The following is a 72089-nucleotide window of genomic DNA, read 5'->3' as shown; positions in this document are numbered from 1 at the left end:
GTCGTTTTTCGCTAAATTTGCTCAACTTTGACCTCACATATACTGTTAAAGTGAAAACACAGGACCAAAATAATCTGAGTAGTAATGCACAATTTATTTGAGAATGTGTATGCGAAGTTTCAACTTCCTAGCTCAAAAAAATCGATTTTGAGGTTTTGGCCAGCTTTTTTCGATTCTAGCCCACTGTGCGCCGGTTGGAATACCGGAGGAACTGTCGTCGTAAAGAAAATCTACGCGATGAAAGCCAGAAGCATGGAGACATCGTTGTATCTTAAGGCCTGCTTACACGATGCATTAACACGTACAAGTTAATGTACATTTGCATGAATGACTTTGGTGGACCGGAACGGAACATGTGCGAATGCATGAACCAAATTAGAACAGGTTCTATTTTCTGTGCATGCATTCGCACAAATTGGGTAGCTACACGGTGCATTTTGGCGTTCATTATCGCGTTCACACATTTAGACATTAACCCGTACGTGTTAATGTACCATGTAAACAGGCCTTTAGTATTTATTTTATTAATTTCAGCTGGTATCTGGTTGACATAAATGGATGTAAATAGCCAGAGAGTATTTATTTAACGACTTATTTAAGGCTGAACTCATTCAAATGCCAACTCAGTCCGAAAATATTATCCCCTGACGACTCGTTGACAGCGCAAAGTGACGCGTCATTCTTTCGTCCAAAGCGTCGTTTCGCGCGTCACTTGTCGCGGATAATGGAAGGACCTCTTTTGTTTCCGATCGGAGGGAAGCGAATGCACCCATGGAGCAGCGGTGGATCGAGATGAAGTGGGCAATTTCGGCAGCGGTGTTCGCCCACATCAGTCGGCCCATTATTACGAGCGAAGGAGCACTTCTTCTGAGAAGGACTCGGAATAGGGATGCATTGCCGCTGTGGGAAAGAACAGGGGAGTGGAGTTTGTGTGGAAGAATTACCAGAGGGCGGACACGACATCACTCTAGGCCCCAAACCAAGGGCGTACCCAGGATCATAACTATGGGGGGGGGGGGGGGGGCAAGCCATCGTCTAGGGGAAATGTTTGAATGCTTTCGTTTCAATTCAGTACTAATTTTGCTTAAATACAATTGCTATTTTTGCTTCTAGAGGGGGGGGGGCTGCTACCCCTCACTGGGTACGCCCATGCCCCACGCATTACATGCTTTGTGACTGGTCCACGACCACTACGCTTACCAACCGAGCTGAAGTCACACCGACCCGACAGTGAAAAAGTGGGCTTGGACGGCACATTGCGTTTCCCAGCATGGGTTTATCATATCGATCGACTCCGCTGTCCTTCCGTCTACACACCTATCACGTGCTTTCATTTCGCAAAGAGTCTCTTTATCAATTGTGGTTAATCTAGTTTCTGAATATGGAATCAGAGACGATAGCGTAAACTTCAGTGGCGTAACAAGGAGTATGCTTTGGGGGGATGAGAGGGGAAGGGCGTTCTTCCACCCCAGTACCGCCCGTTTGGGAAAATTTTGTAAAAATGGCATGCCTGCAAATACATTTTACATAATTTTGGCACTTAAAATTTAGGTTTCATTATAAGGTCAGGTTAAAATTTACCATATGTCCAAACTAGACAATAGTTTTGAATATTATTTTTATTTCTCTGAGGCTTTAGGGGGGATCTATCCCCCTCATCCACCCCCCATAGTTACGCCACTGGCGTAAATGCTTCATCGTCATTGCCAGACAGTGTGAATGAAAAATTTAAACCGGCATCGGATGTGAGTGAATCGAAGGTAAAGGAATCACCTACCCAGCCAGTCCAAACTCAGCCCGCTTTTTAAACGTAGGTGTAGCGGAGCGCTGTCCGCTACTCAGGACATGGACTCTTGGGGAAAACCCAGGAGGTGGGGGCGTGAAGCCCTCGACGGGAGAAGGGCTTTTGGGGCCCGTTGTAAAAGAGAGAGAATAAAGGAGTTGTGGTTTGAACCTCGAAGTGAGCGAACGTTATTTTGAATATCCTTCTCCAGCGAACCGGCGCTACATTGGCGCAGTCGGTAGGATTGTGTTCTCGATCCTGAGATTTTGCGTGCGGTTCGGCGGCGGCAGCCATGGCGGGTATGGTGATGCCGGAGAAGTTTAGTGGTGCGGAGGAGTGGGAAGACTGGGTCTTCCAATTTGAGACAGTGGCGGAAATAAATAAATGGCCTGAGGAGCAGAAGACGCTCTACCTGAGACTCTGCCTCACAGGAAACGCTCTCTCGGCGTTTCGTGATCTGCCGGAGGAAAACAGAGGGAGCTATGAAAAGGCGCGGGAGGCGTTGGGGCGGCGCTTCAACCCAAGGGAAGCGAGCGAGAAGGAGAAGGCGCGATTCGTCCAAAGGGCGCGCAACCCCGGAGAAGACATCGCCGCCTTTGCCACGGACCTCGGGCGCCTTGCTCGGCGCGCATACCCTTCCTGGCCCGAGGATGCGAGAAAGGCCGTAGTGCGCGACCGCTTCCTCGATGGGCTCGACGGGAACATTCGGGTGTGGGTGAAGCAGGCGAGACCTGCTAGCCTCGAGGAAGCAATCGGCGTTGCAATCGAGATGGAGGCAATCCATTTCGCCGAGTCATCCACCAGGGGAGTGAATGCGTTGGCGCCGGCGACGCTCGTCAGGTCACAGGATATCGGTGTGGGGAGTCGAGGGTGTGGTCGCGAGGACAGAGTGGAGGCCGCGTTGACACAGAACTCAGAGACAATGAGAGAGGTGTTGCAATTTCTACGAGGGATGGTTATGTCGAGTGGTGAGGACCACGACCCCGCTCCCGCTCCGGAGAGGCGGCGCCCTAATTCCAGTGTGAGGCGCAGAGATCGGCCGCGCTGTTGGATGTGCGGCGAGGAGGGCCATCTGAGGGCCGAATGCCCACGGCTTTCCTTCTCGGGAAACGATGGGAGGCCGAGGAGACGGTAACCTTCTCGGCCGCAGACGGAAAAGGAAACCGAGACACTACTTCACCGCTCGAGGGCGTCGGAGGACGCGGAGTAAAGGAAATTTGGACAATTTTGTCCGAGTCAGTGCCCCTGGTGCGCGGATCCGTTTCGGGGATCCCCGTCGAGATACTAATAGACACGGGAGCGGCAGTGTCACTGATATCGGAAGAAATATGGAGCCGCACCGAAAATTCGGGGAAAATCATAACAGACAATGTGACACTAATAACGGCGAATGGGGAGCCATTACGGGTGCTTGGGAAGGGTGAAGTGATACTTCAGATCGGAGGGGAAGAGTTCTCTCATGATGTGCTCATCGCCCCGCGCCTATCGAAGGGATGCCTCCTGGGTGCCGATTTTCTGCGAGCACATCAGTGTGACGTGGCTTTTTCCCGGAATTGCATTCTTCTCCGCGGAAAAGCGGTGCCTTTTCTCTCAAGTGAGGGAAAGTGCGAGTGGGGCTGCGCAGTGACGTTGAAGGAGAACGTTGTTCTTCCTCCTCACCACGAAGTGGTAGTGGAGTGTTTGGTGAGCTCGGACCCGGGGTTCAAAGAAAAAGTGGGGATAATCGAGCCAAACCCAAAACTTTTAGAGCGTTATGGCGTTTTCGGTGCGCGGATTTTGCATAACGTGAAGGATACGGTGAATATGCTTTTCCTGAATCCCTTGGGAGAGACAGTGACTCTATACAAAGACACGAAAGTGGGCGTATTGCACGAGTGTTGTGGAGAACAAGTGGAAACATGTCAAAAGCCCGTTTTTAGTCTGGAGAACGCGCATCTCCCCCCAGCATCTTCCCTCTTTGACTTAAACTGTGCCGATATTAGTGAAGCGGAAATAGAGGAACTCAAAACAGTGTTGAATGAGTTTTCAGATGTGTGCTCTCGAGGACCCTACGACTTAGGGCGTACAAACATTCTTAAGCACACAATAGAGACTAGGGATGTGTCCCCGATTCGGCAACCTCCCAGGAGATTGCCAATCCACAGACGCGGAGAAGTGCGACGAATCGTAGAGGAAATGATGAGGGACGATATAATCGAAGAATCATCATCTCCTTGGAGTTCACCGATCGTTCTTGTGACAAAGAAAGACGGATCGACGCGATTTTGTGTTGATTATAGGCGTCTGAATTCCGTGACTCACAAAGATGCTTATCCCCTCCCCCGCATGGACGACATTCTCGATTCGCTCGCCGGCGCAACAGCTTTCTCCACAATAGATATGGCGTCAGGATACTGGCAGTGCGAGGTCGCGGAAGCTGATCGAGAAAAGACAGCCTTTACCACTGGTGACGGTCTATATCAGTTTAAAGTGCTGCCTTTCGGATTGTGCAACGGACCCAGTACATTCCAAAGACTAATGGACCTAGTGCTCGCGGGTGCACAGTGGAGGTCTTGTTTGGTGTACTTGGATGACGTCATAATTTTTGGAAGGGATTTTAGGGAGCACGTAGAAAGGCTAACAGATGTGTTGATACGCCTAAGGAAGGCGGGACTGAAAATTAAGCCTGAGAAGTGCCAAATCATGAAACCATCTGTGAAATTTTTAGGCCATATAGTCTCCAAAAATGGTGTCGCGACGGATCCTAATAAAATTGCCGCGATCACAGAATGGCGATCTCCAGCATCCCTTGTGGAGCTTAGGGCGTTCCTAGGAACTGTATCTTACTACAGGCGGTTTATTAGAGACTTTTCACAGATAGCCTGCCCCCTACACAGGTTGACCGAGAAGCATGCCTTATTTAAATGGAGTGCAGAATGTGAAGACGCCTTTCAGACTCTTAAGCGAAAGCTAACGTGTTCACCGATTTTGGCCTTCCCGCGGTTGGACTGCGAATTTACGCTCGACTGTGACGCTAGCGGGATGGGTATCGGGGCCGTACTCAGCCAGAGACAGGAAGGCGAGGAAAGGGTTGTGGCCTATTACAGTCGGACGCTCTCACGTGCCGAAAAACAATATTGTGTGACGAGGCGTGAACTTTTGGCGGTAGTAAATTCTACCCGCCATTTTCGCCAATATTTATTAGGCAAACGGTTTGTGGTGCGCACCGATCATAATTCCCTACAGTGGTTGAGATCGTTTCGAGAACCGGAAGGACAAGTTGCTCGCTGGCTTGAGCAATTGTCGGAGTATGACTTTTTAGTGGTGCATCGGCCGGGAAACAAACATGGAAATGCCGACGGTTTATCCCGGTCTGTTTGTAAACAGTGCGCACGGGGAGAGGGGGAGCTGATTTCAGCGGAAATCGACGCCGTCTTAGAGGCCCCCAGTGAAGGCGTGAGAGACAGACAAAGCAAAGACCCCGTGCTGAGAAGGGTAATGGAAGCACTCGAAGCAGGAATTCGGCCGTCCGAGGGAGAGAGGAGGGGTGACTGCCCGAGGGCGAAGGCTTTGTGGACACAATGGGATAGACTAGTGTTTAAGGATGGGGCTCTCTTTCGAAGGTGGGAAGAAGAAGGAAGGGACGCCTTCCGTCTCCAGATAATTGTGCCTGCTGAGGCTAGGGACGAAATTCTTCGGGCTTTGCACGATTCGCCCGTCGGAGGCCATTTAGGGTATGAGAAAACTCTAGGTAAAGTGAGAGAGCGCTACTATTGGCCCGGATACACAAAAGACGTGGAAATTTGGTGCCGCACGTGTGAAGATTGTTCGCGTCGGAAATCCCCGCCTCACCAGCAACGAGCACCACTGGGTCATTGCCCGACGGGAGGACCGATGGAAAGGATTTCCATGGACATTTTAGGACCACTTCCTCAAACAAAGTTGGGAAATAAATATATATTGGTGGTCGCTGATGAGTTCACCAAGTGGACCGAAGCGTATGCCATGCATAACCAAGAGGCGGAAACAGTGGCGCATCATGTTAAGGGCTTCGTGTGCAGGTGGGGAGTGCCACGGGAAATCCATACTGATCAAGGACGCCAATTCGAATCCCGCCTCTTCCAAGAGATGTGTAAAGTGATTGGGGCGGTAAAAACAAGAACATCACCCTACCACCCACAGTCGGACGGCCAAGTCGAGCGGTTCAATAGAACATTATTAGCTATGTTGAGCCAGTGGACGGATATGGAATCCGAATGGGATGAGCATTTGGATTCCGTCATGCTAGCCTATCGGTCGGCCAAACACAGCAGCACAGGATTTACACCTTATTTTCTTATGTTTGGCAGAGAAGTGCGCCTTCCCATTGAGTTAGAGTGGGGGATCCCTGACGTGCAGAGGGGGGTGGCGAAAGAAGGCGACTTTGTGAGACGCTTGCGAGAGAGCCTCGAGAAAGCCCATGATCTCGCACGGCAGAGGCTTGGGTCGGCCCACCTCCGGCAAAAAGAACAATACGACCGCCGTTGTCACGGTGCACCCTTTGAGGAAGGGGAAAGGGTATGGCTCCACGATCCCGCTACGGCAAGAGGGAAGTGTCGCAAATTCCATCGCCCCTGGACGGGTCCTTTCCAAATCATACGGAAATTGTCCGAGGTCACGTACCGAGTGAAGAAGGTGGATAATCCTCGCCGCCGCCTAGTGGTACACTTCAACCGACTCAAAAGGTGGGAGGAAAGACCGGGAGGAGACACGGAAAAGGAATGTGAGAATACGGACGGAGTTGAAGAGACAAAAGATGGGCCAAGAGAGGCCGAGACAGCGAGGGAAAAACCGGTCGTCCGCGGAGGGGGTGGATGGAAGTTTTTCTCCATTCCACCAACACAGGAGGGCCAAGCGACTCCGGCAGCGAGAGAGGAGCCACCAGCTGAAGCGGTTATTGAGCCGACCATGCGATATCCCAGACGGGTGACAAGGGAGCCAGAAAGGTTTCAAGCCGGGCTCTGAGGAAGGAGTAATTCCGGGGGGGTGGTCTCTTTTATTTTCGTTTCAGAGGTAAGGAGATAAAGGCGCCAACTTTCCGAGATCCGAGGACAGCGAAGGTTCCAGCTATGCTGACCGTCGCGAGGGCGCGACGCCTTTGAAAGGAGGGGGCAGTGTAGCGGAGCGCTGTCCGCTACTCAGGACATGGACTCTTGGGGAAAACCCAGGAGGTGGGGGCGTGAAGCCCTCGACGGGAGAAGGGCTTTTGGGGCCCGTTGTAAAAGAGAGAGAATAAAGGAGTTGTGGTTTGAACCTCGAAGTGAGCGAACGTTATTTTGAATATCCTTCTCCAGCGAACCGGCGCTACAGTAGGGATAAGCCATAATACGTAGGTATGCCGTAAGAAATCGCTCGTCTCCAAAGGGTGACGTGAGCCGTAAGGTATAATTCAAAATCCAGTCTCAGACGGATTCAGTTGAGTTTCGAAATCATTCTCTGGTACTTAGGAGTTGTGTTTTTATCACGTTTTTTCACATAATTATGAAGTTTGAGGAGCTAATGCTTTTGCTAATGGTATTCTACCACACTCTCAATGCACTTATTATACGTTCTATATACCAATTTTTTTAAATGTTTCTAACCACATCGAGCGACAAGTGTTTTCGGTGATAACTACGCAGATTGGTGATATTTTTTCTCGTTATTCTCAAAGCAAAATGAAAATGAAAATTTTTTCAAAACAAAAGTTTTGAAAACATTTTCTTTTGAAGAAAAGTTTTATCAGCACAAGACATGAAACTAAAATATAAACCATTATTTTTTTCAAAAAATTAAATTTATAGACTAATAAAACGCTGTCGTAATTTTGGTTTCATTCACCTTTCTTGTACTAAAATGTAACAACTTGAGGGACCACGGCTTGCCCCTCCAACCCTTGTTTTGATCCTGGCTACGCCGATGTACAGGAAAATTATCACCATATTTTTTCTCTTATTTTTGCCAGGTGTGCTTCCGAAATTCTAAATTAAAATTGAAGCTCTTCGTTTTCATTCATTTCACTCTCCATCCCGAAATCGAATCATTTCCTCCAATATTCCTATAGACGCAATAATTATTTAAGCAACAATCAAAAATATGCTGAGACGGTCATTCGTATGCAAATCACTAATTTGTCCTTAAATTTCAAGCATAGGTATACTCCAACAAAAGACAACGACTCGTTTTGGTTTATATTTCGTAGCTGGCCGCATTGGTGTGCGAGCGCTTCGGTCGTTCGTGGTTACGTTACGGTTTGCTAGTATTCCCCGATGATGTACTTGAGTTAGTACACAGTATAGGTTGCCATTCTCGAATTGGAATAGGGTAGTTTCCTTCGTCAAAGAAAAAGAAAGGCATTGATTTCGATTCGTTACCCACCATTAGTGTATTCATAATATAAAAAATTATTTGGTTTTAGAAATCCCAGTTTGGACGAATGTTAATGGTCAATTTTAACCTCATTTGAAAAAGGCCAGATTGGCACCCATGCGATGCCACTCCACGTGACGTCACTGGAACCTAGATTCTATAGGAGTAGATTGGAGTTTTACATCTCTGAGATTACCAATGCATGCATGAGGCACAGAGCTCAGGGAAACATTTCTTAATAATCACCTATTAAAATTGCCTATGGTCGGAAAGTTTCCTTAGTTTGATAGGGTATTAATAATCCTTATTTAATCCAAGAGCTACCTGCTAGCATGGTACTCTGCTATCTGCTGGCACGCTGCATCGTAGCGGCTCTCATAGCTTCGCACCAAGGTGGCCTCTTATGGCGGTAGCCGGAACCAGAATTACGTCACACGGGCTTTTCCCAGCATTCGTACTTAGCCGTCGCGCGCTTGAACGCACTTTTAATTTAATCGCGAAAAGTAGATATCGTCATTTAAAAATCTAAAAGCCTGAAATACGTACTCCAGGGGTAATAATCTTTCGCTTTAGGCAATAAAAAATAATAGGAAACCACTCTATTGGGCCTGAATACCTTACGGTAACGATCTAATCGTGCCGTGTGGAGTAATGCGAACTTCCTTTCGGGCTGTTGACTCTTCGAGGGTAATTTGCTCTGCTATCTTTCTCTCTCCCTTCTCTTTGTCCTTCCGAATGACTCTTGTGATGTTCCGTCCACACGAAAGCGCTTTATTGAAACGAAACGAAAGATATCACGCCACGTTTCCGATTGGATGGACAGACAAGAGTGGACCGCAGCGCGTGAGAAACGTAGCATCGCAAGCTCCATTTCCCTCCACTCAAGTCTCTCATCACTGATTCATTCCTCCGGTATCTTTATCCCACGGAGTAAATTCGAACAACAGGGATGATCGGCTCCTGCGCTTACGAACAATAACTATACGGCAGAATTGTGATCGCGTGATTTTGACCGGATTGGTCGTTAGCGTTTGTTTACGCTGTAATAATTACCAGAGTCCTCTGGATTGTACTCTCATTACTCTGTCACCTAGAGAAGTCGTCGCATATACAGTGGCGCAACGAGGGGGGGATTTGGGGGATAAACCCCCCCCCAGAGCTCAGAGAAGTTTTTAAGTTTAATCAATTTTACTTAATTGGATTAATATTACTTACAGACTAGTGTAAGGCTTAATAAAATATCCCTCGGAAAGCCGTTAAACTCACCATTTTGAATAATTTATTTTAAAATTCCGCTATTTATTAATCTCGCATCTCCCGCTTACCCTGGCGGGTATTCCATACCCCCAGATCCCTAGTATTAGTTGCACCCCAAGCCTTAATTCCTAGCTGCGCCCCTGGTCGCACATGCTTCCAATGTGGGAAAGGAGGTGTGCATCATTGTAAAACTAAGCGCTCCATAGAGTCCTGTGGGGGAAATGGGCAGATATAGTGTTTTTTTTCAGAATTTATTGAGCATATGAAGGTCGTCCGGCATTTAAGAGGGGTTGAGATGTTTTTAGAAGCCTGTAAGAACCAAAATATAAAATTAAAAAATAAAAAAAAGCGTGACAACCATGGAAACGTCGGAAATTAAGAGAATAAACCAAGAATCTAAGACATGGAGTCTTTAGAAATGTTTGTTGCTGGCGGATTGAGCATTTGTCTTAACGTTCAATTGGATAATTTGAAATGAATAAACTCCGCCTGTCTCGACAAGAAACTCTGTCTGTCTTCTCGACTAGGTCCATCGTGAACGATGGTGGGCTGTAACGACTCGACTTCGTAGTTATTGTAAGGTAATTCAGAGGACTCTGATAATTGCTAACCTCACCTACGTATTGAATCAAAAATGCATTATATGTAAAATTTCTCTCTCGGTCTGATATTAAAAAGTAACCAAACGCAAAAAACAACAAATATGTCACTTCTCTTTCGGCTCACATTTAACAGGCCATTTGCATTTTCCCCTTTTTAGCTTCGAGTCATGTAGTAATTCGAAACAGGCACAACACAACCTCACAGATATATGTCAGTTATTCTTAATCAAACACTCATTTTCACCAACCAGCCCTCTTGTAGTGACGCCCCTCTTGTTTTCAAGATCTTCAATCCACTTCCTTGCTTCGCGCACTCACCAAATCAGAGTTCGCACAACTCCCCGTACTCTTCCATCGTTTCTTTAATGACCCACGCTTCCAACCATTAGCCCCAGCGTCACCTAGGAAACTATTACGTATTCCACCATTCTTAAAAATTGCATTTTTGGTTTTGACGTATCAATAGTTATGTTGCTAGGTGATTGGTAGTTTTACACCTCCTTAAGTCTCGCATCCAGGGGGAGGCCCCAGTCCGTATTTCAGATTTTTTTGTACGCACAATTACAAGTTGCTATGGAAACGCCAGAATTAAATTAATTCACCCAGAAGGCACATGCAAATTTTTACGATTATACGCATACACAACACAGTGCCATCTTATGATATAACAAAGTTACAATTGTGGTTCTGCAATGTTCGGCAATGAGGGCACCCTGCAAGGGGGGGGGGGGGGGGGACGCCCCCTGCGTCCCCAATGTGTATGCGTCACTGCTAATCGTGCACCTGAGCCTTTTCTGAAGCACAAAAATAATGGTGACAGTATACTCCTTCCGATTTTCATGCCTCAGTTTAAAGATCCGAATCTTTCCGTGTATTCATAGCTTACTCTTGTCCTGCTGAAAAAAGATTGAATTAGGTTTTTTCTTTAAAGTGATTCGGTGGCAGACATTATGAACTGTCATTATGCAATCGTATCTAAAAATGGAGTTTCAAAGGGCAGGTGCGCCTAAGCTAGTGGCCTCCTCTCTCATCAGATGTATAGCGGGCAGTCGTTATAAGGGAATAACTTTGTGGGGGAGGTCTGAAGCCCCCAAAACTTACTCCCCACTTCGCTACGTGCATGTGATGAAGCAACAAGGCCCCAAATGAACTTTGAAAGCCCATTGAATATAAATGAAAGCGACTATTTTCAACTTCCCAGTTTTCTATCAGCGCGCGGTCACTCAGGGAACAGCAACAGGGTCTCCCCCAAACACAAACCGATTCTAACTAAGTCACTGTCCGCATTCATCCATTTCCTGTCGATGTTATTTCCTGTCCCCGCATTGTTGACCCCGCACTGAATTCGCCTCTCACGGTGTCGGGGGAATGGGGGACTGCCCCAAGGACAAAATTCTGCGTCCATAAAAGTATGAAGACAAGTTTTAGCTATTTTGCCACTCCTTTTTTCAAATTCCATTTCTGTAGATCTTGAGGGGCTTGCCTGAATGATTAAAACAAAAGAGATTGCCTCGCTAACGATTCGCTCTATTCATAAGGAGTCCTCAAGGGTGCTGACCGAAAACTACAAAACAAAATAAAACAACTTTAGAGGTACAACACGTTAAAAAAAAATACCATACATTCTGGCTGGATTACTTTTATTCTGGCGTTTCCGTAGTAACTTGGGATTGCGTGTACAAAAAAATCCTGCGTTTCCTTAGAAATTCTGGAGGTTAATCAAGGATTTACGATCCTATTGTTATGCGACAAAGGTTTCTCAAATTATTATCGTCTAAGTGTTAAAAAATGCTGTTATACCTTATCTTCATTTTATCCTTCTAAAGTATGCATAATTCTTCCGGAAAAATCTGCACAGCTCCTGTCTTTTTATGCATAATTACTTGTGTGGCGAATTCCACGGCGTCATTAATTTTGGCATTGATAGTCGTGGTTCAGGTCGGCATTTTTAAAATAATAAAACATAAATGCCTATATGTTATATGAAAATATTTTCCAAAACTCCAAACTAGTGCAACCTAAGAGAGAAAACAGAAGTTTCTTCGCAGTGGACGATTCGGGGACTGGTAGAGAATGTGATCTAAAATGTGGCTGTCGAAGTATCCTCATAGGCGGGATTCTGTTTGCGAATACCGATGACAGCTTTGGAATTCGTTACTTGCTTCCTATGAATTTGAATGACTTCAGCTATTCACCACACTGATGTTTGTGCTTATTTTTCCTGATATCCGGTTGCATGCTTCGCGGCAAGTATGCATTACTGCTTCTGATTCCACTTTATCACATGCGAAAATAGTTTTGGATGAAAAAATTAAAATATACAATCATATTGATTATATGGTATAATTTTCATTTATCATAATATTGCCAATAATATTTATTGCATCAATCCATTTGACAAATATATTTGCAATATTTGCAGTGACGAAGTTTCTCATTAGCGGCTCGTAAGAGTGATAAAAAACTGGAGGTTCTCACCGTCAGTGAAATCTTATTTCCGTCTTTTAAAAGTAACACTATCTTACTAACTCTCCCTCCTTTTTTAGCTCCTCCATGGCTACTGCGAAATGTTTTTCATTACCGTAAACTTGGGTAAACCTGGTCTCAATTTTTAGATACATTATGTAAAATATGCTCAAATAAGCCTTAAACGCTAATCTATTAGGTTAAATATATTTTTTACTTGCAGAAGAGATGGTGTATAGCACTGTTATCCACGTTTTACATTTCTATTCATTCTGATGTGATCGAAGTATGGAGTATTTTTTTGCGTAAGGTAATCTCACCTCGTCATGGAGTGAATTTTTCTCATTGTGTAAACTACATTTATGTTTTTTGGTAGATAAACAGTTTTTTCCTCAAAGTCACGTTATTTTTAGTATTCATCGATTAATTTACATTATGGGAGACACTTTTATTGCTGGAAAACTTTCGTATTTCAAATTTTACATTTTACAGGTCACAAAAAGGAAGTCCTTTCCGACTGGCGTGATCGATGGCAGTAATCTTAGTAAATATCGTACGTTGAGGTCAGAGATCAAATCTTAAATTTCAAATAAGTATATTAATTACGATTTGTAGTACCATTTTCATCAAATGTAGTGCAAATTCTCTTAGGCTGGAAAAATATCGTTTACAAAAGATGAGCCAAAGTCATCCCAAAATATAATAATAATCCACCTTCACAAACTGCAAAACATTGTGATGATTCACTATAAAATATCATAGAATGTATTGTATCCTAAAAGCCATTGTGACTCCGAGTAAAAATTACTGTTTACCGTAATTATTTCTGAGATACCTGATATAGTAAGAAGTTTGTAGGCGATATAAATCTCTCAAAAACGTAATCAACAAGAAAAGGGTGATGGTGTCATATGTGATAACACAGAAACTAATCTAGCTACCCATTGTGGAAGTACAAGCCATACTTATTGGAATATATGAGAACTAGGTCAACTAATAGGTAACATCGTCATGTAAATGGACATATTTTCCGAGTGGTGGGAAAAAGTCACCCCAGTCGACTGTATGCTGGGAAGTTTATGCGTTGTCGATTTCATTTCCGGGGAAGACTACAGTGAAGGATTTTCGACGCCATTTCGGCAACTGGCAAAAATGCTTGAAGTTGTCTTTTCTTCTCCCCCTGAAATGTGTCAGGACATTCTTCCCAAGAAGCACACCGTGTGCTAAGAGGGGATATGCAAACATGCGCTGGGCCTTCGTTCTAGGCGAATGGCTTGCGCTATTCTTCTGCGAACCTTCCTCTTCCATTCTGGTTCAGGTGAGGGTGGAATTAGGCGAGCACAATGCCTTGGGTTTGTGGGTAGGCCGAGAGCGGATCTTCGCGGGGGGCTCAAAGATGTCGCTCGACCACGCGCACCCCCAGAGTCCTCTGGATGGCAGTTCTCTACACTACTCTCTCATAGGGTCTGTGTATTATCAACAATCCAGAGGAATCTGCGCTCCCCAAATCAGGATTGTCATGAGAGGAGGTGAAGGCGATGGCCTGTCTCTTCGAGGATTGGCGTGGTCGACAAAAGACATCGCGAATACACCGGATTTCCGCAAATATAAAAATCTTTGATCCCAGTCGAACGATTTGTGTTTACGTGGTTGTGATATAGACTACATGGGAATGCTATACTTATCCTATATGCGTAATATGTTCGTTTTATTACAATCAATGGCGCCGACTCCATGGGGCCTGAGGGGGCCCGAGCCCCCTCAAAAATTCGTTATGGGCATGAGGAAAAAATGTGTCAGGCTTGTCGATTTTCCCCGGAGTGTCCAGATATCGAGATTCGAATTATCAGGGTTCTAGTGTTGATCATATGACTCTTCTAAAATGCTTAAAAATCTTAAAACTCACTGCTAATAAAATTTCCCGGGGCAAGATCCCCGGTTTGGGCCCCCCAATATTTTTTGTAAGTCGACATTTCTGATTACAGTCACATGGGTAAGAACATTCTTAAATTGTACTCATAATTGCTATTCGCGAAAATTCTCGCCATCGGTTGTTAAGGACGGAATAAGGTTACTCCGTGGGCAGGCACGTACTACAGATACATGTATGTACATGCATATGTGGCCAGAAATTTGTTGCGGGATGGGCTAAAAAGGTGTGAGGTTTGCCTAAACTGGTAATTTTCTATCAAATCGCACGCAGAGTAAATCGATAAATATCATTCAATAAGCTTTAAAGTTCGTGTATATCATGCTGAAAGTTAAATTCATTGTCTGTTACCACTGAAATCGCCGTAGTTGTACTGGCTTGTCTCCATCATGGCCGACGTTTCGATACACGAGTCATCCGTTTTCATCAGCGAATGTTAGTAGCATATTAGGGTAGGGGAATCAGGCCATGAGGAAGTATTAATACACATTTCACATGTAAAAGCTAGTTTTGAGCTCCATGTGCGACAATATAAGGGAAATCATAACTCAGTTTTTTCTCTTGAGCTCCGCTCCTCTCCGCTCTTCTTCAGCTCTTTCTCCCGGTAGTTTTAGCCCGTGTGTTTTGGTGATTACGTGTGATTGTGTGTGAGTTGGTGAGTGCCAAGGCTGGCCGGTTGAGAGGCTGTGTGTGGTCCCTGTAGATCTTTTCCATCTTCGCAAACTATTGCAGCAAATTCCGGGTCGGTGTAAAACTGTAAGTGTATGCTTCTCACTTTCCTACTACACATCTTGACCCGCTCTTCTTGAGCTTATTCTGCCGGCAGTATCAGCTTGGCGAGTGGGTGTGAGTGAGTGCAAAGGCTTACCGGTCGAGAGGCTGTGTTTTGTCCCTGCAGTCCTTTTTCATTTCGCAAACCATCGCAGCAAATTCCGGATCAGCGTAAAACGGATAAGTGTAACTTATTACGGCTTTTGGAGCATTTTATTTAACATCTACCTGTCAAGGCCGTAGAGCTCATTACTTCATATTCAGTTTTTTTCTGTTTATTAGGTCGTAATTTACTTAACTATCGTAATCGAAATGTATCAAACCTTGAGCTTTTTTTGAGTTGAGAATTCTGGTAAATAATGAGTTAAATAAATCGTCAGTCGGTAAAATTAATGGGAATCCTTTTTATACCGGGGAAAAACTTATTATTTTCCACACTTATTCAAAGCCCCAAGCGAGCGAGAAGAGGTACAGAGGAGATGGAAGGAATACGTGGAGGATCTCTATGAAGGAAGGAACAAACCGGAGAGATTGACTTTAGAGGATGAAAATGAAGTGGGGAGGATAATCTTGGGCCGGGATATTAGATTCGGAATTAGAAAAAGCACTTCATGTTATGGAGGCTAGGAAATCAGTAGGCGTGGACAATATCCCGTGTGAGCTTCTGAAGAATCTAGGGAAGGAAGGCAAGAAAAGGTTTTTCGAACTAGTACGCAGGATCTATGAGGAGGGATGTTGGCCGGAGGATTTCGTGAAGACGGTTTTAATTCCGCTACCGAAAAAGAAGAAAGCTGTGGAATGCGGAGATTACAGGTCTATTAGCCTAATATTGCACGCGGCGAAAGTGGTACTAAGGATATTGAACAGACGAATGGAGGCGAGGGCAACCGAGTATTTGGGCGAAGATCAGTTTGGTTTCAGAAAAGGGAAGTCAACTCGTGATGCAATAGCAGTAATGAGGTCCCCCGTCGAGAGGAACCTAGAAGATGAGAAGGACGTGTATGCCTGCTTTGTGGATTTTGAAAAAGCCCTTGATAGAGGGAACTGGGTAAAATTATTGGATATTCTCAAGAAAATAAGTGTAGATTGGAGGGATAGGCGACTGATTCGTAATCTTTATATGGCCCAGACTGCGCAAGTGAGGGTAGCGGACGGAGAATCTGGGTGGGCAAGAATGGAACGAGGAGTGAGGCAAGGCTGTCCTCTTTCGCCGCTGCTCTTTAACGTGTACGCTGAAGAGATGGTAAGGGAAGCGTGGGATGAGTTAGAAGCTGGAATTAAAGTGGGAGGAATAATGTTCAAATCAATGAGATTCGCGGATGATCAGGCGTTGATTAGCCAGTCAGCGAGGGGGCTTCAGGCTCTAGTGGATGCGTTATACGAGCGTTGCGAGGAGTATGGGATGAGGATTAATCACAAGAAAACTAATATTATGCGGTTTTTTAAAGCATCACGAGCGAGGAATGTGAGACTTAAGATAAAAGTGGTTGGTGAAAAACTTGAGCAGGTTGAGCAGTTCAACTAATTAGGCAGTACGTTAGAGGAAAACGGATTTAGTAGTAAGGACATTAGGAAGAGAATTGCATTAGCAAAGGAGGCATCCATGAACAGGAAGGAGCTTCAGAGAGGATCGTTATGTAAGAGTTTAAAGAAAAGGTTAGTGAAGAGTTTGATCTGGAGTGTAGCCCTCTACGGTGCGGAAACGTAGACATTGAGGAAAGACGACGAGAGAAAATTGGAGGCATTCGAGATGTGGGCATGGAGAAGAATGGAGAGGGTGAGATGGACGGAGAGGAAAAGGAACGACGAAGTGCTGGATATGGTTGGCGAGGAGAGGCAGCTTTTAGATGAGATACGGAGGAGACAGAAGGTATGGATGGAGGGAGTACTTATCGGGGAGGGGATGTTGAAAATGGTGTTAGAGGGTAGAATGTTAGGGAAACGAGGGAGGGGAAGGAAAAGAATAGGATTTTTAGATAGAATAAAACGGAGTAGGCCTTATATTGAATTGAAGAAGTTAGCGCTGGAAGGAAAGGGAGGCTCCCAGATCACTTCTTTAGTACTCCATGGAAACCTACCTTAATCGGTAGAATACTATAATAATATTAAATCAAAACTCCATAGTCGATATACGTATGAATTTCATCTCGCCGACTTCAGGAGTTGGTAAAGTTTGGGAGAGTGCGTGGAAATTTATGATGTCCATAAAAAGTATCGAATTTTTCATGAAATAAAGCCAAAAATGGTCAAGCGAAAACAGCTGTACTGATTGTGAGTCAAGCATAGCAAGTTTTGAATTGCATCTCCAATGCCGCCGCCTAGCCAAACTGAACTGTTTTCAAAGGCTACCGCGAGGGGCTCTTTCGGAGAGGGCGATTTTTGCGCCATCTCTGAAAGTTTGACGGAAACATTTGAATCTCATAATGCCCGTCCTGTCCAAATTGAGGAAACGCGTTATCCCTGTCGATGCCGAAATCATGCGCAATTTAATGCTGCAAATATATCAGTTTTTAAGCTAAAAGACCAGAGATAGCTTCATTTTATATATCTGTTTCTTATCCGCATCCTTATTTAACCCGGTTGTAATCCTACTTACACGAGGTGATATAATGCAATTATCTATTTCAAAACACAGCGGAATTTACTTCAATTTTATTTATCTAAATTGAAAAGGTTTTCCTTTGAAATTAAAAGAAAGACCCGCTTAGGGAATTCCGGATTAAAACTTAATTAATGGTAAATATAAACTTAGTTCTTAAAAACTTTTATATTTGGATATTGACCTGTAATTAAAATACTGCAGATGTAGCTAAAATTTCAAATGAAGTAAATTTATATTTGTGTATGTGATGTGATATGATTCATGTGAAGACATCTAATAAAAAAGATGAGGTTGGTGAATAAATATAAAATGAGGGGGCTATAACATATCTGAATAAAGTTTATCAGATAGAATATATTTAAATAAAAATATAAAGTATGAGAATTCGCGAATACCGCGGTACGAGAGAAATGGAATGAATTAATGGAAGAGGCGTGTGCATATGTGGGACGAAAAGGACGTGATAATCACAATAAAATACATTCGTTCGGTGGAGCCACGAAATGGTAATGATATATGTACTTTCTTTTCGAACGTATAGGTGCATTTCGCAAGGATTTTTGTGCGAAACGATTTTGGGCCTGTCCTCTTCCATTTAAATTTATCTTTTTGACTCCCATTAGCAAACCATTGAATCCCGAACAGACATTAGTTCTTTCGCTTTTTTAGCAACTTACATTCATTTTGGTAATTGTGTTTTACGTTCAAATATATCCTTTTTATCAGTTATTGTTTCTTAAATTTCAATTTTAGAAATTGACATTGGCAATCAGGCGTAAAAATGTTATTCATTGCATTGCATTTATTCATGTTTACGTTATCAACATGGGGACAGATTGTAGCCGACATGAAAAAAAGCTCCGATAGATTTGACACTGCACTGAAAAATAGGAAAGCGATTTGGTATCGAACGGAGATTGAGACAGGGGTGTTTTCTCTCCCAGGCCCTTTTAAAAATGTGCATGTGGCGAATATGTGGTACGGATACGTCAGATGAATGATATAAGGGTTGCAGGGCGCAAGGAAAATTGTATGAAATAAGTTAGTGCAAGACATTACATTGTTTACGGGATAATATGAGAACGGAATGACAGAGACAAATGACATCGTATTAAATAATATATAAGGACAGGAATAACACTACAATGAAATTGCTAAGAGAGTATGGAAATGTTCAAGGACGCTTTTATAAAAAATGAAAAAGTCATTTTGTAAAAATATGGCTGAGAAAGAGTTTGCAAAAGTGGTTCGTTTGTAACGTTGAAGGGGGCGGCCTCCTCTGCATTGAGGAATGGATATAATGATATCAGCAGAGAAGTCAAATGTGAAAGAATTCGTAATGAGAAGTAATGGAAGAATTATTAAGATTGTGGTCCCCTTGGCGCCTTTCGTTAAGAGTAGGCTAACGCCGACGCCGGGTTTCTCTCCACCCTTCCTTCCATTCCCTTCCTTCATGGAGCAAACGACCTTGTCGGTCGCCTCCTCCAAGTACCATACCTTGGTTTGACTCAGCAGCTCTTCACTCAATTCTCCGATCAGCCAATCTTTTCGCACCCTCCTAGTCTTCTTAGGATTTCCTCATTACTTACTCGGTCGATCTATTTGATCCTCATCATTCCTCTGTAGCACCACATTTCTAAGGCCTCCATCCTTGCTATCTCCGCGGCTGTCATTGTCCATGCCTCACTTCCGTATAGGAGTACACTCCAAATATAAGTTCTTTCCTAATTCTTATTTCTTCATGACTTGGCCCTGATTTTATCACCGCTACTTAGTTTATGTATAAACTGTGGATGATTCTTTTGTCAATGTGGAGAACTCCGAGAACTCCATGCGTTAGAACACAATCTTGGGAAACTCCGTTGTATTCCATCACAAACTTTATTAGGCGAGGAAACTTTTGCTAAACCACACAAATAATAACTAGAACACGACCCGGGTTTCAATTCATCTTAACGTCAACCACCTGATGATGACGCTGATGTTGAAATCCGGGTCGTGTTCTAGTTTTATTTATAAGGTTTAGTATAAGTTTCCTCACCTAATAAACTCCTCACACTGGGAAAAATATAAATGCCATCCTGAGGGACCTGTCCGTGAAGAGCTTAGCATGAACCAACCATTTTAAACCTTTTCTCCAACTGTCATCATATCCAAGGAGTATTGGTAAAATGAAATAATCTCATGTAAATACAAAATATTAGGGCATATATGTTTTAGTAAAAACTAAGCATCTTAGGATTGAAATGAAGGAATATAAATTGTGTGCAGGCATTTTGTCGTGTAAGACATTTGGGCGTACCTACACGGTGCTGAAAATGCAACTGTTCCTAAGTATTTAGTACGACATAAAGACTTTCTGTTTTTATGTACGAAAGTACTCAGCTTTAAACAGTTTTTGTCCAAACACCATTGATTATTTGATTGATTTCTCCAATTTAATTCATGAACAAGTTAATACGTTAATTTCATTTTGCGGTTCTGAAAATGCATTTGTCACAGTTATAAGCAGATTCGAATTTGCCTCCTGAGAGCCACGCCTCCTCAACAGCTGCTCATCTACTCATTACCGATTTTCGTTTGTTACCTTGCACATTTAAATAATAGGAATCAGGGCTATATTTCTCTCTCTCATTCCTGTTTGGTACGTTCATTTGATATGATTTAATGTATCGGATGCTTCACTTGTTATTTATTGTCAATTATATTTCACAAGTCAGCCTTGACCTCGATCGAAGGGCGATGCGGTCAAAATCTGCCTGTGCCGGTCAATGAACCAACTGCGAACATATCATTATCTTCAGATCGTCTGTGCCGGATTAAGACGCTAGCTTCCCTGTATGAATTTATTTCTCTAAGCTTATCGAAATCTGTTCATTGGGGTATATACTGGCCATCGTCATTGCAAGCTTTTTCTTATCTCATATCAGTGGTATCTAGTTCATTGCATTCTTTTATCTGTCTGGTAATTAATCTGCCAGCCTTTCTTGTTCTCATGTTATGTTGTGTAATCCTATCACAGGAGTTTTACGTTCACCAAAGCATAGCTTCTGCGCTGTACCTGGTGCTTAGTTTGTTTATCCAACTCAGTCAATTCGTTATAGATATTGCTTATTCTTCTGGTTTCCGGAGTTCGTGTAATAGTGATTCAATTGCGTCCTTACGCTTTTATTTATCATATAAATGCGACCACTTCACAGTTTTTTATTTTCTGTAATGAGCATATGGCCTGTGGATGAAACGGAATCGACATTTTGTGACTCGTGAATTTTCAGTGCATGTAAATAATCCTCCCGTTTATTTTTCAGATTTCCCAGTAAAAGATGAGGTTAGTCATTCTCGAGTCGGGCGATGATGTTGCCGAATGGGCTGCTAAGTATGTCCTTAAAAGAATCAATGATTTTAATCCTGGCCCCGATAAATATTTCGTACTTGGATTGCCAACAGGTTAGTAAACACTGAGGTGTTTATAATTTGTCAGATGCTAAACTCTTCGCATAGTTCATTGCAGTGCATAAATAACATACTAAGTGGACCACATAGTTGTTTACTGATGTCTATGTCAAGTGATAGGAATTCTGTCTCACATATATGTACTCATATTATTACATCTGTATTTCATTTATCTTCTGCCCAAAGGCTTTTAATAGTTTTCTGTTCGATGGCTCTGTATACAGCCAAAATTTTGACGAAGCAGCAGTAAAGTTGATAGTTGATAGATTAACAGAACAGGAAGAACTTGTTTGGCCCTTATAGGACTTCGAATGGTGGAGGGAATGCCAGCAGTTTAAATATAGAAAACAAGCAGTGAGGATTCTTGTAAATATGCACTGGTTCAGTTTTTTTTGTCGTGGGCTTAACTGTATTCATTTTCTTTGTATTGCATTATCGAAACTGTACTAGCTTGTTCCCTTAGCGAAACACTGGTTGTTGGAGGCTTAAGTTTTATCTCCTGTTTCCTCCAGTAAGTTCAGGTAAACTGAACACTTGAGAATACTATTTGATCAAAGGAGTCGTTTTTCTAATTACATCTGCTCTGTTCACAACATGAGATTATTATACTTACCCATTATCATTATTTTAGACAATGATGTTGGCACAGGGTTTTAACTGATAATTATAATTCAGAGTTCATTGCTGGAAGAGCCACTGGTTTTATTTTGCTGGTCCACACCTTAGTAGCTTCAAATGTTGACTCAGAGCTAATATGTAAAATTCAATTGGGAGCATAGTGTAAATGTTGGTTTGGAGGTTTATGCAGTTATTTAATGACCGCATTCTCTTTGCATTTTTGTTGCGTTGACTCATCTTCATTCTGGACTTGAGAATTCTAGCTGGAATGCAGGTGAAGCTTATGTCCCCCCGAAAATGAATCAATTTGACAAAAACTCAAGGATAATGTTGTTGTTGTGTAAATATTGCCAAATCTTTGGAGACAATCTTGCGTTTGTAGCTGGGCTTGCAGGTTGCAAAATAATTTCTGCTGCTTGAGAGCTAAAAATGTTGGCAATATTGCCTTTGTACAGTGTGGCAACTTCTGTGTTTTGACTTCTCTAATGATGGGAGCATGGTGGGGTACTTAGGTGGGAGAGTGTGGGGCCTCTGACCTCAGGGTCTTGGACTCGCTCGGATTTGGTTTAAGCCAACGACACACCACCAATGAAAATTCTTACGGTGTGTCGTGGCCTAGGGAGCTAGCTCTGGAACTTTGTTTGAATGAATTTTGCATGGTTTCGACGTGTTCTTGTCAGCAGAAGTTATATTCTAGACACAAGCATGCCTAAAATCTATACAATCACCTGATTCAGCAGGGAGTCAGCAAAATGTTTTTGCGTCCTCGATTTTGCAGAAAAGATACTCCAGGGCATATTTCTCATCAGCTTTTCAGATGGCAGCAAAGACATTCAGAGCCACCTTTCACCTTGTTGCATATATTTGTAGGGATGTGTGAGTAGTACTCGAGACGAATATCGAGTCGAGTTGAAAACTGCTTGCGAGTATTTAGTCGAGTCGAGTATGGCAATTGTGAACCAGGCATTACAGCAATACATGCTCCAACATATTCTCATTTTTTCTATCCCCAATACTCTTTTCTGAATGCTTAGGCTGATGTAAAAAGGAAAAGATAATGACGACCGTTGGTGTAAATCATGTCAGAATTAGGAGATGAATGAAAAATAATGTGTCTTAAACGGTTCCATAATCACAATTGAAATAATTTAACCTGTAATATGTCATCATTTTAATTAATACATCAAAATTAATTATTTAGTATCTAAACTACTCAAATGAGCTCTCAGTAAAGGTGTTAATGTAAGCACTATTGTAATACAGATTATGTACGTAAATGAATCATGTAATATTTGATCCTTTCAAATTTTCATTCAGAAAAACCAATTGTTCTTCATGCTCAGGTAATAGGTGCTGACGTCTTCTTTTCAAAGCATTACTGCCTACCGAAAATTGTCTTTCGCTACGCACTTGTGTGTCACGACAAATACTTTCTTACCAAAGCTGCAAGAATTTGGAAATTCTTATGAAAAGATATATTGGCAATTTTTATGGATCTTGAGTGTTGATGGAATTTAAGTGGAGAAGGCGAACAAACTAAAGAATGTAGCTTTGGTAGACCAAAAAATTTTTTTCTTTATTTCTTACTTCGTTTAATCAACCATAGCAACTCTCTTTTTGTAAGTTCAAGAAAGAAACCCAACTCAATATAGGAATAATTGAATGGCACCCACTTGTGACGTCAAACACCGGGGAAATTCGGCATTGTCTGCAACAGGGGCGCAGGTAGGAATTATGGCTGGAGGGGTTTAGGTGTAACTAATACAGGGGCGTGTGGGGGTATGGAATACCCACCAGGATAAGTGGGTGCGAGATTAATAAACTGTGGAATTTTTAGATAAGTGGCTCAAAATGGTGAGTTTTACGGCTTTCTGAGGGATATTTTATTAATCCTTACACTATTCTATTAGTAATATCTATCCAATTAAGTAAAATGGATTAAACCTAAAAAATTCTATGAGCTCTGAGGATGGTTTTATCCCCTAAAACCCCCCCTCGCTGCGCCATTGGTCTGCAAGAACCTAAAAGTTGCATTTTTTCCATAGGAATGTTAACAAGTTTTATGTATTCTCTCAGAGTTCCCTTTAGTGCATTCCATTGGCGTTTGAATAAAGAAAGTATGGTGGGTTACAAAATTATCACATAAGAATATATGAGTGGTACAGTGGTGCCTGCAACGTGACCAACGATTCACAAAATCTTTAGAATTGATGTTTCTGGAGAAAGGGAAGACCGAGCAATGTGAAGAAAGACCCCAATTTTTCTCTAGATTTGTGTGCAAACAGAAATCATAAGTATGTTAGACACCATTTGTTTTTAATTTAAATTACGTATTTCTCCGAATGTAGTCCCCCCCCCTAATTTTGAGGCTTCAGTTTCGGGAAACGTTAAAAAAATGCATTCGAATATAGCCCCCTCTTTACTTGTACCACGGGCATTTTTGAAAAAAAGGGGGGACTATATTCAGACATATACGGTATTTCCAGATACCCCTGAAAACAAATTTACGGCCTTTTCATCAAGGGTTCAAATGACTATCAATATACGACACCTGCTGTCATGCTTTGGATAGAGGCCTTGGAACTATTGATTTGGCTGGAAAGAGTTTTTACCCTGCTGACGCTAAGGCTGGCAATAGAGAGATGCATGTGCAGCTCGAGTTGACTACGTATATATGCAACTGTGCCAATTCAGGTTGACCACTCTTCTACAAAAACTCTAAAATTCAGAGAAAAAACATGGAATTCCATTGTGTCTTAAAATGCAATGGTATGACAGGGAAAATGACTGAAGGCCTGATATGACACATTTGCCTGTAAAGTCAACTGTTGAGTTTACCTCATCATGATCATCTTTAATATTTGAACATCTTATTGCCAGCGTATTTTAAGTGGAAGTGTGGTTTCCAAGTGGGTATCCTAATGGTCTTGGTTGCTGGCCAAAGGGCTTTACCTTCAAATCCCAGCTGAAGCTTTTGGACAGCCACAAATGAAATCCTGGAAGTGCCATGGGGCCTTGGGAAATAAACTGCTCCTGCAACCCTGAATGCGTGATATTCAAATTCCTGTGGATAAGTCTAGGGCATGCTCTACCCTCACCTATCCAAACCAACTGAGGTTAAAACAGGCTGTCCAGCATCCGGGAAAAGAGGGAATTCTGCATGAATTTTTAAGCCGTGGAAATATGCATAAATTATTCATGAAATTTTGCTCCAATCAGGAATTTCAAAATCTTTTATTTCTAATTCATTTCACATAAGATTTTGACAGTACAACTCTCATTTTTGGCGTAAAATGTGTTTGTCATAATTACGTAGCTAATTTGAATGTTTAAAGCTGCATGGAAACGTGGAATGTCAGACAAGAAAACAGAATTGAAATTTCTACCACTGTTGACTCAATTAAGATTCAAAAAGACGAAGAATGGAATGCCAGGTGACGGCAGCATCTATTTATTAGTTCGAAGCAGCGTCTTGGCTTGTATTGAATAAATTTAATTTCTAAATTCAATGTGTGATAATTAACCTATTCCTTGTCCTTGTAAATACAGAAATATAATATTATTTAAAAGTGTCAAAGTAATTTTGGGTTCTCTAGATTTCTTATCTATTGCAGTAATTACGTAAGATTTACCATGACTTTTGTTTAGTATCCCTGGGAAATCGGATGAATTATGCTTTGTGAGTTTTTCTGCTTTGATTGGCTGGGCACCCTGTGAAACCAACTTCAACACCATCATAAAATTCAAGTTTCTCAAGTATCAAAGTCATAGTAAAACCACCAAAACTACGGGAAAAAATTCCACAAGCATATCTTGCGCCACTCCAATGTTAAGGGAAATGTTTTGACCCATAAGCCATTTTAAGACCCACATACAAAAGCAAAGCTTGGATACATTTTTAATGGTATGAAATAATTTCACTACTTGAAAGCCTGGTTTTGCACAACCAGTTGGAAACTGGTTTTTGAACTTTTGCATTTCATCCAAACCATGTGCCACCCCCCATTTACGGGAAAACACTTTGTGATGGAATTTTTGGTTTCTGCAGTTGGATCTATGTATTTTGTTAACCTGTGTGTTATAGGCGGTGATTGGGGTTACCCCATCCTTCCTCTACAAAAGAACATGCACACTTTAAAAACAATCTATTAACCTCGATTGTGTCTCCACTTTCTTTCATTAGTGATATTAAAAATTGTCAATAACCCACCACTGAGGTTGGAGTGACTTTGCGTCTACATAGCTCTTTTCCCTGTAGAAATGCTTGAGGGAATAGAAATATCTCCAAGTCACACCACATACTTTTTATTTGAAACCATTTTCAAAGGTAAAAATGTAAGTGTTAAAAGATTTAAACAGAGTAAACTATACATTTAGGTTGGGAAAATTAAACTTTTGAAGGAATGTGCTATGCTACAAAATGATCGCTAACTTAACTGGTTTTGCAACTTGAGTTGATGATTGATTGACTTGTAAGTGAATGGCCTTTTAAATTTATTTCATAATTTTTCTTTTATTTAAATGTCGAAATTACTTTCAGGCGGCACCCCTTTGGGCATGTACAAGAAACTTATCGAGTTCCACAAAAAGGGGCTCATATCATTCAAGTACGTGAAGACATTCAACATGGATGAATATGTTGGTGAGTACATATTTTTAATTGTTATGTGATAAATATAATGTGTGTGATACATAAGGTGTACACTGGTATGCAGCACATGGCATGACGTGTTTGCAAATAGTTTAGGGGTTGATTTTGACAGGGGTAATGACAGAAAAGGAATAGGTGCTGAGAGATTTAATCCCTCAAAGATGTCTATCAAACACAGTTTTGTCATGAATGACTTCAATATTTCCTGAGAACAACAGAACATATATATATATATGAAGGAGTTTACACTTCAGCCTTTGGTGGTGCTGTTTTGTGTGGTTCTTGGTGTAACACTACTCACCTTCTATTTTTTTGTTTCTTGTTACCTTAGGGTAAATAAACAAACTTAGTTATCAAATGACATGCACAAAATTACTTTTACACTTTTCTATTCAAAACATCACAAAGGAAGACTAATTGGGCCCAATTTACAATCGGACATTATAACAAATAGATTGAATAACTTCCCTATCTATTCCAATGGGCTTTTAACTCTTCCCATTTTCCTTGCGTATTTATAATAATGATTTAAGTTCCACTTATCGGGTTCACTTCTCCACGACTCCACTCAAACTCTGCCGGATGTTTCAATGCTGCACAACTCCACTCACTGTCGGATATCTTCCTCCACAATCCCTTTCTCGAACTCTCTCCACCATTTTTATTTGCACATCCTTTCTTCTATCGGTTCTCTCTTGTGGACGCCTCCTTTTCTTAAGTGTCCAGTACTTTTTTTCTGCTGGTCTTTTAGAACATGTCTTTTTCGTATCTCTCTCAACACACGACTCCCGTTAGTTTTTTTTCGTGTTCCTAGCTACTATTGTTACCTCCTCACTACAATTGTTAATTTATTTATGGTAATAAATTACATGGCGGTTTGTTTACATTGGTTTGAATATCATTGCAATTTTTATTACTATCATTTAATTTTAATACCCGCTTTAGCCAGTAGTTCTTGCACAAAGAAAACATTCTTTCTAAAAAATACCATAAAAGTTCTGAAAAAAAAATCCTGTCACACATTCAAAGCAATACTTCATATGTACATCTTAAAGCAACTATGACAATGCCATTCATTGGCACAAAATACTTGTTTTCATTTGGGCAAGGGTTTAGTTGGAACATCGGCTATCATTTCTTGAGTTGAGTAGCACAAAGAAAGTACGTTATCTTTTGGCTTTTCCTGAATAAATGGGCTCACTATCACTGAAATAGATGAATCTCTCATCTGTCAGAAATAGGAGACTTTTCAAATCGTCTTCACCTTTCACAACATCAAGTTTTTGTTGGCTTCTCACTTTAACCAATCAATACAGTCATAAGATATTGATGATGCACAGCCTTCTCTGTAGCTTCAGCCAAGGCAATATTGTGATGTTTGAAGTAACCGCTGAAACAAAATACCCCACACCATTTTTTGTTTTTTGTATGAGCCCGTATGGTGGTGCCCTCTGGTAGTTGTTTTTTCTCCCCCGCACATGTGCTCATGTTCTTGTGTGTAATGGTGTAATTCCTGCCAAATAAAGTGATTTCTCATATCGCGTGCTTCTATGTTACACTAAAGTGTGAATAAACAACAGGCAATGCACTCTGCCTCATTCAAAGAAGTGCCTGCTGTGTTCTGCTCCCGTGTAATCTGTGGCAAACCATTGCAAACTGTGCATTGCATGACTGTGCAAAACCATTAAGTGAGTGCCAGTCTTTGTATACTCAAGGCCCTGATTTAGTGTCCCTTTATGTGTCCTTGTTTTGAGGTACCCTTTTGGCTGCAATCTCCTCACCATGGTGATTCCCCCCACCCTAAGCCCTCACATACTCACCAAGCCTTCGATGATGGTTTCTACGTGCTTGGGTTACATAGGCGGATCTAGGGGGGGGGCCAGGGGGGCACATGCTCCCCGCACACCCTTCAATAATATGCAGCATTTTTACTACGGTCCCATTATCATTGCGCTTGTTTTGTATTACGAGGTACCCTTGTGCCCCCCAGAACAAAATCCTGTATACAGCCTTGCTTGTGCCCTCCCCCCCAGAAAGAAATCCTGGATCTGCCCCTGTTGGGTTAATGATTTTGATATTCATGTAGACTTTGGATGCATTTGATGCTCTTGCATGCATGGATGAAGCATGCTAGCTCCATGAAGCGTGCAATGTGTACACGGCTTAGTCTTAAGTGAGGGATATTTGTAAATGTCTGTATTAAACGTAAATAGCAACCGACAGAACTTTGAAGCCACATAAGGCCTTCATAGAATTGGTGGTATGGTATATAATCCCTCAAAGTGGTCTGTCAAACACAGTTACCTCATGAACAACTTCAATATTCCCTGAGGACAACAGAGCGTATCTATACAAAGGAGTTTACTCTTCAGCCATTCGTAATGGTGTTTTGTGTGGTGGCCACATAAGGCCTCTGCTTAATCTTTGTTTCTTGAGCACTAAGCAATTATTAAGTTAATCTTTCAAATGCTCAACAATATTTACACATGCATGCTGATGAATTATTTTTTAGTTGGGTATTGCAAGATGTTTAAGAACTTTTTTAGCAAAAATTATTCAATTATGTCTTTAACGCTTTTACTGCCAGCCCATTTCAGGTGGGATGTATGAAGACTGTCAATGCTATTTTCCGGAATTAGCAACATTTCACATTTTAAAATTTTTCAGATACTTAAATTTATTTAATTCATCTAGATTTTTTTCCAAATTCTTAAGTTATATTTACATCTTATAACCATGGATAGATTATGAGGGGTTTACATAAATTACAGCCGTTGAAAAGGCCACAATCACGAAAGAAAAGTGAAATAGTTTGGGCTGTAAAAGGGTTAAAAATGCTGATGTGTGTAACTTCTTCCATGCGATTCTCTCCATAAACATGTACAGGGAAATGCCAAAATATATATATCTCTTCAGTTTTGATTCATGGTGACTTTACTGCATGTGTAAGTGGGCTACTGTCGTCCAATTGATCTGTTGCCTCCCCTGAATGATAAACGTAGCAGCACCGTTCCTGTCTTTTACTTCTCAATGAATTTATTTTTTTTGACAGGTCTTCCCAGAGATCACCCCGAGAGCTATCACTACTACATGTGGAACAATCTGTTCAAGCACATCGACATTGACCCTAAGAACGTCCACATCCTTGATGGGAATGCAAGCAATTTGGAGAAAGAGTGTGAAGAATTTGAAGAGAATATTAAGAAGTCTGGGGGAGTGGAGTTATTTGTTGGAGGTAATGGTTCTGAAGAATAATTTCATAAACACAATTGTGCAGGTTCTTGGGTAGGTTTCAGCAGTACTCGGTGCATTCTGGGGGAATGATCGCTCAAGAGAGCTACCACAACAGCTGTGGAATTTCCCCATGAATGCGACGGCTACGTGGCCTCTCAGCGTGAGTGCTTAGTCATTTCTCGGAGTGGTCTTTTCAGCCCCTACTTCCCTGATTATATATTAAATCCCTCAAGTATTAGTTCTAGGTGGCTAAAGGTGTGTTGGTAGATGATTATAAGGCCCTGTCTGGTGCTCACTCAAATTTTTCGATTCAGAGAGCCTGAGAGCAAAGCTCCCTCTGCTCCTGTGTTGAGCTAGAGCTCATTTCCCCTGAATGCACCCAATGTTCATTCTGTAATAATGCTTATTTTAAGAAAAACAATAATAATAATAAATAAATAATTATTTTTATACTATTAACCAAAGGTTCACTTTAAGTAGGATTGTTTCAAGTTTCAGTTTTTTGTATGCTTGACTCTTGTAAAAGTTTAGTAAATATGTACCTCATTTATTTGCATGTTTATTGCTAGACATAGGTTTGTTAATGGTTGGAATGGAAAGGTATTTGTAGTTGTTTTGGATTGAATTTTGTAATTTTTTCAAGCCGTAGCAGTGATGTTTGGGCATTTTCAGAAGTGCCAATAATCGAAATACATAATATGATTTTGGGTTCACTTGATGTTGAATTACAATTATCTCATGTGAAAATTTACTGACTACCTCCAACAGAGGAGAAATCTAGTGGTCTTTGCCGAGTTAAAAAAGTGAACATCAAAGTTTTCAGTATTTAGCTGCCCAAAGATCAAATTACAGCGCTGCGAATAGATGAGGAACATCAACCAATTACACTCATGAGACATGTCCCCAAAAAAAAAATTCATAGATGACTCCACTCCTAAGTACCGCATAAGCTTGTGTAAGAGGCGCACCCCTATTTTGAGGATCGAAGCTATAAAGAAAAAAATTTTGCGACATTTTTTTTATCCTATCGTGCGGTGTTGCAGACGTATGCCTGGAATTTCGACAGTTATCGAAATGTCCTCTTTCAGTACTATTTGAAAGAGGAAATTTTGATAACTGCGGCGGCATAAGAGGGAGTAGAAAGAGTTCCGATCCTCTCTTTGCATACGCCATCGCTCTACGTTGCTTGTCCTCATCACGAACAATTTTGTTTAAAAGCTCTCGCAGGAATATTGCAATAGAATTGCAGCCGTGGAAAATTTTAAGGCAAAACACGACAGGCAAATGGCATGAGCTTTCCCAAGAGATTGAACAACAATCGGGGCAATCTCAGCGCCGTAGGATATTACCCACGTCGTAGATTTAAGGCCCCTTGCACACACACCGATTTTGGACGGCCGGTAAAATATCGGCCGTCCACATTCCAATAGTGAACAATGGGAGAGCATTGGAGCTTGCACACGTACCGACCACACGCCGGCACCGGCAAAATGCCGGTTAGCTGCCGGCTATTGTCACTGTGGATCGCCGACGCCGGCTCAAAAACTTAGCAACGTATCGTTTGACCGGTAAAAATCCGGCGTGTGTGCAAGCATCGCTTCGCCGGTAAAATATCGGCCAATATTTTACCGGCCGTCCAAAATCGGTGTGTGTGCAAGGGGCCTAACGGAACTACACTCGGCTCTCCATCAGCTAATGCCTCTGCCGTTTTTTTCCTTTCCGAGACTCCACAGGAAAATATCAAGTTACAGGGGAACAATGGAAACGTTTTTCATCCCTACCCCATTCCACCAACTGACCTTTTTCGGTCTACCAGGTTCAATTCCCCGAGTTTCTGGAGGTCAAATGCTACGTGAGTCACCTTCTGAGCTCGAAGATATCTCGATATCTTTCAGCAATTGTATGACATGCACGAGGTTCTAGAAAGAATTAGACCTAACGCGACGTATATCTTACAGCATTAAAGTTTTTTGAGCTCTAATTGATTGACACAAAGATTTATAGCTAAAATAAGGCTACTAATATTCAACATAGTCCAAAGAGCACAATTTCGGAAGAAACAAGTGTAGCATAAGCGCATTCAAACAAGACGAGACGGACTGGAAACTTCAGGCAATGCAAACTGCGTATATCACATTGCTGCGCCTTCGCCCCTTCGCTTTAAAGGCAACGACGTCACATGCAAGATCGGACGTGTTCTTCCCTTGCTCCTTCGCTCGTAGCTTTAAATACGGAGGGGAGGGAGCCCTCTTCCCCTCGACCTCTCCTTCAGCGCTCTTCACTCAAAAGGATTTCTGATTTCTTCTATCCACCATTAAGTCCAACAATGAGCACACTCGTGGCAATAAATTTAGCGCGCGCTCCGGAGCGAATCACCCCGCGCGATCTTTTCAATGTTCACCTCTGGGGTACCGACGTGACGGCGCGATGCTTGCAAGAAATTCAAACAGGAGCATTTTAAAAATACGTCACTAAGGGAGAAACTCCCCTGCCTGCCGCTTGTTTTTGACCCAGGGTTTCAGATGACTGACTCACACTGGAAACCATGGCCACTCAGTTCCCCTTCAACTTGCAACCGGTGAAGGGGAGGGGGGAAGATAAGAAGTTTGTGTAAGAGGCGCACCCCCATTTTCGGCTGCAATATCTGGGAAAAAAGGTGCGCCTCTTACACGCACTTATACGGTACTCATTTACAGAAAAAAGAGCTTTTCAAGTAAAAATCCTACAATGTTCTTATAAAAACAACATTAGTCTGCAATGCTTTCAACCCAGAGGGCCATCTTTTGTACAGTATTAAACCCATATATTCAGGACACAAGGAAGCCCCTTTGGTTCTAACAAATGGTGTGTACGAATTAACATTACCTCTGGTACCATCATTACGAATATCTGAATTTTCAGAGAAAGAAAACTAATTGCACCTAACACTGGTTACTAAGTCAATAGGTAATACATAGTTCCCATAGAACTGTAGTCATTGACTGTTAGATAGCTTCTCCATTGGAGGTACGTATATAGTTTGTAAATTATTACATAAGATTGTTGCTCTTGGAGTGCACTTGAAATCAGTGATCTTGATAATAAGCACTTTTGAACGTGGTCTTAGAATACTTGATTATATTAGTATGTTATTAGGCTGTTTAATAACTTCCCTGCGTGTTCCCTCTCATTCTGAAGGTATCGGCCCTGATGGCCACATAGCTTTCAATGAGCCTGGATCATCGTTGGTGTCAAGGACTCGCGTGAAAACACTGGCGCAGGACACCCTGGAGGCAAATGCTCGTTTTTTTGACAATGATGTGTCAAAGGTCCCAAAGCAAGCGTTGACTGTCGGAGTTGGAACTGTGATGGATGCCAGGGAGGTACGTATGTAATGATATTTCTTGTTCTGATGGTTGAAAAATTTTAAATGGAACATGATCACGAAGAAATATGGAAACATAAATTACGTTTTTCATTCTCATAAATTACATTTCTACTGAATTCAGACACTCTTGAGGCCATTTTACACGGGGTTTGTGCAGGTTAGAACTGCATTAATTTCTAAAATGGTGAAGAATTGCGCGAATGCATGAATGAAATTACAACAGGGGCTATTTTTCCATCTCACGTCCACGCATTCGTTCTAGCAATTCACTGCTTCACACGACGCAATTTTGACTGCACCTTCGTACACACGTCTGATTGTACAAGTACCATGTGCCCCGTATAAAACGGCCTTTAAAGTATAACACTGCACCCGTTTCTTACCAGCATTGAGTGAAAGCAACACGAATTTTGCATATGTTTTTCTATGTATTTGTTGTTAGTACATAGTTCATATTTTTAGGATACATACCTAGTTCAATGCTTTTTAAAATGTTATGAATTTTTCTATTGAAGATATTTTACAACTTTTGTTTCTACAATGACATTTTCATTCAATAGCAAGTCGTTATTTTAGGTTATCTTCTAATTTTTCATATTTTTTTATATCTTACTACAAATGCAATGATGCATTTGTATTCCAGACCTCTGCAACAAATTGGGTGAAATTGACTATGTGGCTTTCAAATTATTTTAGAATAAACAAAGTGTCGCATTACGCAACATTGGGAGGACTCCAGTAATCCAGGGCCACGGTGCACTGCTGTGGTATTCGTTAAGAATATTTATTTTGGGGCTGATTAATATAAAATCATTTTCAAGAATATGTCATATTTTTATGGCAAAACTTTAATTTCAGGCAGTTGCACAATATTTTAGTCCTACATTTACATCTGCATTAGTGCTGGAGTGTCTGTACAAGGGTGTTTGGCTAGTGGTGACTTTTCACCAAGTGGTGATTGTGTTTGATATTTCTAATTTCACACATGGAGCAAGATTTTATCAACGTTTATTCATGCTATAGTCAGACTTTACTGTGACCTAAACGTAAAAGATGTATAAAAACTATACCATATATATTTAGTCGTCCAGAAAATACAATGATTTCTGTAAACATCTGCAGTTCCAAGATACACTGGCATCCTAAGGTAGGAACGATAGAAATAGGAGGGATCGCATTATCGCAGTATTTTCTGAGAATTTCATGCACACTTGAAGCTGATGATAATGAGCTGGTGAGAATCCAAATGAAGGCACAGGTCATTTGAAGAGAAATTGTTTTGAGAACTATGAATGATGAGGAATGCACAAGGGTTCCAAGAAAAATATTTTTTGGTTCAGTAAAACCTTCTTACATCATAATTGAGGAGACCAAAAGACTACTGTCTTTTAAACCATTATATTTATGTGTACAAACAAACATGCATGCATTAGTAAACATATATTTATTATTTATTGATAACAGAAAGCGAGCGCTATCGCATGATTTTTACCATGATTCGAGAGGAAATGATGTGATCTCTCTTAAATCAACAGTCACTTAAAAAGATTTGGATTGTTGGATACCTTTTTTTCTTATTTACTGTTAGGTATGCTCTCATATGGAACAAAATGGCAGTAATTAATGGTTAACCTGAAAATTAAAGCACATTAAAGGTGTGTAAGAAAAAAAATGTAAGCATGAAACATTTATCGCTGAAAATGTCATTCCATGTACGTAATTGCGGCTGCATTAATGGTCTCTAGTTGTCTCGGTACGATTTGCGGAGGTAGTTAGGCTGTCTTGGGGGTGTCTCTTTGGTATGATAAGTGGAGGTTTTACGAGATAAAGAGGTTCGCTACATAGAGGTTTGCCTATAAATTTACATGTAAATCTGACGGGACGGTAGGGGTGGTATGAAATATGCAGGTTTACGATGTAAAGAGGTTCACTACGTAGAGGTTTCACCGTATATTTACTCAGGTAATGGCTGAAAGGGATAGCTTGAACACTGTGTATTACAGTTTATAGAAGGGGCAATGTTCTGTTCCTTCTGTTTTTACTATATGTGTTTCCCTGTTGTACAATTGTTCCCTCCAAATGACCTGAACCCACGTTTGCAGTCTAAGGTGCTCATTATTGTCAGTGATCAGAGTGCGTGAAATTCTCAGAAAATATTGTGATAGCGCGGTCTTCCTTCCATTCTGATGTTTAATGGCTATCACACCTTACCTTACAAAAAAATATTGTAGGAATAAGGATGCTGATAAAGGTATGGATGTATCTTAGACAAACTTATCCCTCTTGTCCAAACTTCTGTTATCTGCCAGGTGCAAGAACATTTTAGTCTCAAAAAAACGGTTCCGGAACATTGTTTCAAGTACAGAAATAATGCATTATTCTTCATCCGTTGGCATGATAATTCATAAATAATTGTAGGAAAAAAATGATGGTACATTGGAGCCATTTGTGAATTTGGAGTTGCGATTGAATAGTCCATCAGTCAGGTAGATTTTCGTTCAGAAATAGTGTTATGTCTCCTCAAGAAAGAAGAAAAAAATGAAGGTGCAACCACCATTACAGCCTCTGTAAAGTCAATAATATGCATTCTAAACTTGTATATATATTCAAAGTTAAATTTTGTAAATCAAATTTCTTTCATTTGGGTGTTAGGAACACCTTATGCAAGTTACTGATTGTAAATCATGAGCTTGTGATGCTGGGTTGAGGCAGCTGTTATAGTTTCCGTATCTTCCATCTGCCTTCTCAATGACCAGCATCCAATATCTCTGTATCCCTTGCCTGGCTTCGTGTCTTGTCTATTGCCTGCGTTGTCTCCTGCCTGGCTGCGATGAACTGACTGTGTTCGGAGGTAGTGTTGGTGGAGTGTGTCACCAGTGGCAGGAACAGGAGCAACCAACATATCAAAGATGAAAGTCAACTCATTTTTTGAAACAATGGCATCATTACAAAGTATCTCCCTGGTGAAAGCTAGAGAAAAGTTTTTGCATCCAAGTACTCTTATTTTTACAATAATGTGGTCCGAGAATTGTGCCTAGAGCTTAGAGTATGTATTGTAAATCAAAGGTGACACTTTTTCATAGTGGTGCTACTTAATCGACTAACTAAGCTCTATAAACATAAATAATCACCTTTACCCTCCAAAAATGCATTGATACCTATTTTCATCAAAATCTAAGTGGTAAAAGGTCAATTCAGGAACAAGTAGGTGTGGAATGACTCTCATATAATTTTATGGATGAAGAAAATAATATCCATAATCTACATTAAACTTGTGAAATAGTGGTTCATATATAGACTTTATATTCAAGCTGGAGATTTTTGAAAGATTAGCCCTCTAAAACCTCCAAAAGTTTTGTTTGAATTATACATTTTGAATGCTATGGGCATTCTTGTTATTTTCCTAACTCTGTGCTTTGCCCACTTGTGTTTTGGATAGGTAATGGTCCTCATTACTGGAGCACACAAGGCATTTGCGCTGTACAAGGCTATTGAGGAGGGGGTGAATCACATGTGGACTGTGTCGGCATTCCAACAGCACCCCCGAACCATCATGATCTGTGATGAAGACGCAACGCTGGAGCTTCGAGTTAAGACTGTCAAATATTTCAAGGTATGTTCAAACCCAGTTTCAGACGACGCGTTGACTGTGTTCTCTTATACTTTATGTAATCTTAGGATATGTTGCCTTTGATTTAAGCTTATTTTTCCTTCTATTATGACTCAAAAGTTGTGTGTTTCATTTGACTTATTGTGCACAGGAGTTGTATGCAGTCCATAAAAAGTTGATCGTCGGTGAAGGTTCTGAGCAGATTGAACCTTAAATGGTATTGTAATATGTTTGATCTGCATTTATTTGCAAGCTTGATGACTTTTTGTATTGCCAACATCGTCCGCTTTGGCTTGAATTTCTGTTTTTTGTGTTGTTTTGCCCACTCCTAATGCAGCTTTCCCTACGAAGGAGCTTGCTTTGGCATACTACGTCTGTGATACTGTCCACAATCATGCGGATTGACTCATATTAATGTTCCACCAAAGGATATGCTTTGTTTCCAGTGGTTCTCTGTCCTTTTTGGATGTTTTTTTGTGATATGGCGGCATTTTTGTGATTTGTTTACGTAAACAAGTGTCATCTTTAAGTGTGGGGAAAAAAATTAGGAAAAGTCTATGGTGGAAAAATCATTTGTTGATACAGGGATGATTTGAACTGAGGTACTTATCCTGAATAATACATGCCAGGTGTTCTACCGCTTGAACTAGTGAATTATGAGTAATATTTTGAAGCCTGCCACATGAACATCAGTGAAATATATATATGAATTGCCTTGAGAAAAAATTCCCAGTCCAGGGGAATTTTTTCTCATGGCAATTCATGCATTCTGAGTTATCTTCTTCCTCTGCAGATTTTGTTGGCATTAGAGGAAGATGATTGCCTAAGAAAGAAGGAAAGAAGGCAATGCAGTGCGTTTCATATATGCATCTTTTAGTGATTCAACCAATGGGTTGGCTTGGTTAGGTGTGGTCGTAGCTCACGGCTAACTAATCCACTGGCATGTCAATTCCTGGTTTTGGGGGCCATTTCCTTTCCCTGGGCCACCTTGTACTTTTGAGGATTTTGTTTTGAGGGTGCCTGAAGGCTTCACCTGGGATTTTGTACCCTGGACACCTCAATCAGCAGCACAGCACTCTACACACTAATTATGCATACTTATAATATACAGCATACTCACGATTATCCGGCTGCAGTTTATCCGTGTATGATTTTTACTCTTACTCAATTTTTTCCGCGATATTAATAAAAATAATTAAATCAGACGCAAAATCATCGGAATTACTGTATTAATGTGGGGATAAACCGGGCTTATTAATTTCGTCAGAATCCTCTTCGTAAAACAGAAGCGATCATGAGCTAGCTGCATTCACGGGAGTACCGTGTTCCTGTTTTCTAAGCCTCGTAGTGCGCGTTTGTGCTCCGCTAAAAAGATCGAAAAACTGGCGAAGAAAGCTCTCATTGAGTCCGGGAAGCACTCTCAAATAACAGAATAACTATGTATGTAATAAAATATTGTTTGTTTTAGTAAATTATGAACATTGTAAGATATTTAAGTGAAAGTTAAGGTTATCCGTGTTTTCCGATTAATCGTGTTTCCGTCCCTCATTAGCCATCGTTAATTAGCCCATTTGGATGTAATCGGGAGTGTGCTGTATATTGTATTATTTGTCCAGCAGGCACTTAGCGTTTGAGCGATCGTTTGCCCTACTCAGGGAAGTGTATAAATTATGTAGTCCTGATGAAAATGCTCCCATGGCCATTGGTACCAAGTTACCAAGATCCCCATTTCATACATACTCAATTGTACAATTGTCCTCTCTGCTTCATGCACTCAACATTTATTAATTCATTATTATTGTAGTTCAAGTGGTGGAATACCTGGAGTGACATTTGGGTTTGTATCCCAGTAAATAGCAAATGATTTTTCCGCTGAGGAATTTTCCCTCTTTATGTGCACGTAAAGTTGATTCTGTAAAGGTGTGTGTAAGGCATTTCCACAGTTATTCCGTGAATAATGTGTTGGAAATGTTGGAATGTGAATGATGATGTGTTTTTGAGGTCCAAAAAATGGGATATTTAATGGGATGAACGAGATGGAGTGCTTTTTATATTTCCATGCTTCTTATTGGTTTCCTCTCATCCAATGTCCCTTTCACATTGCATCGCATTTCAGCCAAACATAAATGTAGTTGGAAGGTGCATGTATTTTAGTGTTGATGGTTCTTATTGTTGGAGGTATGAATTTTTTTTGAGGTTAAAAATGTCAATAATATACATGGTGGTGTGATCGTGTTCTGCTGTATGAATACATATGTGTAATGAAATTTTTAAGATTTTGCATTTAAGACTGCCTGTGTGCAGACTTTTTTCTGAGTATTACCATGCATAATTCTCCTGTCGGTCACTACTGTCCTTGAACAAATGGGCAAACCATGGTTTGAAGTGTTTCCCCTCTTTAACTACATTGATTGGTGGTAATGAAATACACTGGAAATGATAGGAAATTTATTTATACATTTCCTCAATGTGATTCATAGGTTGTACTTACATTGGAAACTTTTTTATCCTGCTTTGAATGAAATAAGATTTTTTACTCTCAGAAAATGGTTTCTCATTGGGGTGCTGATTTTCAAAAACTTCTCCATTTATGAACATGAGAATGGAACATATGCTACTTTAAATGAATATTCTAGATAAGAACTTTATAAAAATTGTGCGACAGTTCTCGACAGTGCTCGTGTTTGGTACCCAGGGTACTTTAAAAGTACTATAAGTCCTGGAATTAAAAAAATCCTTTTTCCCTAGCAAAAATTGTTGTGGCACAAATAAATACTGCAAATTTCTTCTTGGCGATATAAATGTCCATTCCTAAAGTTAATCAATTGTCATGATGCATGGAAATGGGTTTAGAAAAGGTGTCAATTACATTGCTGACGGCCTAAGAGATCTAAATTTCACAGAGAAATAAGCTATGATTAGGGCTGTTAAACAAAATGTAATTCATGACGATGTGAGCAACCCAATTCAAAACATTTTGTTGCTATTCTTTGCGATGGCATGTATTATGCATTGTAAATATTAAGAATAAATTGATCTCTCTGCTCCCATCACCACCCTGAGGACATTTTTGGAAACCGATTGAAGGGCACCCAATGTGACAAAATAAAATTGGGCTTCTGCCGGACAGACTCATTTCTCCTCAATCTATCTAGTATCCTTGAATGTAATAATGATAAAAACTGCTCTGTTTTTGTTTATAAAATTTTATTCGGTACTACGATGGGCTTGAGTATCGATGTCCTTGGTGTTAATACTAGTGGTGTATCTGATGGTGGTGCAGTGGCATTGGTACTAGTAGTACGGAATAAAAGTCTTGTGATTAAAACAAAGTTGCTTTTTATCATTACTTCATAATGATATTCCACAAGGTTACATGTGAAAATATTGATTTCTCTAGTGGGATGGTTATGTTGTGAATTGTCCTGTGAATTTGACGTACTTTGAGCTTGCCAAGACTCACACATGCTACATATTTAAGTACTTTTGAAACCCAGTGTAAAATATTGTATACGACGTAAGGTATGCACATGTCATTCAGTGAAATTATGGATTTCAGTTAATGTAAGGCTATAGGTGAAAAGATGTCTTTGGAATTCCTAGCTACATAATTATAAGGTTTTCTTTTGAGTTCTCATAGTAATTAAGCTTATAGCTACAATTCATAGTGTTCTATAATATTCCTCATAGTGTTTGCATATTCATGAGCTTAGTGCATTAATGAGCATGAAATCATTGACTGCACGTTCTGAACCAATGCTTCCTTATTGTACGAGTTGCTACATAGTATTCATCCTTTGTTGCATATAGCTATATTAGAATGTGGTTAGCGAATTGTAATGATTTAATTTCATTTGGTTACATATTTACAATCAGTAAATAGGTATAAAATATTCTTCCAATTGTTACTCAAAAGCCTAATTGCAAAAATACTGTGTAGTATGTTGTGTTATGCATATTATTTCATGCATCAAAATGGAACACGAGATCATACCCATAGTCTGAAAAGCGTATAGAATGAGAGGATTCTTGCAAAGTGGAGTTGACTCTGTGCGTCTGCATCTACATCTTCAAATCGACGTAGCCTGTGAGCACCACCTCAATTGGCATGTGGCTCTTAGGGTGTGAAGCCATTCAGAAGGAAAATGAAAAGAAAAGAAGGCTTTTGAACTGAGGTGTATAAGTATTTGAAATATGTCATATATATGTAACTTTAAACACCAAATATGTGTACAAAGTTTGTTCAGAAAATAATGGGAACTTTAATTTTTTGAGAAAAATATTTAGATTAATTTTTTCGGCTTCAAAATAGTCATTGTATATTACTCACTTTTTTCAGCACTTCTTCCAATCCTCGAAACACTTCTCAAAATCAATCAGCCTTTACCTCTGCCTGTGATTTCTCTTCACACCATACATCTATGCTAATAAAAACGATGGCCCTTCAAGGTTCTCTTTATTTTTGGAAATAAAAAATCATGCAAAGCCATGTCTGGAAAATTTGGAGACTGGGGCATTGTTACACTATTGATTTTGGCCAAAAAATCACAAAAAAGTGTGAGCCAGAAATTGCCAAGCTCATAAAAAAACGTCTCATAAAATTTAGCGGCTATCATAGACAAACTAAATAATGAATGCAGCTGAAAATTTTATCACACTCCAGAGGCATGTCGATACATCCAATGTACAAGCACTCAACAATTGCTCACTTGATTAAACCCACATCTAGGAGCGCAACAATATTCATGCGCTCAGCTGGCAGTGGCCAGCTGAGCGCATGTCTTCTAATCTCCAAGCTCTGAAGGTGAGCATTTGTGCTTCAGCTACAGCCAGCTGAGTGCATGCGTATTGTTGCGCCCCTAGATGAGTGGGTTTTGTCTGGTGGGCGATTGTTGAGCACTTGTGCAGTGGAGGTATCGATGTGTTCAGGCAAAAAAATTTTTTTGACAATCAGACTTTCGAAACTTGCTAGAAATTTGAAAATTAAGTTCTCTTTATTTTCTGAAAACACTTTGTATGTACACAAGTACATAACTGGAAATGAACACTGATATTTTTTGGCATGAAATGCATCTAAAAAGCAATGAAAATAACATGTATAAATTCTTTCTTAATAGAGTCAAACACAGTAATGACTGTATTTTAGAGATTGTTGTTGCTTTAATTTTATATCTTTCCTAAGTAACAACTCAGCTTTCTCATGATTTATCACTTTGCCATGAATTGGTAGGCTAGGAATTGTAGGAACAGCTTGGAATTGTGGTCAAATTTTTTATGTTGACGTATATCTGAGTGTTCTTTTTAGAGGGTGCAAGGATACCTACTGATTGAAAATTCCTGGTTCAAATCTCTGATGAAGCCTTAAGACACCCCCTTGCAAAAGTATCCTCCAAGTGCGAGGTGGCCCTAGGGTAAAGGACTAGCCTGAATGGAGATGGCCTCGCTTTGAAAGCATAACGTTGCGCATTTTGAGTTAGCTGCATACGTGCATTTGGTGTTTCAAGTTACGTCGATTGTATGCATTTATATGCTTGAAAACTATCAGGAGCGTGAGTAAAATTCAAATGCTGTGGGTTAGTCTGGGAAGAGCTCGGTCCTCACCTATCAAACAAACGTTTGTGTTGAATCAGTGAGTGAGTGATGTAGTTTTATGAATGCATCTAGGGTTTTCTGGGTGATTGAAGTACTATGTTTATGGAAAGTTAATTTGACGGATGTTAGTGATATGTGTTGGGTCCCACTGTTCCAGTGATTCCCGTTAGTACTGACTAAGGGGGGGGCTGGTAGTTGGTCCATTGTCTATTGTGTGTGTCATAATTTTATTTTTATGTAGAACTAGCTTTAATTTTTGGAGTTACATATATTGCTGATTCGTTTCTTGGCTTAGTGCTAACCGCATGCGCATTTGAGAAAATATTTTCTCTGCAGTCAAATATTAAATTTGCTTTACACTGATGCATAGTTTATAGTATGTCTACGGGGTTGTTACAAGTGAGGGAAATCAGGGGAGGAAAGTTAGATCATCTTAACACTGCATCAGGGAAAATTTATGCCAGGGATGTTGTGGTGGCTACATACTGTGTTGGCTTCCAACAATGTGACTACCTGAGCCCAGCATTGGCAGAGATTTTTCAGAAGTTGCCCAATGCCTACAATAGGAAAGAATTTTGTATCTTATGTATTTACTCTCACTTTTGGAAAATTTTGCGTAAATATAGAAAAGAGAGAGTGTTGAAGCCATGGCAACTGAAAGGAAGGAAGCCCTATGGATAGAGACCCAGGAAAGTCTGAGACTTTGGATTCGGTAATCTTGTAACAACCCTGTGATAGCATGAACGTGATAAAACATTTAATCAGTTGTTGTATTTAAAGTTTAGTGAGACTAAAATATGGTTAATATACCTTTCATTAATTTAAGCTCAATTGAGAATAGTAATTCTCAGTAATTAATGTTGAAATTTTGTAATTTATCTCATTCTAGTACTTTACTGTAGTTTTTGGTTTGCATTCATTTTCATTTTATAACTTCTGAGTGTCAAGCTATCTTTCAGTTTTTTAATCAATATTTAATATACTGTATTTATGTAACAACAGTATCAGTAACCTACTAATTTCAACGAACCCTACTACACTAGTAATGGTGAAATGCATTGCGTTGAATTGAAACCACGATTAGTTAATATTAAATACTCATTTGAAATGAATATTAAAGAATTCTACATAGTATAGACCTAAACTGTAGATTTGGTGGTTGACATTGTTGCTAACAAATGCTTGATGCAATTTTGTATGCCATGTTTAAAGTATACGATCACTTTCTGTGTTTCAGAACCTATGGAGTGTGCACAGCCAGCTAATAGATTCGGCACAGCATTATAAGTGAAGAAGACTCCTTCACGCAGCGGTCAAGATACCGTTCAATGTTGTGTAGTTGACAAATTGTTTCAAAGGGAAAACAACTCAAATGTACCCAGTGCAAATGATATGTACGTTTGTTGCTACACAGAGTTATTTTTATATAAAATTCTATTCTTGTAAAACAACGTGCTCATGTTTATGTATTTCAACATTCCTTCCCCCTCAAGTGGAAATGCATACGTGAAACATATTTTGTATTAGCTATACACAAGGCATCAATTGCCTGGGAAAATCGCAAATTGGATGTGAATGTTTTGTCCCAGGAATTACGCATTAACTACTCATGAATTTTTGCTACTAACAGGAATTTCAAAATATTTTATTTCAATTTCATTTCACATAAAATTTTACCAGTTCAACGCCCATTTTATGGCCTAAAATGTGTTTGTCATATTTTTAAATTCAGTTTTTAAATCTGCTTGGAAACGTGGAATGTCAGACAAGAAAACAGAATTGAAATTTCTAGCACTCTTGACTCAATTAAGATTCAAAAGTATGAAAAATAGAATTCCAGGTGATGTCAACATTGACTTATCAGTTTGAAGCAGTGTCTTGGCTTGCATTTAATGCGTCAGCACCCACAGTTTATTTAAATTCACACATATTTCACTTTAAAAAAATATGATATACATATATGAGCTCAACACAGTGAACGACTGAATAATAGAGGAAACCTTCTACTAAGTATGTGCACAAAAATGTACACTAAAATTCACATATTAAATGCATTGCAGGAGTATTGGCTCAGCACTGCACTGGGTGCCATATGGCACCCGTGGGCGTTGACAGGTTAATGAATTCAAATTTTAAACACAGTGTGTGCTAACTAGCCTATTCCTTGTCCTTGCAAATACATAAATGTAATATTATTTATAAGTGTGGAAGTAATTTTTGGTGTTTTAAAATTCTTATGTATCGCAGTAATCACGTAATATTAACCGTGAATTTTGTAATAATTCCCTGAAAAACGGATGAATTATGCTTTGTGTATTATTCTGCTTCGATTGGCCAGACACTCCCGTTTACAATAAGATATTGGGAGAGATGATTACAACCTAAATTGCCAGAATATTTTCAATCTATTCTTAATAATCATACAATTGTATTAATATATTGTATTAATAATGTTTCATAAATTAGCTTAACATGATTTTTAAATAAAAAAGGGACCCTCAAGAAATAATAATCAACATTATAATATTTTTGCCTCAACTTTGAAAGTGTGTATGTAGTAGGTAAAAAAAGTGGACTTTGTTCAATGTTTTTCGACTGAAATCCGGAAACTACATAAGAACTAACAAGCTTCAATGGAGGAAAAGAGATGAACACTACGTTTAACTTAAATACTGAATGAAATGACTACAGTGCAACCTCGATATAACGACACCCCACGGTGCACTAATAAACACTCGCTATAGCGAATTGTCGCTTTACCGGAGGTGGAGCAAATAATAGCCAATATACCTGTTGCGAACAGATATACAGGAGCAGGAGTGATGCGGCGACAGATAAATATCTATCCGATAAACGTAAGCATAAATCCAGACGAAAGGCGATGTTTTTTTGCATCACTAAATTTCCTTACTCAAATAACGACTAACTATTCAAACAATTTATAAGCACCGCACTGAATAAAAATCATGCAAAGCATTGTTTCGTCAATCATTATATTTTTCAAACGACAGTTTACCACATAAATTTGAGACTGAGCACTCCATTAACTTCATTTCTAACAGATCGCTAGCAGTTACAGAGGTTAAGGAGTCTTGATGAAAGTCTTCCGGCGGTGAAACCCTCGCTATGGCGAGAGCCGACGTCGAAAGGGTCTCGTAAAAACGAATTTTTTAACACGCTTATTATAGGGTCAATTGACGGTGCATCGGCTATCTCTCGTAATAGCGGGAGTGTCGCTATAGCCTGTACTCGCTTTAACGAGGTTCCACTGTATTGCGTTTTAACTAAAATACTAATGGTGGGTTTAAATGATGCAAAATAATTTTTATGTGAAAATTTCCCAGCAGGAATGGAGAATTTAGGCTCGAGTTCTTTTTAAAATGTAAAAATAAATCATTAGTTTAATTGAATAATGGGACTTATGTGTCGGAAAAAAATTTGGTCACTTTTCTAATTACGAAAGGGAGGTAGTGTGGAGAAATGGCAGAGATTTCCTCTTCTTCAGCACATATTTCACATTTATTTAGTACCTCCATTGGAAAAAAAAACTTTCGAAATAAAAAGTGGGGATGATATACACTTACAAGAGGTGGAATAGTGTTGGAAAACGACTTGACTGGAAAATATTTAAGATTAAAAAAAAATAAAAATTAACAAAGGCAAAAAAAAATCACTTGGAAAAGTGGTCCATGGGTGGAAAAAAATCAGTTTGTTTGATAAAAAGACAAAAGAAATGAAATATACTCCTGAACCTCATACAATCACTATTGATTATTATTTGTTGAAGTTAATGAATTAACCAATTGCTAATTTAAATTAAAAGAAATGAGCGAAAGGGTTGCCAAGGGCCAAGTGTTGTTGATTAGTTACAGGATAAGATGAATCAATCAAAGAGACAACCACGACGTGTATAAAATTGAAATTAATAAGATCATTATTTACATTAATACTATGTCTATAGTTAATTATGGAGCAAAAGAAGAATTAATTCCATTATTACTATTTTTGAACCATTCTTTTCGAGGTGATGTGCAATCTATTTTTTCGTGACAATGGGGTAGTTCCATTCATCAAAGAAAATGAAAGGTATTTATTGCGATTCGTTACCCACCATTAGTGTATTCATAATATACAAATTATTTGGTATTAGAAATACCGGTTTAGACGAATGGCAATGGTCAATTTTAACTGCATTTGAAAAAGGCCAGATTGGCGCCCATGCGATGCCACTCCATGTGACGTCACAGGGACCTAGTTTCTATAGGAGTAGATTCGAGTTTTACATCGTCTGAGATTACCAATGCATGCATGAGGCACAGACTTCAGGGAAACACCTCTTAATAATTACCCATTAAAACTGCCTATGTTCGGAAAGTTTCCTTTGCTTGATACGGTATTAATAGCCCTCATTTAAGCGCTACCTGCTAGCAGGGTACTCTGCTTGCCCCAATGTCACCTCCCACGGCGGCAGCGGGAACCAGAATGACGTCACACGGTCTTTTCCCAGCATTCATACTTGGCCGTCCCACGCTTGAAAATTTTCACTTTTCATTTAATCGCGAAAAATAGATATCATCATTTAAAAATCAAAAAGGGTGAAATACGTACTCTAGGGGTAATAATCTTTCCATTTAGGCAATGAAAAAATAATAGGAAACCACCCTATTGTAAATATTCATCTCTGCGATTTATTTTTAATTTCGAGCTACGCTTCGTTGGAAATATTTTCCATCGGAATTGATTTTCCTACACAATGCACCACTTTCAAAAGCTATACCTTGAATTTATTATCAGGAGTAATTTTTTTCTTATCGAATCACTATACTTATCATCACTCATCACTCATCTCAGTGTTTTTATTTCCCTTTTCGTTTTTTCCAGTTTTTTTTTTCGCGCGAAAGATTTCCCATTCGAATTAATTTTCTTACTTCATTAATCACCTCTCAGCACGGCACATTTTTTGTTTTTTGAGGTGCTTTTATCGCAATTTCTTTTCACTCTGGTTTTTTCTCCCGAATTTTTTCTTTTATTTCTAATTTTTTTAATCCTATGAACCGCCTACCCAACTTTGAGCTATGTGGCTTTCGTAGCCTTCACATTTTGTCATTTACAGGATGATTTTCTTCGGAGAATTATACGTCTGAATCGATTGTTTTGCTCAATGAAACATGTATGTAAGTGTGTAGAATTTCATTTTTTCCTTTTTGAAGTTTTTAAATCCGAAATATTTTTCAGCCAAGGTGGTTTAGACCTCTTGACCAATGAATCAGAACCAACTATCGTTGTCAATAATGTGTAGTCACCCGCGGGTCCCATTTTACTGGTGGGGCCGGGTCGGTAGAAACTTGGAGGGACAACACTCGTCAGGGTAAATTGCATCCTTTGTCTTAATGCCACCAAGAGCCGACGAATGCGAAATGGGAGTCAAACTCCAGGAGCAAAAGCCCTAGCGGATGCAATGCGTTGAGGAAACTCATGTCCACGAACAAGTTTGGCTGTTGGAGTGCTTTTCTTTTTCGCGATCCGCGGCGAGGTTTGTCTTCTCTTTAGACTTTGGATATTTGGACTTAACCTTTCATGTCTTTCGAAAGTGTGTGTCTGTAACTGAGTGCGTTTATTCCATGTGCGTTAATGGAAGGGAATGAATTTGTTGGATGAGGCAGATACTTTGTGGAGATCCTATATGAGATATGAAGTGAAGTACTTTGCACTTTTCACATAAAAATTTATTAAACTACAGTCGACATGTTTCGCTGCACTGCAGCATTATCAAGACTAAACCAAGAAATTAACCATACCAATATATGTAAATACAAAATTGCACACTCGCAAACATTTGAGAAGGTGGGGTGGAGGGAGGGTGGGTTGGGAATTTTAAACCATAAAACTGACCAACGGTCAAAATAAACTGACCAATGGCACTCGTCCTGTCGCCGTCCCCCCCGAGTCTCTCCCGCTTAGCTTCCACGTTTGGTCCCGTACTCCTTTTCATTTCCGAGAGCCGTAACACCGTAACTCGTCATAAAGATCGGATGGGCGTGAAAGAGCAAACTTCGGCCTTTGCGCATGCGGCATAGCTTGAAACGGAAGATAGGTACCCCAGGGACAAATTGATACACTGTCAAGTTTTTTTACGTTTATATTCAATGAATTCATCGGTTGTGCAACATTAGAACTAGGTCATGGAATATAAGGTAGGTTATTTAAAGAAAAATTACCATCATAGATCAATTGCACAAATCTATAGCTAAGAGACATTCAATTTTAACGTATTAATTGATTTATTACAATATCATATAGGCCTGCTAAGTTTTTGCGCATTAAATAAATTGTTTACAATTTGTGTAAATAATTATCCACATGGCAAAGCAAATCAGGGCATTATATAAGAAGTAATTGTTTTTCATATGAGTAAATTCAATTAATTTTTGACGTAGAGAAAATATTTTATTTGGAAAATAAAAGCAATATAGATGAAATAAATTACTGTTGTGAAACTTTTACCATAGATTTTTGGTTTAGTGCACGGGGATATCCTCGGATTAGCTCGAAATCTAGTTTTAAAGGGCGACCATGCTTTATTGTCATGGTTATATGATTTAAGGCCCCCGCGCACTGGCAACATTTTCAAAGCAACTATTTAGTTGCTTTATGGAAGTTCAAATGAAACACAGGGTATTGACTGCGGTCCCGCGCACTGGCGACTTTTTAGTTGCGGCAACTAAATAATTGCGTCCGGACCTATTCAGAGGGTGATTAAACTGTTGCCGGAAGGAATAGGTCGCGTGGGTTTTTGCCCAACCCCGCGCACTCTCAACTTTTCAGTTGCTTCACGGCACTTGTTCGGAGCACATTTTGGGAAGGGTTTTGAAAAATGACAAGCCTCGATATACATTTTAGAGCATTTTGGCGCTAAAAATTTAAATTTAAGCAGATACAGTTATTATATTTCAATATTAGGCACTTTTTTAAAATATCTTTTATATTCCTCTAATGGTATGGGGGGATGTATCACTCCCCTCCCCACCATATTTACGCCACTGACTGCATCCCAATCCTTCCTAGCTCGCGTCATATTGTATTTTCTTGAGTTTCCTCCCCATGTGTTTCTCTATCCAACGTAGGCTCTTCTCAATAGTTAGGTCTCCTTTCCATGTATAAGTAGATGGATATATCTCTTCCCTGATATCTGGTCCCATGTTAAATAGCCACTCCACCATTCTTAAAGCTTCACTGGTGCCCAATTTGCGATTAAAGCTGTTGATGATCATTTCTGCTACCTATGTAAACTAGATTTATTTAATTTAAGTTAGATATCTATAATATTTAGGTGTTTGAATTTGTGATCATTTAATTAATTGGAATTAAAGGCAACAAAATTTTAGATTAAACGAAAGTTCTATGAACTTCTCCTACCAATTTTACATGCAGTATAGTTTATGTAAATTACTCTAAAAAGAGGATAGTCCACAAGGACAAATACTGTACCCAAAACCTTTTTTTCCTTTGCTTATTTTTTCGCTGTCTCAGAATGAGCGCAACAACACAACTAGCTTCCACGAGATCCATTGTAAACTGAGCAAAGAGGCAACCATTTCATCGCCAGTGCGCGGTAGCGAACTATTGAGTGAGTAAATTGTTTAGTCGCCGGTAGTTAAAGTTGCCAGTTCGCTGGGGCCCTTATTTAAATAAAATGTGATAAGGCTTAAATTCAAAGCGAAGCTTCCTGGGAAAAAGAAATCTTAAAATATAATCACGTCAAATAGCAAATTATTGCATAATTTAAAGATTTTTAACATGATCTCTTTGTGTTCATTATGAAATTGATTTTTAACAATAGAATAATGTGATAAGAGCTTCTTTAAAAAAAAAAGGAGTTCAAATTTTAAACAGCCGCAAAATTATTCTTTGCCAATGCGTGCATTCACCGTCCAAATGTTACGTTATCAAAAACTAATTTTGCGATTCTGGGACCAGTAATTTGGGTCATAAGGTGATAATTACATTTTTATGTACAGGTATAGTTTTGCAATGCGTCTCAAACTCGTTTTTAAGCAATTTATAATGTTCCATTGAGAAATAAGGTAATATAATTTTTGTACAAATTCCAACATATGCTCATCTGACTGTACTTCATCCATAGACTTAGCCTAATCTCCCTTCCTCGTCAACTGGTTTTCTGACCACTTGGGGGTTCCACACACCACCGTTGTCTCCACCTCCTCCTGTCCAAGTCCTTCTCTTTGGTTTTCTTAAAACTTCCTCTTTTGCGTACCTCCCTATCAACATTTAATCTTTTATTGATTCCTAAATCACGAGTCTTTGTAGTGAAGGAGGAAGAGGTGGCATGAAGTGTGGATGGGGTGAGTGAGGGGTGTGAGATGGAGTGAATATTGAAGGGGATGTTGAAAACTGTGGAAAAGGGTGGAATGTTGAGTAAACGATGAGGTTAAAGGAGGGATATAAAATTTTAGTTATAGTTACTGTGAATTGAAAATGGAAGTATATTAAGGTACGGGAGAATGTTTGAGTACTTAGTAAATATTTCATGCTTACCTACATTAATAGCAGACTAGTTTAATAATAATACGATACCTATCCATATGGTGTAAAAAAGTTACACAAGGACACAGAGTAGGTTTATTATTTTTTCCTATTCTCATGCTAGCACTCTGGGATCTGGTTGTTGTAATGGCTGTGGTGTTGATTTGTCAACCAATGGGTGCGGATTCAAATACCGGTGGAGGCGAAGATTTTTCAAAGATTCCTCTGAGTAGAGTACTGTGAGGAGGACTTTTGAAGCACAGCACTCCCTCTGTCGGATGGTATGTCAGCTAATATCACTACCATAGATACCACCGTGATTGTGCAATTTTATCTTCTTTTCCTCTTCACTCTTGCTGCTCATCGAGGCTGGATCGTCATCTTTATTAATAATTTCATTATTTTCTTGATAAAATACATGTAATCTGCTTTAAACGAATAGGTGCCTCTGATGGCTGCGTTTCAAATGTTAACCGTACTAATGATAACGTCAACATAAATTATTACAATGTATAACAGCAAACAATATATCATTTCTGCATACTGTTAGGAAATGAATTGGCCCCAATATTGAACCTTGAACACCGTATCCCATTTTAAAAGTTTATACATACATACGTATAGAAAGGTCATCTTTAGAGAGATTCTTCCCCAAGACTTGCCATTAAATTCTTATTAATTAATACATTTAATTATAACTATTTAGTGGGCTGAGTGTTATCAAAATCATCTGAAACTATCTCCTTCCGTGATGGCTTGAGATCTGACATTCCTTCGAGACGTATGGGCAACGGGCGGAATCTCTTCAAATAGACCGCCGTGTTAGAATCGTTGAATAGATGATGTAGAGCGCCCGCTGCTGTGTGTTGTCTTGCGATGCTGTCTCGGTGTCCTTTGCGTTGCTGGCGCAGCCATCGTAATGGTGGTGCTGTATTTTCATAAAAAGGAATTAAGATACAACATTATAACACTTTTTTATGCTTGAAAAACTCGTACTTTTGTTTAGCTTAGCCAGGAATGCTGATGCCATTATAGTTATAATATATATAACTATTTACAGTATATATATATAATTTAATTGGTGGAGAAGAGTTTCCATCAGTCTACTTAGAAATTTTAATCGGTAAAGATATTGTTCTATGCTTACGTTCCGATTTTCAGAAAGGAATTCAACGTTTATTAGACTATTGAATCATGAGAATTGCTTCGTGTGAAAAATTCCCAGAGAAAAAATCATTCCCCTTGACAGAGCATCGAACCTGGATTCCCCGATTTCCGGTCGAGTTCTTCAGCTAATTAAGCCATTAATCAGTGAGTAATCATAAGTAAGTTTCTATCTTGGAATAAACATATTCGGGAAATAACAGGTAATTTTGAATAAGATTTTGTTAAAAGAATACTAGGAAAGTGCGACGACAAAGTGAGAGAAATAAGCTTCTGTAAATGCGAAGAGAGGCCACAAAAAAACTTGAACGGAAATAAAAGAACACGTAAAGTTTCGAATTTTCTACCGTTGCGGTCTTCGTGTGGAAGGAGACGAGTAGGGACTGAGGAGGAGGAGAGAGGATGACCAGAGGCTGAGGAGATTAGGATGAGAAGGTGGTAGGGAGAGGGTGGGGAATGGGGGAGGGGAAAGAGGAGAGGGCTATCAAGAGGAGTGGGCCCTGTTAAGACCAGACGGGTTGAAAGCTTGCTGGTGTAGCCATATGCATCATTGTTCCAAAGTTTTCAATTCTGGCGATGAGGCGGAGGGTGGGAGGGAGGCAAGTATTCCTATGTGGATACAATCATCAACATTCAAAATGTGGGAAAAGGCGTGGGTAGGGACAGGAAGCGAAGCAGATGGGGAAGTAGAATTGCAAGAAACTCGATGGTTGTTAACCCGGAGGTTGAGCGAAGTGGTGGTTAGATTAGTGGTGGCAGAATGCGGGGCAGGAATTGCACAAGAGGATATAAAATACATTGCTAGTTGCGCAAGTGGGGGACGGAGTGGAGGGAAGCGGAAAAGTAAAACATTTGTAAGGAAGTGACTGGGTAATGAGGATCGCACAGGTTTTGCACCGGGGTCGTCGGCAAGGGATAGGTGAAGTGCTAGTTTGGGTAGTGAACCTTGAGAGTGGTTTAGTCGTTTTGAGAATGGAAGACAGATTTGGTGGCCGACGGAAGGATGGACAGCTAGAGAAGATTTTTTTCAGTAGTGACATTGTTGGAAAGAATCGGAAAAAGGCTTCTGATGATTCCGTTCAAAGCCTGCACGCCACGGAAGTATGTGGTGGAAAGGGAGAGATGTGTGGATTGAATATTTGTATGAATTTTGGGCTTATAGGTATTGTGCAGGATTTTCTTACAAAGAAGATTATCAGGATATCCTCTACGAAGAGGAGAGTGGTTAAGATTATTAAGAAAAATATCCAAGGATTCGGGGTTATTGCAAATTCTGTGGCCTCTTACTGAAAGAGGAGAGTAAGGAAGGGATTGTTTAGTATGTGAGGGGTGACAGCTGTTGAAGTGTGGGTATTGTTGTTTGTTAGTAGGTTTAATGTGGACTGAAGTGATGAAATGTTTAATTTATAGGGAAATGGTAACGTCGAGAAATGTTATTCGGGAGAGGGAGTGGTGAGAGGTAAAGGATAGTTCGGAGAAATCATTGAGTGCCGAAATGAAAGAGCTCAGTGAGTCTTCTTAACGAGACCAGAGAGGGAAAATATCATCTATATAGCAAAGCCCAAGTGAGGGGTGAAGTGGGTAGGAAGATAAGAAGGATTCTTCAAGGAGACCAAGAAAGAAACATACGTATGAAGAGTTAAATCTACTTCCCATGGCGCAGCCTTTGATCTGCAGATAATTTTTATCGTTTAGGAAGAAGGCATTTTTAGTGAGAATTAGGTGAGAGAGATCGACTAAAAAGTCAGTATCTGAGGTACCTGAAGTGCAGGTCGATTGTCAAGAAAGTGTGGAAGGGAGGCGAGGCCTTCTACATGAGGTATCTTTTTTTAAATAAATTTAAGAGGAGAAGGTAGTCGGGATGCTGCTCATGGAAGTAATGGGAGACAAATGCGTGGTGCCTGACGGACGAATTTCATAATCGTTTTTCATGTCATTTTCCCCAGAGTGGCGAAGAAATATTATTTCAGAAACATGACAGAATTAATCTTCGACGACAATGTGAACGTCGCATTAATTTATTTTCGACCAAGATACGTTACAAGAGATTTTTAAATGGCTTGATGTATGTTGAAGACTTAAAAATGAAATATTACTTCAAATATATGAAAGTAAGTTACTCTAATTTTTTTATTGTTAATTCGGGAGAGCTCAGATGGTATGGGCATCAGAGAAGACTATTTGAGATAAGAATTTGTTGAGAAGAACGTTATTTCCTCACCCGTCCGCTCATTCAATGTCCGTCACCTGCTGATTCCTGGAGTGCACCGCCTTTGTGCTGTCCCCGAGCCGCACCGTCCAGGACTTTGTCCACCGATGTGCTCTTGGTTGGACATCGGGAGAGTGGGACGCCGTAGCACATCCCCTCTGGTGATCATTGACTCGGATGCAGTGTCTGGGGAAGGGAGAGAGCAGAACAAGCGATAAAGGGCCATTCACTCCTGTGTGAAAAAATGGGGAAACATCTAAAGCTTCCGCATTGCAGAAAAAGATTTCCACGCAGAAAAATAGAATAGTCAGTGCAGAACTAGTCAATCGGACTTTTGGACACATTTCCCTTCCAAAAAGATAAGCAGCATGCCAAATTTAACAGTATCTTTTAATTTCTTCTAATAAATCTTATAACAAATTTAATATTATCTAGTAAAGTAGCTGTAATTTTTTCTTCTCCGACGAATCAATAAAATCGTCGTACAAACAGGTAGTTACTGCACCCGGAGGCAACGGCGCGCCCTCCGTTCCACACCCTAAGTCAATTACAAGCAGAATTTGTCGGTTTAATGTGAGTAACAGTCTAATTAGCAAAATCACATCAATTGAATCTCTCTCGCGCCGAGTGTGTGATAAATACGAAACTCGAATGACTTAAGCATTGACATTCTGTGACCTTTATGCAGTTAAATGACAAAAAAATTGTATCAACTGTGGCTAGAATTCGGTACTCGGTTGTGCATAATACAAGCCACAGAGTCATTTTATTGCGAACCGTCTTTGTTTACTTGAAGTGGTTGGTTTGTCGGGGGATCAGACGACTACAAACCTCGTCACCCACCGCCATCGCTCCGACTCCCACTCGAATATAAAGATAATTCAGCAACATTAAATAGTATGTGGTGTTAGTAAACGGTACGTAATGTATTGGAGTTCTCATTTCAGTTTATTTTACTGAAGTTTATTGACCTTCGGATGGGAGATAGCACATTGTACATTATAGTTGAGTTCTTCTTCTTCCTTCAAGGATTAGGCTTCTAAGCCTGTTCCGGATAGTTGAGTTAAACCTTTAAATAATTGAATTATAATCGCACAATAATTTATCATAAAAAACGATTATCACATTTTCCTTTCGTGCATAATGATTTAGAAATCCTCCTTGGTGTTTATGATTGGCAACAGCAGTGGTGTAAGAAGGGGGGGAGTAAACAGGGGTCACGCGCGTCCCCCCAACCAATTAATTTTAGCAGTAAAATATTCCCCTGTAGAACAAATTTATTCTAACCCATCGATATGATTTCTCTAAATAGATTTTAGACGATCCATCAATTGTTTAATTTTAAGTGCCGAAATAGCATAAAATATCTTTTCTGGGGGTAAATATGTTCACATTCTTCCAGAGGAGGGTTCCAACCCCCTGTCCTCCCGGGTTGCGCCCACCCCTCCCCACAAAAACACATCGTCCTGACAACGATCCAGTGCAATAGGAAGCATTTAAAGATTTCACTGCTGCGATATCAACACGAGAACGGAAATGTGTAAACTTGGGAATGCACCGTGAAACCACCCATAGTGTGCAGGCGAATGCACAGAAAATAGAGCGTGTTGCAATTAGGTTCCTGAATTCACTTGTCAACTCGTACTTTCAAATAAATTACCTTAACGCAGTGAAATTAAAAAAAACACCTAACTCTGCAACTATTTGCCCTATAGCAAGCCTTTATTGGTATAACACGTAGTACGTGATTATACGAGAGGAATGTATTGGGTCTTTTTCTGGCTCCCTGAGTAGTCCCTTCCCCCCTTTCAGTACCTCCCCCCAAACCACCTCCTCGTCCCAACGACGCGTAAACAAAACCGCCTTCGTGATATGCACTCGGTCTCAAAATCAAGGCCAACAGTTTAGACTCTTCGTTGGGCTATTCGTTCCTCGCAACCTCCCCTCATATCCTGATGCAATTCCCCGCCCTTCATTACCTCTGGGGTGTAAGTAGGGATTTCCCCTTAGTCCTCCCACTGTCGAACTGAAGTACTAGTCTCACAGTAGTTCGGTTAGTGTTGAGAGGCGGATTATCCTTCACTGAAGAGTACTGGTAAGTCCTTTGATCATAAATGCTCTATTATTCCATGATTTTTGTGCATTTTTAATCATAATTTTCATTACTTTTGCGGCAGAAGGCAATAGGAATTGTTTAAAATTAATGGAGTTACAGTACTGGCATTCTTGGTTTAGACTTTTCATAATTCGTAATTATTATCAAAATCTGGCTCTAGCAGCAAGTTCTTCATACGCTATACATAACCACGTACAAGTTAATTTATGAATACATGAACTTGTCACAAATCTTCGCATATGTTTTATTCGATGAAAACTTTTCAAAACTTGACATGAACTTGTAGTAGTTACAGTATCATGAAACCAAGCCTTTCAGAATGGCTTAAAACGGTATGCGTGGCATGCATTTCCAATGTCACATTCCCCTCTTGACATATGAATGAAGGTTGGTAAAGTGTCATCAATACAAATTTCTGTGCTATAGTTTAAGGGATTTTCCTTGCTTTTTTACAGTTTACGAAAGTTGGAGTGAATGATTCAATCAATCCATTGAATGAAAGCACAAGCCAAAAAATGAAGCTATCAACGATCTCCTAAAGCCTTTGCTTCTATCCTTGGAGGATTATCATACGTTAATCGTTTACTCATCTCTCGTGGAAGTAATTTGAAGCTCCCTGTTGTGTTACTCAACGGCAGAATCAAGTGCTAATCCAGTATAGTGGAAGTGTGAAGGGGCTCATCAAATGATTCATTGTTAGTTCAGTGTTCAAAGTGAAGTGTTGGTGAATATAATTGTTTTGGGGAGTCGCTGTGATAAAGCTGATCTCCTCCGCCGATGGGACCAGCAGCAAATAAAAGGTAGGGAGTCTTCTCCTCTTGCAGCATGATTCAATATGAAGCTTTTACATTTTTGCAGAAAATTATTTTTATAAACTAATTTTAGAGCCTTATTTTTCTGTTGAAACGGAAAACTCATTGACACCACATGATGTCTTTTAGAAAATGTGCAATTTTCCTTGATGGTTGGTTGTTGTGTTTCTTTTTGTAATATAACAGGATTAAATATAAATACGATATTCAGACCAGTGAAATATGCATTACATGCAATTATTGCACTTTTATTACCGTTTGACATTGCTACCAATTATCAAAATGAGTATTCTTCACGGTAACATGTGGAAACTTCGTAGAAATATATAACATTTATTTCACAGTCTAAAAAAAAAACGATACATAAAAGGTTTTGATAAATATGTTTTTAAAAACCTCTCTCCCTTATGGCATGACTTAGAAGGACGTACCACTACTGCTTGATTTGACTGCTTGGATACATCTTAAAAATTGTACGTCCTAATAGTGAACGTTACACCCCGTACGTTTTAGTTCACATGCGTCATTCCTTACATTTTAAACTCCATTATGAAAGCGCAAGTTACGTGTAGACCAGACTCTCGAGGATGTATACATTGGGCGTAAACATTGTGAGATAGATGAGAGCAATTATACCACCAAATGGGAAAAGCGGGTTTGAGAGGAAAACGTGTTTGGTTGAGGAAAGTAGATAAGCTTATTCCCATCTTCCTAACTTCACTGCTGACGTGACATGGACGTGCAAACTTTCGTGAAGCCGTGATCGCGAGGGGCAGGACCCTATTTGACCGCGTCTTTCTCCGTTTTGACTCCCAATGGTACAATTAGGGACCATGACACCTGCGATCGTTTAAATCTGGGATAGCTTCACTCAGACTAGGAAAAATAGGCTCTGTATGTATGTTATAACTCGTTCATGAATCAGTTAAAATCCAAGATTTTTTTGTCACAGTTAGAAATTCAAATTCCTTATAGTGGAGGTTATCAGTGAATGAACTTGGCGACTGCTGAATCTGAAATTAAATCAATTATTTCTAGACAGCATTTTATTGCGGCATGAACCATTATAATATTTAAAATGGGGCTTTGCTGATCACTAACGGACTCTTTTAGATAATATGGATATAACCTCAGAACCTCCCATAGGATTATCGACTAATAAAGGCAACTGAATTAACTATGTGTAATTGTAGACATGACAAATTGGATTCTCATGATGAAACGGTAAACATATCACTAACCTCTAGTGAGCATCGTCGATGATGACCATGAATTTCGAACTTCCTTCACGGAAATAAATCAAATCCATCAGGCGCTACTCATGTCTTCCTCTAACCTTCCTTTAACCGCAGGTAAATTATGTCTTCAGTAGGTTATAGATACTCCAGTAGTACCCGTAATGAACTGCTAAGCAATCCCTCTTGTATAATGATGACGGGACCAGGTTACTCCAGCCGGGTATGGGTTGAGATGGGAAACGAATCTGCGAATGAACAGAAAAAAATGAGCATTAATATGTTATAATTATTTCATTCAAGAGTATTTTATTTCTTCGATGTTCAGATGAAAGACAATCAATTAAATTCAATCAATTATTCAGGCTTAATAACACTCATATGACGCCAAGAAAGGTTTGCCATCTTCTAACAAACGCCATTATAAATGAGCTAATGCAAAAAGGCAAAGTAAGCTTTAGTGATATCTATGGCATAGTGAAATATGAGATTCACATTGCTGACAGAATTTAATTACATACGTTCTTTTGAAGGTTGGTGATCTTTGTTCCGAACTTTTGTTTGGGAACTATATAGAATTTTTCGTTTATGCTTGACCAATTAACAAGATAGCAATAATTTGTGCATGTAATGTAAAAATTTATCCGCAATTGAACTGAGGGCAGCTATTTTGAGAATATAAAAAAAACATACAAAGCTGGCGTAGAGTTAGAAAATCAATAGAATATTTACGTTTCATAGAATCTTTACCAACGAAATAACTAGTAGATTCGAAGAAGTATATGCCGGTGTTATCCATAAGCGATGAAAACGAACCTTGAATTTAATAGAAGATACTATTGCTCAATGTGGCTTTTAAGGACCACATATTTGATTCGTTAATTAAACTTGATACATTAGTGGAAATGAAATGCATTGTACGTAGTGTAAAATTGTGTATTGGAGCCTATTCATGCACTAATGCGAACACAATTAGGTATACTTCTTACTTTTGTAATTATCGCGAAATGGTTTTAGTAATGTTCTTATCGCTCATGAACTCCACAGTATTTATCCACTGCCTATTCCCACTATTCAGTATCGGATGTAATATTTTAGTATGATGAGCTTTGTTGATGACATGTTTATGCGTAAGTAATATCGTAATTTAATCAAAATAAGAGTTACCACCTCTGTTCACTTAGGTTACGGAAATGAAATGTTTTTACTTACCTCAGTCAATACCACTGCAATTCTTCTCTGTATTTTCGTTGAGGGCTTGTAGTAATTTCTCTCCATCCTCGTTTCCACATAAAGAGACGGTGACTTCAACGAACGAAGAAACGGATGAAAAAGTCCAGAAGATTAATTCTATAAATTTCATAAAATGTGATTCTATCGAAATGACGGTTGGTGTGGGAATGGGGTGTACTTTCTTCGTAAGTAGCGGGAGGAGGGGAGCTGGATCGGAAGCGACAGTTGAATGCAGGCTGTCGATAGTCTGATGTATTCTTTTTCGAAATGCGATGACGTGTTCTGTATTCGTTACTACTAACCTTCGTGGATGACTAGAACTTTCTGGAATATTGATCCACATGTATTGTGACTATTGGCCGTTAACGATATTTCGCGCCACCGGATTAACAAATCTTATTGGCTAAGCGTTGTGTTGGTTTTCCGCGCGATATAATTTTATTTATAATATAGAATATCACCGTAATTATTGATTCATTTTATTGGATACGGTTTTGAATAAATTAGCTGCTACTCTCTACAGTGGTTTCTAGGTTTCTTTTTGTTTTAAATAGAATGTGGTTCGAATTTAATGTGACGTCACAGGCCTACGTCATGTGGCTGACGGTGTATCAGAAATCACCCCTCCCTCTGCCGCTGGACTTCACTTCGCGGCAAGCTCTCTTGGGCTGAAGAGGTGAGTACCTAAACTATTATTTAAGTGAAGAATATCCGTGTTATTTTTAATGAACTTTCAATTCTCTGAAGTGGAGGATAATTTGCAAATATTACATATCCATCTTTACTAAGTTATCGTGACCATAGTGACTATTATTTTGAATATACCTACCTACATTTTTTTATTAAGCCACTCTGATTAATATCGTCTTCTTTTTACTCATAACTCTGTGAAATTTTAATTGTAATAATTACTTTTGTGAAAAGGATATCGACAATGGACTGAATGCGATACGTAATTTGTTCCCAAAGCGCGATTTAACGTGATGAATACTCGCTATTCAACATGTTTAATCCCCTTGATTAAGTACTTATCAATTCGTTTCCGAGTGTAATAGATTTAACTTCTGTAAATTACGTTCCGTTACAAAGGGTCGGCATTTGAAATGGGTAAGTAACCTGTGGTTAGTTTCATCTTTATATTCATCGCGTTTCTTAGAATATCAAAGATATCGGTGTGAATTCAGGAATTATCACACTTATGCCCATCCGGTACCTTACTTCCAGTACTCCGTTAGTTTGTAATATTATTTTTTCATCAAGGTCAAACAGATTAATTCCATCGCCGTGTCTATAAATATGAGGTATTAACAGTAAACGTGGAGGAATGCATTGCTTCGTTAATAATTATGAGAGAACCTGAAATTTCAAAATGAAACTCCTATCCGTGATTGGTTCAGCTGCTCGTCATTACCTCCTGTTCGCCCTTTAAATATTCTCTCTCATTGGTAATTGTTATTCCACGAATTTATTTATAGTTTTTAAAGGCATTTTATACATTGCTGCATATTTAAGTCTAGGAATTTGCAATCGACTATTTCGTTAAGATATATATAACTGCCAATCCGAAACTGCTCTCCTATAATTGGTCATATAATTTTTAAGTAAGAAAAATATGGTTATCGTATCAATTAAGATTTAGCCTTTACTTTCACCATCATCCTTACGTTATTCTTCATATTATCTATTAACTTTCAATGATTGATTGTTGCCAGCCATTAATGTTAACTTTTTTCTTTTCCGGTGCACAAGTAATATTGGGGTAGCGGGTCAATTCCGTGAGAAAGGTGGGGTTTAATGGGGAATTGCGTTGAGGGCGCTAAGAAGAGGAGGACTGAAGAAATATGGTGAGTCAATATTACTCACTTCATGAAAATTTTTTGATAGGCCTTTAAATATTCCCATGCATTGGTCTTCTGTTTCTCTTCGTCTCTTACTAGCTACATGTAACCTTAATCCTTCACAACAATAACTTATTCTGTGTTATAACATCTTTAAGTGAACTATATTCCATCATTTACTATTTTTTAGTAGTGTTTCACATGACGGATAGTCAGCTGATTAACTCGTATGATACTGCGTGATTATGGAAGAAACCTTGAGTAATTAAAAATGTTAGAACTTTACGTTTTATCTCCGTAAATTTTTAGTGATGGAATAGAAAACATTAAATGATATCACGTGGAGACCGATGGAATCTCTCAGATTTTATATTATACCCTTCTTTTTTGTTTCCTTAAGTACGATGACCGAGGTCTTCCTTTGCCGCGCTTGTCATACACATGTTCCACCAGCGAGTATTGTCTTCATCAGGCCACCTAGATAAATACTTCAAGATTTTTCGGGTTACACTGGTGTATCTCGTATTTAAGGCTTCTTTTCTCTTTAAGTCTTTCGAGGAATTCCGCATTTCTCAATCGGTCGATCCATTTAACTTACACATAGCCGAATAACCATCTGTTTCCGCGCTGCTGTCATTTTCCATGATTCACTGCCACAGAGAAGCATACTCAAATTGTGAGTTCTGATGATTTGTTTACTTGCTTTATGCTTAAATTTCCTACCCTTGCAAGTCAGTAGATCCTTAATTTTTCTGGAAAGGTCTCTTCGCCTGGGCTATTCTTCAGATTTTTTCTTTATTGCTTCTTCCAGCGCTTGTTATTCTTCCAGTGTCTTTTTCCCAATTGTTAGGTTATTATTGACTTCCTGTCTTTTTTCTTCGCTCTTCTATTTGTGACGGTGATTTTCAGATGATATTGTTCATTGTCCATCCCATTTTAACTATAATCTTTTCGAATTTGGTTAAGACTGTTAGTTTTTCCTAGTGTTTATTCATCCTATTAGGACTCCTGATAGATTTTCTCCGATTTCATCAATGCCGTTCTAGTTATTGACTTTGAAGATAACGGGTGAAACGACACAACTTTGTCTCACTCCGTTCCTAACACTTGAGTTTTCATAGCTGGGTTCTAATTCTATCACCCCTGCTGATTTCTTTTTAATAGTTAGCGGGTGATTCTACAGTCATTGTTCATCACCCCAGCTTCTTTCGGGATCCTAAGCATCCAATTCCGATCCACTCTACTGTTGCTTCAGTTTCTGGTCTTAATATTTGGGCTCCCATTTCATTTTTATCCGACTCGATATCCTTTTCGATTGCTGTGGTTCTAATTCTCCCTTCTTTGCACAACTTTTCCAAGTATTCAATCCATTTCGCCTTTGTTTTCAGTCATAAATTTTCTGAGTTTGTCATTTGCGGTTTTCTAACTTGCGCTCATTATTACATGTTATACAATATCCTCTCGATAGCTTCTAATTTTCCACGTGCCTGATGTTTTTATTTGTCTTTGAGTTTAAGTATCCACATTTGTCTGTGCTACCTGGCTTTACAACATATCTCGCTCCTCATTCGCATTAATCATCATTTCGCAATCCTCATTTCGTATTCTTGTGCAGCAGTAGTGTTTTCTTTATCTACTTTACTCGCCTACTGCTGATATTATTCTCTCTTCCTATGATTTATCGATCACATCCGATCATCTTTTTTACTCTGCCTCCTTAAATTACACTTCATACCGACATTCTTTTAATATTTCTTCATGCCATATAACCAATAACATATTCATCACTTTCTTCAGATATTAATTTCAGGTGACATTGCATCGCTATTAAGTAATAGCCCACTATCGGAATATGCCCTTTTGCCGTCCTTTTCCTTGTAAATCAATCTCGATTCGGCCAGAATTTAATTAATTTATAATCATCCCATATCAACTGGTATTATTTTGTCTATCTGCTTTGGCTGTGATTTTTAAATGTTGTGTTTGCAAGCAATAGTTTGTGTTCTGTGCTAGTCTTTTGTTTTTGTTTAATCATCCCGGTTTCACGGATATTCTCTAAGCTTGACCTTCGATCATGATAGCATTGCTATCACCGGGAGTAAGTAGATTTTCTTCAACTCCAACCTATCTTCAACATCAATAATCTTTCATTAAACTGTAGGTAGTCTATAATCGGCGCTCTTTCTAAGCACTCTTCAGCTTTAACGTGCATAATGTGGAAAAATGTGGAAAATTACGCGTTGAAAAGCAACGAATCTCTCCTTCCAGTGGATGTGTGAACTATAATTCGCTCTGAGGACTAGGTGGAAATAAATTGGTATTTGAACTCTTTCACTTCAGATAATCCGGCGACTTCTATAAATGGTGACACACGACCGACTGTACAACATCCCTTTCTTCAAATTTTAAATGACAAATGAGTTTTCATACAGAAAAATTTGTGTTTGGAAATCTATTGGCCTCGCCGTCTGATTTCACTCTTGGCCGTCTGATTTCACTGCTCATGAACCATGCCAAATCACCACCACAGGTCAAAAATCTTAGAATTGATTAGTCGTATCTCTAAATACTGCTGTCATCTAATCTTTTCACACCCACGTATTTCTTCTCTTCCTCCTCCTTCTCTACCTGTTCCGTGTCCTTAACTCGAAGTCTTCCTTTTCCGTTCTTGCTATCTGCTAATGACGACAGCCGTCATCATGTCTGAAGATATGACCAAAAGGTTGTTCCGTCTATTTATCAAGGTTTTCATGAGGATTATCTTCTCCCTTCGCTGCAAAGGACATCTGCATTTCTCAGTTGATCGATTTAGCCCTCATTTTCTTATTTCTTAGCATTACATTTCCCTTGATCTCTCCGCTGATGTCATTGTCCATTCCCCCTTCCGTGAATAATCGGTGTGTAGATGCTTTCCCACATTGGACTTCATAAAATGTTGTTTATTTTTTTTTTCAATTCCAAGGATAAATAGTTATGAAATTCTTAATGGGACAATTTATGATGTAAAGCAGTTGATTAGGGCTCTCCGCAATCGATATTGGAACCTTTTCTTCTGCGTTAATTTTCAGTGTGAATGGAGACGTAGTTTTTGAGGTTTACGAATATGTTACGAATTGTTTGTTGGGGTTACGAATTGTTTGCTACTACATGACACGCGGCGAGCGCAGAAAACTTAAAATACGCTTTCCTACTTGTCACTATTACCTGTTCATTCCAATTCTCCTCATTTCCGCCAATCACAAGTCATGAAATTTTTCGTCTTGTATCCGGTGAAGTATTACTCACTCGGGCGTGCAGTCATTTTATAATTGAGACATGCTCTGTTTTTAAATTACTTCTTGTTCTTCTCGGCTTTGCACGATAAATTTTACTTTCCAAGCTGGTTTGTGCATCAGCCTGTGGAATATGCTGTCTCGTTAAAGACGCACTCATCAGCCCATTTGACCTATTTATTCCGAATGCGAAGGCCTGCATTTGTGATGACTGACCAAATACCCTCTCCGACTCCCTGAACGCAAACGCTAAACGAAGGATCCAAGTAATCCTCATTTCACCCGAAATAACGTACACGCTCATGACCTTCGAAATATCTTAGGAATGAGTGTATCGGAGAAGAAAGATATCCGCGACTCATGATACAGTCCTTCAATAAGCATGCGTTGGTTTTTTTAGTCTCACCTGTTTAATATTTTGATAGTCATATATAATATTATAATTATAACACGAAACAATTATGCCCGGCATTATTTGTCGCCTGGCATTTTCCATGTGTATCTTCTTCTATGCGTCTGTTTAAGAAAATGGATATTCATATCAGCCCCGCAAAAGGAGCTACATATCGAATATTCTATTGAAGGTGTCAAAGCAACGTTGTCGATTGAGAAGTAGACCTTATTTATAGCTAGAGCGGTATCTTCATACTTTATCTCTTTGAATGACCCTTTTTTTTACCGTATGGTTTTCCAAACGTTGAATTCATTTTTCAGGTTGGTTTTGGATATCACCAGTTTGGAATTGAGAGGGAAGTTGATGTATATAGTTATTAATTTTAATATCCCTTTTTTAGGCTAGAAACAAGATTTTTAATGCATATTTTTTAACTTTACATATGCAACATACGGAATGTATGAAGAATAAGGCATTGATTATAAAATTATCATCATCATAAGTCAACTATCTTAAAGGCCTGGTTACACGGTACATTAGAATGTAACAAGATTCTGAACATTTTTCTGAATGGTTTTCTGAACAGATTCTTGTACATTCACATGGACAAGTTCCACGAGTAGGTGGTCACACGGTACATTTTTTCGAACATTTTTAAATGCGCAGCTAATTATTTCAACTTTAAATATAAAGCAATGGGGAACACGCACACTTTTTAAAAGTACTAGAATAAGAAGATTCACGCCTAAAATGTGCTCGCCGAAATTTTCGCGGATGAATAATGTTTTTAGCTCAGTTTTGAGTGTATAAAAAATAATCTTCATCGACTGCTTGAAAACGCGTGACGGAGCGTGCGCGCGTTACATCATGGCACGGTATCCACTGATGACAGACTGAGGAAATGACAGAATAACTGTCTATGTAGGGGCTCAAACGCAAATTTGGCTAATATAATTGCTGTTTTAACGTCAAACTTCGGATTGTAAATATAATAGGTTGCCAAGGCATTGTTGAAATAAATTAAGAAGATTGTTTGTGGAGATTTGGAAAGATTAAATTGATGTAAGTTGATTGCAGATTGTGACCTACTTTACACACCTACATCACTTGCTTAATGCAATAAGTGCATTGCAGCATGGATCTTCAATAGAAAAACGTGTGAAAACCTTATAAATCGTGTATATCGTGTACCCTACAAAACCATATAAAGTGCCCCGTCATGTAGTGCCCCTATTTACTCGCCGTAGAAATGCTTGTGTTTCAAAGGACAAAAATAAGAGGAATAAGTGGTTGATGATTAACAGAATGGAGTAAAATACATTATCTATGTTGAATTAAAACTTTTGGGCTATGTCGCCGCGTCAGATTTTGGGTGGCCCCAACGTTTCCCGACCGATGCTGGTCGCTTTCTCAAGGGAATCTGATTCAGAAACAGATTCCCTTGAGAAAGCGACCAGCATCGGTCGGGAAACGTTGGGGCCACCCAAAATCTGACGCGGCGACATAGCCCAAAAGTTTTAATTCAACATGACGAGCACCCGCGAAAGTTTTAACGAAGAATTACATTATCTATATTTTCAATAGGATATTCTCAACGTACGTTATAAAGTACACTCTTACCGTAGAGTTTTATCTAGTCGCCAGTTTTTTTTTCGGATGACCACCAAATTTAGGATGTATCACATATTTTACTTAGTAATAACCCTATAAATTTACCTATTATTCTTCCCATTGTAGGATCAAATTATAACGAATGTGGCGAGTTTTGATACCATCAAACCTCTCGTGGGATAAAGAATATTTGCGGCCCTGAAGAAGTTGTTTTTCGTATAGCGCATTGTGGGAAGATTTTCGGATGAGAAATTAAAAGACAGGTGCTATTTCGCTCTCGTCCGACCGCACCTTGAATATGCAGCGAGCGTATGGGATCCGGTACAGTCAGACTTAATCCGTGTACTTAATAATATACAAAGCAAGGCTGCGCGATCCGTCAAAAACTGCTACGGACGAACAGACAGAGTCACCCAGATGTCATGCAAGTTAGGTTAGGAACCGCTTGACTCGGAGGATGAGTGCTAGGCTTAGATTGCTTGAACGATTGAGAATAGACATCTTGTGGAGCGATACGGAGAACATCATCTTAGAACCCAACTTTATTTCCAGGTCGGACAGAAGCGATAATTTTAGAGAGATATTTTGCCGAGCGGATTGATATGGGAATTCGTTTTTCCCTCGAATTTAATGAATTTTAGTTTTTAATTTAATAAATGCCAGTCGTAATTTTGTTAGTGCATTTTCTTTTAAACTGTTGACGGCTGGTGTCCTAACATCCCCTGCCACAGGCCCTTTTCAGGCAGCTTGCGGGACAGTATGTAGATGTAGATAATGGGGCCAACTAAGTTGTCCCGTCTTCTCATTAAGGTTTTCACACTCCTATTTATCTTTTTAGATTTTATCTTCGCCATTATGCGGTAACAACACACACTATGAACTTGTCTTGACAGTCCAAGCCTCACTGCCATATAGAATAAGACTCTATTGTAGCACCTGATGAATTGTTTTCTCACTTCTATCAGCTGTCAGTAGATTATTGTTCTTCTTGTGGAAAGTCCTTTTGCTCCTGCTATTCTACTGACGATTTCTTTCTTCTTTCGTCCATCGCTGGAAATTCGTCTTCCTAATAAAAAACAACTCTTTCGCCACTTCAAGCTTATGCCTTCTTAGGCTAATTTTTGTCCTACCCTCCTGTTTTTTGCTGCATATGTATACCTGATCCTTATTTTGGCCGATTTAGAGCTGTTATTTGGCCATTATCCATTCTATATTTCTCAAAGTCTTCGTCAAAGCCTTCTCCGTCTCAAATATGACTGGTATGTCATCAGTAAATCGCATCATACTTATTTTTTCTCCGTGGATATTGGTTGCCAAAGCATTCACCTTGATTTCATTGCTGGTTCTCGATATAAACAGTAAAAACTTTGGGGTACAATGTGCACCCTTGTCTCACTCCTTTTTCTACTCGTACTTCTGCACAGTTCGATCCACATTGTATTTATTTGGTTTTTATGCTAAGTGTGCAGAATTCTGCGATCATTGTGGAGCAATCCAATTTCTTTCTGAATAATAAGCATTGAATTCCACTCCACTTTTTCAAATGCCCTCTATAAATCGAAAAATGTTTCGCACATTGTTTTTTTCTCCATAATCTTCTTTATGAGTAGCTTAAAGCCAAAATTGCTTCTCTTGTGCCATTGCTTTTCTTAAATCCAAATTGGTCCTCGTCCACGATTTCTTCTTTTCTTCGTTCTATTCTCCTATAAATGATTCTTGTCAGTTTCTCCGACGCATTTGTCGTCAGGCTTCTTGTCCTTAAGTCTTCGCACTTCTCCGCTTTCTTCCTTTTGGGCATAGGCATGAGGATGTTTTTCTGGAAGTGACTAGGTAAATCTAATTTTAAGTACACTCTGCAGATAGTTTTATACAGTTGAGTTAAGACCTTTTCTCCTACTTTTTTGATTAGTTGTGCTGGAATTTCATCTATTCCTGGGGCCTTATTCTTTCGCAGGTGTGTTACTGCAGCGTCAAATTCTGATCTTAAGATGCTCGCTGCGAACTAAAACTTTTCAAATTCAGTCTCCTCTTCCATAGTTTTTGAGCTGAGTTAGCTTCCATTGCATAACACTAGCAGGTGTTCTTTCCATCTCTCGGCTTTTTCTTCGTTTTCAATCAAAATAATACCATAATTTTCCCTTATGGTATAAAACCTTTTACTTTATTCCTCATAATGGTTCCTCACCATTCTGTACGACGCTTCTACTTTTCCTTGGACGAGGTCATTTTTCACGTCCTTGCATGTGTTCATCATTCACGCTTCTCTAGCTTTCCTCGCTAAACGACAAATCTCGTTTTTCCCACTTTTGATATCTTCCAACTGTTCTCCACTGATTTCTCAGGCAGATTTACACCTATCTTGCTCTCCACTACTTCTTGAAAGGGCTGTTGATATTTTCGCTCATTTGTTTACTCAAATTGCTATGCGTTTGTCGCTGATTTCTTAGATTTCAGATGACATTACATCATCACTACATTATGACCACTGACGATATCTGCCACAGGGTAGCTAATGCAGGACTTAATTTGATTCCAAAACCTCTGATTTACTAAAATATAGTCTAGTTGAAATCTTTTTTGCCTCATCGCATTTTCCATGATTATCTTCTTCACATATAATTTTTACATAGTACACTGGCAACTACTATTTAGTGTTATGTGCAAAGTCCAGAAGCCTTTCTCCTCTTCCATTTCGATTTCCTAATCCATATTTTCTAGTTATTCTTCAATCGTGACCTTGGCCGACTGCAGCGTTCCAATAACCTAAAGCAATAATGCTTTATTCACCTCTTACCTGTTTGATTAATTCCTTGATATCAGCGTAGACGTCTTCCATGTCATCATCCTCGTCGTCCGTCGTTTGAATGAAACCTGTAAATCTACGGTATCTACCGGCTACATCTGTGACTTTGCCATAAATATCCTTTCAATGTACTGTAGGAAGCTTTTCACACGCATCCCGGCGCTCCTTCTCAGCATTATCCCAACCCCATCATTACCGTTTATAGATCCTGTGTTTATAATCCACTAGGTTCCGCTCCAAAAGTCTGTCTCCTTAAGCCACTTCAATTCTCTGATTCCTAGCACTTCGTGATTAAACTTTTAATTTCCACCTTAAGGTTTTATAGCTAACCGTAGGTCATAAGTGATCTCACGTTCCGTGTTCCTATCCTCATTACTATATCACAATTGATCGATTTACCCTCTCGGATAGTCCTTCCCGGAGATCCAAATGGGGGACTTTTTTACCTCCAGAATATTTTACCTGAGAGAATACCATCATGTCTGATTATTTAAAGTTGGAATAGCTGCTACTCCTCGGGATAATAATGTGGTGGTTTCCCTTTGCCTTCACATTGCAGTACTACAGCCGTTAAAGTAAATGTTACCAAGGCTGCAGTGAGATTAGTGTCGCTATACTGACCATCGTGGTCTCCACCTTCACTCATTTGAAGAAGAGCTGCTGCCCTCTCCCACAGTGTGATGAGAGGAATAATTGCTGACGGACTCCCATCGCCAAGTCACGTTACCTTCATAGGTTTATTGTTGCATTTACATGGCCTATCTTACAGAGGGATGAACTAATACCACCTCCGAATTAATGAATGATATGATGTATAATTTTCAGACTTCCAGGACATTGAAGACCACTTCCTCAATTAGTCCCGTATAACCTTGAAGTAGGGCTTCAATGTCTCCTTTTAGCGGATTGAAAACCTGGACCATTTTATTCCCATTTGATCAAGACACATTGAATCTAGTGGGATATTTCGTTGCAAAATTTGGATGAGTGATTTTTGACTAATCAGTGTACCATCCTTTACGCATTAGTATGAGGAGTAATTTTTCATACCTTAACCCGGCGGTAGTCGCGCCCATTTTCCGAACATAAACGGTCGCGTGGGGTGTCTCAGACACCCCAAAAGATTTTCTTCAATTTCTTTCAAATAGTATATATTATTTGAAAATTTCACATCTTGACGTATCATTTGTTTATTTAGGAATGGCTGTACTATATATTTCAAACCATAAATTCAACTTTTATTTTTTTAAGAAAATATTTTTGATTACCCTATTTTCCAGTAGGCAGTCCAAGTTCATCCGGAAAAATTGCCATTTTTTTTCAGGCAAAGAACACAGTTGAAATGTTGAGATATAAATACATGGCATATACTTTTATAAACATCAATCACTGTATCTCATCATATTTTCAGCGTCGACCTCTATTTGCCTTACGTTAATACTAATAAATGTACGAAAATAATTTATTTATCGATATGGAATCGATTTATCAAAATGTTTTCTTGAGGAAAAATTTACGATGATATTACGGTCACTTATAACTATTGAAATACTCCTTTTACAAATTATATACAGCATTGGAAAGGTAAACTAACAAATATGTAGTCCTCAACAGAAGTTCAATTTCGCGCTATTAAAAAGTTTTATTGAATCTAAAGAATGTAGAAAATAAATCATGTAAACTATTTATTTGCTTCTAATCACTTCTCAAAATTTTCAGCAATTGTGTACCACGCATTAGTTTCTAACATAGTTCACAGTATATTTTTGTTTTCAAATCTGTTGAAAAAACACATCTTCCAACTTTTTTTCTTGTTTTCTCCTCATCCTTTTCTCAGGCTCATTTCACGCATATTCCTCTATTTTTTCAAGTCTCTGGACATCGTGTTCATTATCGATCTAATTTTACTGAATGGAAAAGTTAAGGATCGAGTTATCTTACGAAGAAAATTTATCTGCAATTTTGATTGTGAATTGGAATACCTAGGTGCAACAAATGCACTGATGCGAGCAGTGTTTGGCAAATGAAAGAAAATGGTCATATCCTGATGTTTCTGTTTGTATGATAGGTACTGTCTATTTTGTCTAATGTGGCTACACCTCATTTAGTGGAGTTATAAAAGGTTAATATTTCCGGTTTTCTTTTATTATCTGATCGTATTGGATTCGTTGATAGGAATATCTGTGTGAATTGTTGGCGAAAGAATTACATTTTTTGACCATTTTACGACGCAGAAAACTAGAGTTTTTTCTCCCTAAACCAGAATAACCTGCTATTTTCTTCTTTCTCTTACATATACGACTTTCCGCGCTAAATCTCTTTCATTTTTTGCGCACTGTTCCAGCAACCGTCAAATTATTGCTTAGAATTTCATCTGCTTGCGGAATATTATTGAACCAGTAGTTCAGATTATGTTCCTACCGTTTCTGATTACAAAAGGAAACATTCGCTTTACCACCTCTTTTGGACTGTTATCTACAAAAAATGGACCTTCTGGTTGTCACCCTGAGTAGGTACATCTCAAAGTTCACATACAATCGAATTTTTGCCAATGCA

At 39.4% G+C, this 72089-nt stretch overlaps 1 protein-coding gene and 1 long non-coding RNA gene across 10 annotated transcripts; one reads left to right on the top strand and one right to left on the bottom strand.

Moving 5' to 3' along the window:
- The first annotated feature begins 20321 nt into the window (after window positions 1–20321).
- LOC124161887 (glucosamine-6-phosphate isomerase) lies at window positions 20322–43753 on the top strand. 9 transcript variants are annotated; one of them, XM_046538138.1, is made up of 8 exons: window positions 20322–20421; window positions 21086–21224; window positions 26389–26490; window positions 29552–29734; window positions 32911–33095; window positions 36540–36713; window positions 36862–36927; window positions 43540–43753. In XM_046538138.1, the coding sequence occupies exons 2-7, from the start codon at window positions 21101–21103 to the stop codon at window positions 36922–36924; spliced, it is 831 nt and encodes a 276-aa protein (XP_046394094.1). In that variant the 5' UTR covers window positions 20322–20421; window positions 21086–21100; the 3' UTR covers window positions 36925–36927; window positions 43540–43753. The 9 variants fall into 9 exon arrangements, with proteins under 9 accessions (XP_046394094.1, XP_046394093.1, XP_046394097.1 ...); XM_046538137.1 differs by lacking the exon at window positions 20322–20421 and adding an exon at window positions 20508–20615; XM_046538141.1 differs by lacking the exon at window positions 20322–20421 and adding an exon at window positions 20513–20659.
- A 6357-nt stretch (window positions 43754–50110) lies between these two features.
- On the bottom strand, window positions 50111–58904 carry LOC124161890. Its single transcript, XR_006865420.1, has 3 exons — window positions 58389–58904; window positions 54232–54405; window positions 50111–51774 (listed from the first exon to the last, which is right to left on the bottom strand). It is a non-coding gene; the product is annotated as an uncharacterized LOC124161890 (long non-coding RNA).
- Between the last annotated feature and the right edge of the window lie 13185 nt (window positions 58905–72089).

This window comes from Ischnura elegans, chromosome 7 (assembly GCF_921293095.1).
Source record: "Ischnura elegans chromosome 7, ioIscEleg1.1, whole genome shotgun sequence".
In the NCBI taxonomy this organism is placed as follows: Eukaryota; Metazoa; Arthropoda; class Insecta; order Odonata; family Coenagrionidae; genus Ischnura; species Ischnura elegans.
This window is presented reverse-complemented; position numbering and strand designations above follow the sequence as displayed.

Coding starts and splice junctions, on each gene's coding strand:
- LOC124161887 (XM_046538138.1), top strand. CDS start 21,101: ATGAGGTTAGTCATTCTCGAGTCGGGCGATGATGTTGCCGAATGGGCT. Junction 21,225..26,388: donor CGTACTTGGATTGCCAACAG/GTTAGTAAACAC, acceptor AATTACTTTCAG/GCGGCACCCCTTTGGGCATG. Junction 29,735..32,910: donor AGTGGAGTTATTTGTTGGAG/GTAATGGTTCTG, acceptor CTCATTCTGAAG/GTATCGGCCCTGATGGCCAC.